Below are 57,500 nucleotides of genomic sequence, written 5' to 3'. Positions count from 1 at the left end.
CAAACAGAATGGTGTTGAAAATGTTGGAGAAGAAGGTCTTGAGTTGATTGGGGGTTTGAATGATAATGAATGTGTATTGATATGGAAAAATGTGTGTAATAAGCATTTGATGAATAGGCAGAAAGATATTAGCTGGATGAGTGTGCATAAGTGTTTGCCGACAAGGGATTTTCAGAGAGTGCGTCATTTAGTGGCTTCAGAAGTGTGTCCTAGAGATGGTTGTTGTCAAAGCGAGAGTGTTATTCATTTGTTTTGGAATTGTGAGTATGCTAGGGATGTTTGGAGAAGTTTGAATAGGATGATTAAGGGTCTGACTGGAGTGCAGTTTTTTACTTTTAATATGATGATGTTTGTGTGGAAGTGGTGTGGAAAAGGAGAAAGCAAGAATGATATGGTTGTTGGCATGTTGTGTTAAGGAAGTGTTGTGGGATGTGCGTAATATTTTGATATTTAAGAAAGAGGTAGTTACTGTAGGTGATTGTGTGGGTATGATCCGTTGGAAGTTGTTTTTGTATTTTTCTTTTGATAGGAGGCGATATGGGAAATTAGATTCTGAAGGCATCTGGAAGACAAAGAAGTGGAAGGATTGGAATATTTAGTTTTTACTTTTTTTTTTCCTCCAGCTTGCTTTTGTCTGTATTTGAAATATGTTTAATTTTATTCTGTGTGATTATTTAAGTTTTATGTTTCCATTTTGAATTTTTTTCTGATGACAAACATATGGGTCAATATTTTAGTTGTTTTGTAACAAGAGATATTTTGTTTGCATTTGTTATTATGATTTTATTTTGTATATATGCATATATGATTATTTTTCTAATAAAAGAATTACGAAACGTACGTCTGGGGTTTTGCTGTTTCTCTCGTTCAGAGAGGGATTGCCTGGTATTTCGGGGCTGGACTGTACTGTGAAGTCAGGATCAGACTGATATGCTTCAGGAAAGTTCTTCTCTGTGAAAGGCACATGTTGAGCAAAAAGAGACTGCTTCTTGGGTGGTAACTAGCCATAGAACAAGCTATTATGCTATTGTTCATTCTCAGGTTGAGCGCTTCTCTCTTTTTATTTATGCAAATTATGACACTTAGGGAAGTCTCCCTAAGTGTGATGCGGGAATCCAGACGTGGACCCGTTGCTCAGTGTGCCTAGAGGGATATGGCTGCACCTCACCGACGAGGCCCACAATAGGCCAAAACGTACGTCTGGGGTTTTGCTGTTTCTCTTGTTCAGAGAGGGATTGCCTGGTATTTCGGGGCTGGACTGTACTGTGAAGTCAGGATCAGACTGATATGCTTCAGGAAAGTTCTTCTCTGTGAAAGGCACATGTTGAGCAAAAAGAGGCTGCTTCTTGGGTGGTAGCTAGCCATAGAACACGCTATTATGCTATTGTTCGTTCTCAGGTTGAGCGCTTCTCTCTTTTATTTATTTTCTTTGCTTAGGTTGATGATTGTAGAAAACTTGAATCCAACTAATTCATTGTAAAAGGGAGTCTGAAAAAAAGTAAAAGGGATTACGTTAAAAAGTATTTGTCAGTTTTTCTTTTGCTTTAGCTTTCTATCTTTTCTTTCCAGAACGTTTGGTGAAAATGCTTTACAATACCTCACTGAAAATCTTGTGATAAACAGATCTTATAGTTTTCTTGTGTTTTACTAGAATTTCCTGTAAATTGTTAAAGGGATATCAAACCAAATTTTTTTCTTTTATGGATCAGAGAATGCAATTTTAAAGGGATACTGAACCCACATTTTTTCTTTCATGATTCATGATTCAGATAGAGCATGTTAAGCAACTTTCTAATTTACTTCTATTATCAATTTTTCTTTGTTCTCTTGCTATCTTTATTTAAAAAAGAAGGCATCTAAGCTATGGAGCCAGCAAATGTTTGGTTCAGAACCATGGACAGCACTTGTTTATTGGTGCTGTCCAATCAGCAAGGACAACCCAGTTTGTTCACCAAAAATGGGCATCTAAACTTACATTCTTGCTTTTCAAATAAACATACCAAGAGAATGAAGAAAATTTGATAATATGAGTAAATTAGAAAGTTGCTTAAAATTGCATGCTCTATCTGAATCACGAAAGAAAAATTTTGGGTTCAGTGTTCCTTTAAGCAACTTTCTAATTTACTCCTATTATCAAATTTTCTTCGTTTCTTAGTATCTTTATTTGAAAAAGCAGGAATGAAAGCGTAGGAGCTGGCTCATTTTTGGCTCAGCACCCTGGATAGCACTCACTGATTGGTGGCTACATTTAGACACCAATCAGCAAGTGCTACCCAGGTGCTGAACCTAAAATGGGCCAGCTCCTAAGCTTACATTCATGCTTTTCAAATAAAGATACCAAGAGAACAAAGAAAAATTGATAATAGGAGTAAATTAGAAAGTTGCTTAAAAATGCATGCTCTATCTGAAACAGGTTTTTGTGCCAACAGGCACCTGAGATGTAAATCCGGCCCAACATAAACACATCATGATTTAGGTTTTCTAAAATGAAGACATCTAATGCAAATCGATCATAAACATTCTTTTTTAATTAGTGCCCTGGAGGATAGCACAGTATAGAATATTTGTTGAAGTAACTGAATTTGCCTACTTTGATTTATAAGGATTCTTTTGAAATTATTATGCACACATTTCCTTTAGTGATACATGTTCTCAACAAATATTTCTCGCATATCTGGTAAAACTTGATTCAGTTTCTGTACACGCATTATATTTCGTAGGCTCAGCTTGAACGTCCATGATCTCATCCTTTTTCAAAATATCTGCAAATGTTAAACATTGGGTTAATGTCATATATGTGTTTTAATAGTCTTTAAAATGACCTTTCTCAGCAGACACTTGTGCCTTATCAAAAGGTTGCTCTTCATCTATCATTTGTACAATTTCTCATAAAAAGTTAAATCTAAAGTATTATATAATATGATACATTTATAATGTTTGCAAATAATATTTCTCCATATTATACATTGCAGTTCTGACTTTCTTTGAAAGGGTTAATAAGAACCTCATGCATAGTTGTTTTGCAAATGAGTGATATGCATTGAGAAATAAGTAAGGGTACTTTTCCATTGGGTAATCTTGCAGTTTAGTAAAAGTCTGACCGGTTTCGGCCTGGAACCGTAATCATAGACTGCCTGTTCTGAGTGGAACCTGTCCTGTGAAACCGCTGTATGGTCTTGCCCACCGTGCTGCAGCTCAGTTTCAGGGTCTTGACAATCTTCTTATAGTCTAGGCCATCTTTATGTAGAGCAACAATTTTTCAGATCCTCAGAGAGTTCTTTGCCATGAGGTGCCATGTTGAACTTCCAGTGACCAGTATGAGAGAGTGTGAGAGCGATAACAAATTTAACACACCTGCTCCCCATTCACACCTGAGACCTTGTAACACTAACGAGTCACATGACACCGGGGAGGGAAAATGGCTAATTGGGCCCAATTTGAACATATTCACTTAGGGGTGTACTCACTTTACTTGCCAACGGTTTAGACATTTATGGCTGTGTGTTGAGTTATTAAGGGGACAGCAAACTTACACTGTTATACAGGCTGTACACTCACTAGTTTACATTGTAGCAAAGTGTCATTTCTTCAGTGTTGTCACATGAAAAGATATAATAAAATATTTACAAAAATGTGAGAGTTGTACTCACTTTTGTGAGATACTGTATATATGCATCTCGATATGTTAGGGTTTATGATTGAGTATGTGTGTGCCTGTATATTATTAATGTATGTTTCGATTATGAGCATGACATAACTTTGATACCTGAGAGCTGCATCTATGCATCTACATATATAGGGTGCAACAGGTGCATAGAATTGCATTTGAATATTGATGCTTTCCATATCATATCTGTTTACTGTATGTCATCTATTTTATGCTATGTATAGATATGCTATAGAGTCTATGAATTAATTTACTTTATCCATTTCATATGTTACAGCATTCCATATGTTAATACTGCATTGCATGCAGGTTTGATCTCATGTTTATATGTATTGAACAAAGTTAACTTGGTTTGTTTTAACTACCAGATATCTACTAACAATTATAGTGAAACTTTGAGCTAGAATATGTCAGTCTGCCGTTCTTAAATTACTGAGATGTAGTATAGGGTTAATCCTGAGCCAATTGGCTTTTAACTAATTAATCCTGAGCCAGTTTGTTTTTAACCAATCAGGAATAGTCTGTGTATGTATAAATAGCTGTCACATCTGACAGCTATCAGTGTATGATTACGGTCCCAGACCAAAACCGGTCAGACTTTTACTAAGCTGCAAGATTACCCACTTGTTCCTATGATTCTTTTACGATGATGAACAAATAAAGAATATTTTTTACTTTTACCTTGAGGCTTCTACCGGAACTTTTGTTATTGCGCTTAAAAAATAAGTAGTTCATAGTTAATATAAAATAGTTACTAGTTATTAGGTTAGATTTGTAAACAGTTAATAAGATATAGTTCATAGTAATTGGGTTAGATTTGTAAGTAAGTAGTTCATAGGTACTAGGATAAGTAAGTAGTTCATAGGTACTAGGATATAGTTATTAATAGTTTTGCATACCTTCATCCTTTGTTATTTCTTTCTGCTCAGATATGTTTTTATCTACGTAAATATATTTTTTTTAAACAAAGTGTTAATTACAAAAAATCTGCATTCGCAAATAAAAATATGTCCATATTTGTGAATACATTTATATTTGTATTTGTTAACGTTTGATATTTTACATTGCAAATAGTTAATTAAATATCAAGTTACCTGAGAAATCCAATATCAGTATAGTGAAATCTGGCATTTGTGGCACAAATGAGTCCTGAAAAATATTGCCATAATCCAGTGTCTGAAATACAAGTTAAACAATTTTTGTAGCCAATTTGTACATAATTTGACAATGGACATTTAAAGAAAAGATTCTTTCTTTTACAAAGATATGACGAGTCCACGGATTTCATCCTTACTTGTGGGATATTATCCTCCTGCTAACAGGAAGTGGCAAAGAGCACCACAGCAGAGCTGTATATATAGCCCCTCTCTTCCCCTCCACCCCCAGTCATTCTCTTTGCTTGTGTTATACTAGGAAGAGGTAAAGTGAGGTGTTAGTTTTAGTTTCTTCAATCAAGAAGTTTTTTTTATTTTTAAATGGTACCGGTGTGTACTATTTTCCTCAGGGAGATATGGAAGAAGATTTCTGCCCTGAGGTTGATGATCTTAGCAGTCGTAACTAAGATCCATGTTGGTTCCCACAGAGTGCTGAAGGTAGTGCAAGAGAAATCTTCAGTGTGGAGAATGGTTGCATGCTACAAGCATTGAGGTATGTTCAGTCTTTTATTTCTGAGGAGACCTGTTTTATCAGAATTGGCTGATATTTTATTCCCTGCAAGGGAAGGGGTAAGAAGTAGACCTGTACACAAAGGGTGTTACTTAAAATCCTGTGTCTAACGTTTTTTATTGACATAGTTCTGGGCTGAAGTGTTATAAAAAGGGGACACTGGGAGAGGCAGCTTATCGTTTTATTTGAGACAAATATCAGTATGGCTGCAGCATTACTGCGCTGGGTTTTTTTGGGGACCACATGGCTTTTCTTTCTAACCGCTTCCCATGCGGTATTACAGATTACTTGTTTGACTCCATGATGGGCGGGGCCTATTTTCGCGCGCTCAGACGTGCAGTTTACTCTGACTGAGAAGGCAGCAAGCATTAGCTCTGGTTGGGCCTAAAACTTATGTTCTGATGACCAGATCGTTATAGAGTCGTTTTGCGGTACCCTGAGGGTAGGTAGGCAACACACCAGAGCTGTGGCGAGGTGCAGGGGTCATTTTTTCAAACAAATTATATTTTTTGCTATAAATGTCCTGTAAAGGTTAATTTAGCCCTTTGCTCTTAAGGTGCAATAATTTTTGGCCACATTGAACATGTGTATGTATTCTTATTGCGTTATTTAGCATTTTTAAGCAGTTTTGCGAAAATTGTACGCTTTTTTATTTCTTAAAGGTGCAGTACTTTTTTGTAAAATCATTGAAATCAATAAATAAGGTGTTTAACGACTATTGTGGTTATTGCTAGTCTGTTCAACATGTCTGACATTGAGGATACTAATTGATCTATATGTTTAGAAGCCATTGTGGAACCCCCGTTTACTTTGTGTACTTCTTGTACTTAAAAGGCCTTACAATGTAAAAAGCATATTTTAGGTAAAGAAAGTGTGCCTAAGGATGATTCTCAGACCGAAGAGAATCAGGATATGCCATCCACTTCTCCCCAAGTGTCTCAACCTTTAACGCCCACACAAGCAACACCAAGTACCTCTAGTGCGTCTAATTCCTTTACTTTGCAGGAGATGGCTGCAGTTATGTCAGCTACCCTTACTGAGGTATTATCTAAATTACCAGTGTTACAGGGTAAACGTAGTAGTTCAGGTATTGCTGTGAATACTGAATCCTCTGATGCTTTATTGGCTATTTCCGATGTACCCTCACAGTGTTCTGAGTTGGGGGTTTGGGAATTGCTGTCTGAGGGAGAACTTTCAGACCCAGGAAATTTGTCACCTCAGACAGATTCGGACGTTATGTCCTTTAAATTTAAGCTTGAACACCTCCGTCTGTTACTTAGGGAGGTTTTAGCGATTCTGGATGATTGTGACCCTATTGTGATACCACCAGAGAAATTGTGTAAGATGGACAAATATCTAGAAGTACCTACATACACTGATGTTTTTCCGGTTCCTAAAAGAATTTCGGAAATTGTAAAGAAGGAATGGGATAGACCAGGTATACCGTTCTCTCCCCCTCCTAATTTTAAGAAAATGTTTCCCATATCAGACACCATTCGGGACTCATGGCAAACGGTCCCTAAGGTGGAGGGAGCTATATCTACCCTGTCTAAGCGTACAACTATACCTATTGAGGACAGTTGTGCTTTCAAAGACCCTATGGATAAAAAGCTAGAGGGTCTTCTACAGAAATTATTTATTCATCAGGGTTTTCTTTTACAACCTACGGCTTGCATTGTTCCAGTAACTACTGCAGCAGCTTTTTGGCTTGATGCTCTAGAAGAGTCTCTGAAGGTTGAGACTCCATTAGATGACATCTTGGATAGAATTAAGGCTCTCAAACTAGCTAATATTTTTATTACTGATGCTGCTTTTCAAATTGCTAAATTAGCGGCGAAAAATGCAGGATTTGCCATTCTAGCGCTTAGAGCGTTATGGCTCAAATCTTGGTCTGCTGATGTGTCATCAAAATCTAAACTTTTAGCTATTCCTTTTAAGGGTAAGACCCTATTCGGGCCTGAATTAAAGGAAATCATTTCTGGAATTACTGGAGGTAAAGGCCATGCTCTACCTCAGGATAAGTCTGTTAAAATGAGGGGTAAACAAAATAATTTTTGTTCCTTTCGAAACTTTAAAGGAGGACCCTCTGCTTCCTCTTCCTCCACAAAGCAGGAAGGGAATTTTGCCCAATCTAAGTCAGTCTGGAGACCCAACCAGACTTGGAATAAAGGTAAACAATCCAAGAAGCCCGCTGCTGCTACCAAAACAGCATGAAGGGGCGGCCCCCGATCCGAGACCGGATCTAGTAGGGGGCAGACTTTCTTTCTTTGCTCAAGCTTGGGCAAGAGATGTTCAGGACCCCTGGGTGCTGGAAATCGTGACCCACGGGTATCAACTGGAATTCAAGGATTTTCTTCCAAGAGGGAGATTTCATCTTTCACGATTATCTGTAGACCAGATAAAAAGAGAGGCGCTGTGTAAAAGACCTTTCTACCATGGGAGTAATTTGTCCCGTTCCAAAACTGGAACAGGGACAGGGGTTTTACTCCAATCTTTTCGTGGATCCCAAAAAAGAGGGAGCTTTCAGACCCATTTTAGATCTCAAGTGTCTAAACAAGTTTCTCAGAGTCCCATCGTTCAAAATGGAGACTATACGAACTATCTTAACAATGATCCAGGAGGGTCAATATATGACTACCGTGGACTTGAAGGATGCTTACCTTCATATCCCTATACACAAGGATCATCATCAGTTCCTAAGATTTGCCTTCCTGGACAAACATTATCAGTTTGTGACTCTTCCCTTCGGGTTAGCCACAGCACCCAGAATCTTCACAAAGCTTCTAGGGTCTCTTCTAGCGGTTCTCAGACCGCGGGGCATAGCAGTGGCGCCTTATCTGGACGATATTCTGATTCAGGCATCAACTTATCAATTGACAAAATCTCACACGGACATAGTATTGTCTTTCCTGAGAACTCACGGTTGGAAAGTGAACATAGAAAAGAGTTCAGTAGTTCCACAGACAAGGGTTCCCTTCTTGGGGACTCTTATAGACTCGGTAGACATGAAAATATTTCTGACGGAGGTCAGAAAAACAAAGATTCTGAATACTTGCCAAGCACTTCAGTTCATTCATCGGCCATCAGTGGTTCAGTGCATGGAGGTCTTTGGATTAATGGTAGCGGCAATGGATATCATTCCCTTTGCCCGCTTTCATCTCAGACCACTGCAGCTGTGCATGCTCAGACAGTGGAATGGGGACTATGCAAATTTATCTCCTCAGATAAATCTGGATCAAGAGACCAGAGACTCTCTTCTTTGGTGGTTGTCGCCAGATCATCTGTCCCAGGGGACATGTTTCCGCAGACCCTCGTGGGTGATAGTGACAACGGACACCAGTCTTCTGGGTTGGGGTGCAGTCTGGAATTCCCTGAAGGCTCAGGGTGTTTGGACTCAGGTGGAGTATCTACTTCAAATCAATATACTGGAACTGAGAGCAATATTCAATGCGCTTCAGGCATGGCCTCAGTTGGCTTCGGCCAAATTCATCAGATTCCAGTCGGACAACATCACGACTGTGGCCTATATTAATCATCAGGGGGGAACGAGAAGTTCCTTAGCAATGATAGAAGTATCCAAGATAATTCGATGGGCGGAAGCCCACTCTTGTTATCTTTCGGCAATCTACATTCCAGGAGTAGAAAACTGGGAAGCGGGTTTTCTAAGTCGGCAGACTTTTCATCCGGGGGAGTGGGAACTTCATCCGGAGGTATTTGCCTCATTGATTCATCAATGGGACAGACCAGAAGTGGATTTGATGGCATCTCGTCAGAATGCCAAACTTCCATGTTACGGATCCAGGTCGAGGGATCCACAGGCCGAACTGATAGATGCCCTGGCAGTGCCTTGGTCATTCAGCCTAGCTTATGTGTTTCCACAGTTTCCTCTCCTTCCATGCATGACTGCTCGAATCACACAGGAGAGAGCTTCAGTAATCCTGATAGCGCCTGTATGGCCACGCAGGACTTGGTATGTGGATTTAGTGGACATGTCCTCTCTACCACCGTGGAAACTTCCTTTGAGACAGGACCATCTCATTCAAGGTTCGTTCCAACATCCCAATCTAATTTCTCTGCAGCTGAATGCTTAGAGATTGAACGCTTGATTCTATCTAAGCGAGGATTCTCTGATTCGGTCATTGATACTTTGATTCAGGCTTGAAAGCCTGTCACTAGAAAAATCTATCATAAGATATGGCGTAAATATCTTTATTGGTGTGAATCCACCAAGAAGGATTGGAGAAAGGGTTATCAGCAAGTTCCTTAAAGGGACAAGTTTCTGCTTTGTCAATTTTGCTTCACAAACGTTTGGCAGATGCGCCAGATGTTCAGTGTTTTTGTCAGGCTCTAACTAGAATTAAGCCTGTGTTTAGACCAATTACTCCTCCCTGGAGTTTGAATTTAGTTCTTCGAGTTCTTCAAGGGGTTCCGTTTGAACCCATGCATTCCATAGATATTAAAATGTTATCTTGGAAAGTTCTGTTTTTAGTGGCTATTTCTTCGGCTCGAAGAGTTTCTGAGCTTTCAGCGTTACAATGTTATTCGCCTTATCTTATATTTCATTCTGATAAGGTGGTTTTACGTACCAAGCCTGGATTTCTTCCTAAGGTTGTTTCAAATAAGAATATTAATCAGGAAATTGTTGTTCCTTCATTGTGTCCTAATCCTTCTTCTAAGAAGGAGTGTCTGTTACATAATCTGGACGTGGTCCGTGCCTTGAAATTTTACTTGCAGGCGACTAAGGGATTCCGTCAATCATCTTCATTATTCATGGTTTATTCTGGAAAGCGTAGGGGTCAGAAAGCTACGGCTACCTCTCTTTCTTTTTGGCTGAGGAGTATCATCCGCCTGGCATATGAGACTGCTGGACAGCAGTCTCCTGAAAGAATTACGGCTCATTCTACTAGGGCTGTGGCTTCCACATGGGCCTTTAAAAACGATTCTTCTGTTGAATAGATTTGTAAGGCTGCGACTTAGTCGTCCATTCATACTTTTTCTAAATTTTACAAATTTGATACTTTTGCTTCTTCTGAGGCTGTTTTTGGGAGAAAAGTTCTTCAAGCAGTGGTGCCTTCCATTTAGGTCTCTGTCTTGTCCCTCCCGTTTCATCCGTGTCCTATAGCTTTGGTATTAGTATCCCACAAGTAAGGATGAAATCCGTGGACTCATCATATCTTTGTAAAAGAAAAGTAAATTTATGCTTACCTGATAAATTAATTTCTTTGACGATATGACGAGTCCACGGCCCACCCTGTTCTTTTAAGACATATTTATTTTATTTTTTGTAAACTTCAGTCACCTCTGCACCTTTAGCTTTTACTTTCTCTTCCTAAACTTTCGGTCGAATGACTGGGGGTGGAAGGGAAGGGAGGGGCTATATATACAGCTCTGCTGTGGTGCTCTTTGCCACTTCCTGTTAGCAGGAGGATAATATCCCACAAGTAAGGATGAAATTCGTGGACTCGTCATATCGTAAAAGAAATTAATTTATCAGGTAAGCATAAATTTACTTTTCTTGCTGAACGCTCATCTTCTCTGTGTACAATTTTTCAAATTTTTACAAGATGGAATTTTGGAATTTGTTTTGGTGATGATGGAACTGATAATACTCCATTTGGACTCCTAAGTGAACACTGTTGTGTAACCTTATTTTCTTGTATATTAATTAAAATGTGCCAGTTCCAAATGATAATACATCTTTATTTGTTAATAATAATGGGGCAATTTTAATGACAACAACTTAAGGTACAGAGTAGTGTACGTCATTTATGTGTTTGCAGTTTGTTTTTAGCGGCTGCAGTGTATATCTATTTCTTAATAAAAGAAAAAAATTTGGCTGTATCTTGCAATTTGAATAAAATATTTTTATTAATTCATAGCACTATGATAGTGTTTAAATATTTAAAATAATCCAATTCAATGTTATAGTACAAAATGACAATTTATAGTAGGATGTGTGCAACTATTGTAGTACACTGTCCCTTTAAACACATCCGTCCTAAGTAATGGCCTATGTATTTACATAGAGGTGACTTCTTTGTGCTATATATAACTATATCAATGAATAAATATACATATGTGTGTATATATACATACAAAAGTATGTATGTACAATATTAAAAAGAATTAACCACTTTGTGACCAGACCACTTTTCCATTTGTTGACCGTCAGGGACCAATGCTATTTTTGCATTCCTGCGGTGTTTGTGTTTAGCTGTAATTTTCCTCTTACTCATTTACTGTACACACACATATTATATACCATTTTTCTCGCCATTCAAAGTACTTTCTAAAGATACCATTATTTTCATCATATCTTATAATTTACTATAAAAAATATATAAAATATGATGAAAAAATTGAAAAAAACACACTTTTCTAACTTTGACCCCCAAAATCTGTTACACATCTACAACCACCAATAAAAACTCCTATGCTAAATAGTTTCTAAATGTTGTTCTGAGTTTAGAAATACCCAATGTTTACATGTTCTTTGCTTTTTTTTTCTAAGTTATAGGGCAATAAATACAAGTAGCACTATTTCCAAACCATTTTCTTTCAAAATTAGCGATAGTTACATTGGAACACTGATATCTGTCAGGAATCCCTGAATATCCCTTGACATGTGTATATTTTTTTTAGTAGATAACCCAAAGTATTGATCTAAGTCCATTTTGGTATATTTCATGCCACCATTTCACTGCCAAATGCGATCAAATAAAAAAAATCGTTCACTTTTTCACAAACTTTTTCACAAACTTTAGGTTTCTCACTGAAATTATTTACAAACAGCTGGTGCAATTATGGCATAAATGGTTGTAAATGCTTCTCTGGGATCCCTTTTGTTCAGAAATAGCAGACATATATGCCTTTGGTATTGCTTTATGGTAATTAGAAGGCCGCTAAATGCCGCTGCGCACCACATGTGTATTATGCCCAGCAGTGAAGGGGTTAATTAGGGAGCTTGTAGGGAGCATGTAGGGTTAATTTTAGCTTTAGTGTAGTGTAGTAGACACCCCCAAGTATTTATCTAGGCCCATTTTGGTATATTTCATGCCACCATTTCACCGCCAAATGCGATCAAATAAAAAAAAGTTAAATTTTTCACAATTTTAGGTTTCTCACTGAACTTATTTACAAACAGCTTGTGCAATTATGGCAAAAATGGTTGTAAATGCTTCTCTGGAATCTCCTTTGTTTAGAAATAGCAGACATATATGGCTTTGGCATTGCTTTTTGGTAATTAGAAGGCCGCTAAATGCCACTGTGCACCACACGTGTATTATGCTCAGCAGAGAAGGGGTTAATTAGGGAGCTTGTAGGGTTAATTTTAGCTTTAGTGTAGTGTAGTAGACAACCTAAAGTATTGATCTAGGCCCATTTTGGTATATTTCATGCCACCATTTCACCGCCAAATGCGATCAAATGAAAAAGAAACGTTAAATTTTTCACAATTTTAGGTTTCTCACTGAAATTATTTACAAACAGCTTGTGCAATTATGGCACAAATGGTTGTAAATGCTTCTCTGGGATACCCTTTGTTCAGAAATAGCAGACATATATGACTTTGGCATTGCTTTTTGGTAATTAGAAGGACGCTAAATGCCGCTGCGCACCACATTTTTATTATGCCCAGCAGTGTTGGGGTTAATTAGGTAGCTTGTAGGGAGCTTGAAGGGTTAATTTTATCTTTAGTGTAGAGATAAGCCACCCACCTGACACATCCCACCCCTTGATCCCTGCCAAACAGCTCTTATCCCTCCCCCACCCCACTATTGTCCCCGCCATCTTAAGTACTGGCAGAAAGTCTGCCAGTACTAAAATAAAAGGCCTTTTTTTTTTTTTTCTTTTATAAAATATATATTCTGCTGTGTAGGATCCCCCTTAGCCCCCAACCTCATTGATCCCCCCCCCCCAAGAGGTCTCTAACCCTCCCCCCATTAACTATTTTCCACCATTTTGGGTACCCACTTTGCATTTAAATGTGTTTTTTCTAAAATAAACCACTATTTTTCTGTAGTGTAGCTGCACCCCCTCCAAAGCCTACTCCCTCCCCCTCCCAGACCTATTTTAAAAAATGATTTCCCCCCTCCTCTCCCACCCACAACTGCCACCCACCACCCTCTCCCACCACTTCAAAATTAAAATCAGGGATCCCTTCCAGAGTTTCAAACCCCAGAGGACGTGCCTGGCACGTCCTTGGTCGTTAAGAGGTTAAAATAAATCACTATCCACATACAATTTTAATTGAAATGATTTTTATTGAACTTCTTTTGATAACATTACAAGTCATACAAAATTAATAAGGATAAACAGACATGTCGGAAAGGCAGATAATGACAATCACTTGTACCCCTGTCAGCAACGTGACCTTGTCCCAACTCACGAATGCAAACTCGCCCACCTCTTGTTCCCATAAACCTCAAAGAGGATGGGATTCTCCCATCCGTATTAATGTTGCAATGCTCTAACTGGAACAATAGTGAGTAGCAAGGGTCTGACCCTCCCCAGGAACCAACAATACAAAAATACAACCCAGTTCAGTCCTAAATGCCCTTCACCCTGAGTAAACAAGAAGTAAATAAAACACACGTAACTGAGAACCGTACCCTCCCCCCCTCCCCCCACCAGGTATTTCCTAGAACTCGAACTAATATCAGGTGTACTTAATGGCCATATGTCAAAAAGTTGCTAAAGAGATTGTCTTTGCCCAGGTAAATAGATATCGAGTGTTTGAGGGCTTCCACTGTACCCGCCCTACCTTCCCGACCCTTCCCACATACAATTTTAAACAACTTTCCAATTTACTTCAATTCTCAAATTTGCTTCATTCTCTTGTTATCCTTTGCTGAAGCAACAGCATTGCACTACTGGCAGCTAGTTAAACACATCTATTTAGCCAATCACAAGAGACAAGTGTGTGCAGGCACCAATTAGCAGCTAGCTCCCACTAGTGCAACTTACATTTTTACTTTCCTATCCCTTTAAAATATCCATTGATTGCAAATAAATACATATGATACTATGAATATGTTATATTCGCAATTAATCCTGCTCAGAATAATAATACATTTACAATATATACATATAGTGGTATAAATAAACACAGAGATATGACAGACACCATTGTTTAGAAGAGAAAAAAGGAACTTAGGGACATAAATGTTTGCAAAAGATTTCTGATATAACATATATATATATATATATATATATATATATATATACTGTATATATATATACTGTATATGTATATATATTTATATATATATATATATATATGTGTGTGTATATACATACTTAAATACGTATGTACAATATTAAAAAAAAATTTGAATAATTCAATATCCATTTTGAACCAAATATGTCGCTACTTGCTATATTCCAAATTAGTCCTGCTCAGAAAAAAGAATATATTTACACTCTATACAATAATGTGCTAAAGAGAAATGTGCTTGTTTGTAGACAGTAATGAAATGATATCAATAAAGTTGGGAAAAATACGATTAGCCGCGTAATCGATGAATGTTAGTTAACACCAGTCCGATGTGCTTCGCCCCGTACTTGACGCGCATGTTTTTGACTGCTTTTTTGATACATAAGGAGATCGTATGCAGATACGAGGCTGTGATGTTTGCCGATGTTTGGCGAGCGTATTGACGCCCGCGAATGCAACATATTTGATGCTTTTATAATTCGGCCCCAAAGTCTTAGCGCCAATTATGCCTTACTCAAACAACTCTAATAACTAAACCATAACCAACCTACAAAAAACCTTAACCAGCCAATAACAAGTAACTAACTAAGTAGAATTACTATTAGTACTACTAACTAACTACTAATACAAACTACTAAACAAAGACTACCCCCCCATCTGATCCTGCAATCAAATATCAACGTAATTATCTATCTATATTTATCCATCCACAGATGGAGTCACCAGTGATTTACCAAGCCCAACAGTTTTATTGTATGACCTTGTGGACAAGAAAAACCAACATTCACCAGATGATGAGACATTTGTATGGTACAAAAAATTTCCCCATGCACATCTCTACCAAATATACTTAAGAAGATCCTTCCCTGTTATTCACCATCTGTCTTCAAATCATTTCAGAATTCAGAAAGAACCCAAAATGACAGTATAAAGCTGACTTCACCAGGAAGAAGGTAACTAGGATAGGTGGTGTAGCCTAAGCCCCCCGTAAGTTTAAAGGGACAGTCAACACTAACCGCTAGATTTAGAGTTCTGCGGCCAAAGGGGTGCATTAGCTACGTGTGCTTTTTTCCCCCCGCACCTTTTAAATACCGCTGGTATTTAGAGTTCACAGAAGGGCTGCGTTAGGCTCCAAAAAGGGAGCGCAGAGCATAATTTACCGCCACTGCAACTCTCAATACCAGCGGTGCTTACAGACGCAGCCAGCTTCAAAAACATGCTCGTGCACGATTTCCCCATAGGAAACAATGGGGCCGTTTGAGCTGAAAAAAAGTCTAACACCTGCAAAAAAGCAGCATTCAGCTCCTAATGCAGCCCCATTGTTTCCTATGGGGAAACACTCCCTAAGTCTGCACCTAACACCCTAACATGTACCCCGAGTCTAAACACCCCTAACCTTACACTTATTAACCCCTAATCTGCCGCCCCCACTATCGCTGACCCCTGCATATTATTATTAACCCCTAATCTGCCGCTCCGTACACCGCCGCAACCTACGTTATCCCTATGTACCCCTAATCTGCTGCCCCTAACACTGCCGTCCCCTATATTATATTTATTAACCCCTAATCTGCCGCCCCCAACGTCGCCGCTACCTACCTACAATTATTAACCCCTAATCTGCCGACCGGACCTCACCGCTACTATAATAAATGTATTAACCCCTAATCCGCCTCACTCCCGCCTCAATAACCCTATAATAAATAGTATTAACCCCTAATCTGCCCTCCCTAACATCACTGACACCTAACTTCAAGTATTAACCCCTAATCTGCCGACCGGACCTCGCCGCTACTCTAATAAATTTATTAACCCCTAAAGTCTAACCCTAACACTAACACCCCCCTAAGTTAAATATAATTTTTATCTAACGAAATAAATTAACTCTTATTAAATAAATTAATCCTATTTAAAGCTAAATACTTACCTGTAAAATAAACCCTAATATAGCTACAATATAAATTATAATTATATTGTAGCTATTTTAGGAATAATATTTATTTTACAGGCAACTTTTTATTTATTTTAACCAGGTACAATAGCTATTAAATAGTTAATAACTATTTAATAGCTACCTAGTTAAAATAATTACAAAATTACCTGTAAAATAAATCCTAACCTAAGTTACAATTAAACCTAACACTACACTATCAATAAATTAATTAAATAAAATACCTACAATTATCTACAATTAAACCTAACACTACACGATCAATAAATAAATTAAATACAAATAAATACACTAACTAAAGTACAAAAAATAAAAAAAGAACTAAGTTACAAAAAATAAAAAAATATTTACAAACATTATAAAAATATTACAACAATTTAAGCTAATTACACCTACTCTAAGCCCCCTAATAAAATAACAAAGCCCCCCAAAATAAAAAAATGCCCTACCCTATTCTAAAATAAAAATAGAAAAGCTCTTTTACCTTACAAGCCCTTAAAAGGGCCTTTTGCGGGGCATGCCCCAAAGAATTCTGCTCTTTTGCCTGTAAAAAAAAACATACAATACCCCCCCCAACATTACAACCCATTGTAATTTTAAATGACGTCATCCAAGATGGCATCCCTCGAATTCCAATTGGCTGATAGGATTCTATCAGCCAATCGGAATTAAGGTAGGAAAATTCTGATTGGCTGTTTGAATCAGCCAATCAGATTCAAATTCAATCCGATTGGCTGATCCAATCAGCCAATCAGATTGAGCTCTCATTCTATTGGCTGATCGGAACAGCCAATAGAATATGAGCTCAATATGATTGGCTGATTCCATCAGCATCCATCACCATGGATCTCTTCAGCCCCCGCTTGGGCTTGGATGAAGACTTCGAGCCTCCTCTGGACGGATCGGTGATACCCGGCGTGGTGAAGACAAGGTAGGAAGATCTTCAGGGGCTTAGTGTTAGGTTTATTTAAGGGGGGTTTGGGTTAAATTAGGGGTATGTGGGTGGTGGGTTGTAATGTTGGGGGGGGTATTGTATGTTTTTTTTACAGGCAAAAGAGCAGAATTCTTTGGGGCATGCCCCGCAAAAGGCCCTTTTAAGGGCTTGTAAGGTAAAAGAGCTTTTCTATTTTTATTTTAGAATAGGGTAGGACATTTTTTATTTTGGGGGGCTTTGTTATTTTATTAGGGGGCTTAGAGTAGGTGTAATTAGCTTAAAATTGTTGTAATATTTTTATAATGTTTGTAAATATTTTTTTATTTTTTGTAACTTATTTCTTTTTTATTTTTTGTAACTTAGTTCTTTTTTTATTTTTTGTACTTTAGTTAGTGTATTTATTTGTATTTAATTTATTTATTGATAGTGTAGTGTTAGGTTTAATTGTAGATAATTGTAGGTATTTTATTTAATTCATTTATTAATAGTGTAGTGTTAGGTTTAATTGTAACTTAGGTTAGTATTTATTTTACAGGTAATTTTGTAATTATTTTAACTAGGTAGCTATTAAATAGTTATTAACAATTTAATAGCTATTGTACCTGGTTAAAATAAATACAAAGTTGCCTGTAAAATAAATATAAATCCTAAAATAGCTAGAAAATAATTATTGTTTATATTGTAGCTATATTAGGGTTTATTTTACAGGTAAGTATTTAGCTTTAAATAGAATTAATTTATTTAATAAGAGTTAATTTATTTCGTTAGATAAAAATTATATTTAACTTAGGGGGGTGTTAGTGTTAGGGTTAGACTTAGCTTTAGGGGTTAATAAATTTATTATAGTAGCGGTGAGGTCCGGTCGGCAGATTAGGGGTTAATACTTGAAGTTAGGTGTCGGTGATGTTAGGGAGGGCAGATTAGGGGTTAATACTATTTATTATAGGGTTATTGAGGCGGAAGTGAGGCGGATTAGGGGTTAATACATTTATTAAAGTAGCAGTGAGGTCCGGTCGGCAGATTAGGGGTTAATAATTGTAGGTAGGTGGCGGCGACGTTGGAGGCGGCAGATTAGGGGTTAATAAATATTATGTAGGGGTCGGCGTTGTTAGGGGCAGAAGATTAGGGGTACATAGGGATAACGTAGGTTGCGGCGGTGTGCGGTCGGCAGATTAGGGGTTAAAATTTTTTATTAGAGTGGCGGCGATGTGGGGGGCCTCGGTTTAGGGGTATATAGGTAGTTTATGGGTGTTAGTGTACTTTAGAGCACAGTAGTTAAGAACTTTATGAACCGGCGTTAGCCCAGAAAGCTCTTAACTCCTGGCTTTTTGCTGCGGCTGGAGTCTTGTCGTTAGAGTTCTAACGCTCACTTCAGCCAGGACTCTAAATACCGGCGTTAGAAAGATCCCATTGAAAAGATAGGATACGCAAATGGCGTAGGGGGATCTGCGGTATGGAAAAGTCATGGCTGGAAAGTGAGCGTTAGACCCTTTCCTGATTGACTCTAAATACCAGCGGGCGGCCAAAACCAGCGTTAGGAGCCCCTAACGCTGGTTTTGACGGCTAACGCAGAACTCTAAATCTAGGCGTTAATTTGTTATTGTTTAAAAAGATAGATAATGCCTTTACTACCCATTCCCCAGCTTTACACAACCAACATTGTTATATTAATATACTTTATAACATTCAAACCTCTAAATTTCTGATTCTAAGCCACTACAGACAGCCTCTTATCACATGCTTTTTTATTTGCTGCTATTTCATGTGGGCCATATAGATAAACATTGTGCTCACGACCATTGAGTCAGCACAACGCAACACTAATTGGCTAAAATGCCAAAAGATAATAAATAAAAAGTTTTGTGATCAGGGGGCTGTCAGAAGATGCTTAGATACAAAGTAATCACAGAGGTAAAAAGTATATTAATATAAATGTGTTGGTTATGCAAAACTGGGGAATGGATAATAAAGGGATTATCTATCTTTATAAAACAATACAAATTCTGTAGACTGACCCTTTAAATTACAATTTAAATTACTAATAATATCTCCTTTTTCATTTTCATTCTCAAAATAAACCTTCCTATCCTTACATTAATGTAATTGCTACTTACTTGATCATTCACCTTAATGTAACCTGTAACCAATAACAAACCATTACTAACTCATTTATCTCATCTCTTCATTCTTCTTTTACAAACACGTACTAAAACCTTAACTAACCTACCTACCTCCTCCTGATCACACTAGGACATACTTACATAATTTACTAACTGGGTTTGTTTGTGATATGAAAGTGTGTGAATGTATATGAGTGAAATATCGCTCATATTCAAGTTCAATGTAAACGCAAATGCCAGAGCGCCATCACAATTTACGCTTGTCGGGTAAGTATGACTGTCAACCTCGCTTAAAGGACCAGTCAACACTGTAGATTTGCATAATCAACAAATGCAAGATAACAAGACAATGCAATAGCACTTAGTCTGAACTTCATGAGTAGTAGATTTTTTTTCTGATAATTTTAAAAGTTATGTCTTTTTCCACTCCCCCTGTACCATGTGACAGTCATCAGCCAATCATAAATGCATACACGTACCATGTGACAGCAATCAGCCATTCACAAATGCATACACACTTATTCTTGCACATGCTCAGTAGGAGCTGGTGACTCAAAAAGTTTAAATATAAAAAGTCTGTGCACATTTTGTTAATGGAAGTAAATTGGAAAGTTGTTTAAAATGGCATGCTCTATCTGAATAATGAAAGTTTAATTTTGATTGCGTGTCCCTTTAAGGGGTCGTGAGTTAAAAAAAAGTTGCTCTAAACGCAACATAAATTCCCTCATAAAACTTGATAAAAATTATAGACATAAATATTCAAAAATGTATTAGGATTCAAATGTATATTGTTTATGGTCATGTATTTGAATGCAAAGGGCTATAATATGTGTGTGTCTAAATAATTCCATAATAATCATTTATAATGTACTCTGTGTATTTACTAAATATTTCACATTCCAATATTCTCCACATATAGGACAATATTATTTTTATTGTAAGTACATTCTTCAATATTCAACACACAATGATAACAAGGGCACTATATAGGCAAGCTCCTCCTTGGTTTCAATTGTTTAAGATACTGTATTTAATTTTAGTATCTATATTTTATATTCCTTTGGGGAGTGGTGCTAGCATCTAATGCTGAACTTGCAGAAAAATTGGGATGTAATCCCTGGAAAGAAATGCTATATAGCACTCTCTGCCCAGACTGGGGTAGAGCCACTAATACATTTTAAAATGTAACCTTTATTTTTCACTTTAAAAAGAATGGGTGGACATGAACAAATTAAAATTTCTCTATCTCTAATGGCTGGTTGCAATTGTTTCAGGTTATTATCAAACTATTCAAGTAACCGGTTGATTCTCTAATACTTTTATATATCATTTTGTTAGATCAATCGGTACTCCATTGTATTTGTCAAATAAGGTTGATAAGAGCCTTGTAATAGGTGTTTATGGTATTTTGATGTCTCATATATTTTTTGAGGCTTGTATTGGTGTAGAATTGGTTGAAATCAAGCCTGAGTGACAGCAGGGATTATCAAGTTTTATTCACGTTTGTACATAGATCTTGGTTGTAGTTTAGTATTTTGAAATTCACTTTACTTTATTGTGTTGGTGTACAGATGCCCTGGTTTGGGTATCACTTATATTCAATATATCTGTAAATACCTATACCTGTATATCTATTTCTATAGATATATAGATATAGATATCTATTTTACATAAACATTATCACATATAAAAAATATAGATTTCATAATATATAAAAATTATATGTGAAGAACATAGGAATGTAAAATATGCATAACACGCTTTGTATTTTGGGCTTTAGGTCTAATGCGGTGTCATGTTAGCGTACATGAAAAACTGTAATCTTAAGGTGCGTTATAAGAATATTAAATATAAATTATTAAAAAATATTAATAATAATTATTTAAAATTATTATAGATAACGTAAAGTATTCGAAATAATTCATAGAATATTGCTATATTTTTAAGAGTATCTATAATACTGTGCTACATCTGCATCAAAATGCAAAGTACGTTACACATATTTTACATTCCAATGTTCTTCAAATGGAATTTTTCTAATTTTATATATATATATATCTATAGTAGTAGATATACAAGTATACAGGTATACATGTGTGCGTATGTGCGCAAGTGTATATGTGTGTATGTTTGTGCGTAATTGAATGTGTGCGTATGTTTGTGTGTAATTGTGAGTGTAGGTTTGTGTGCAATGGCATGTGTGTGTATATACACGTATGTACATGTGTGTGTCTAATTCCTTGTGTGTGAAAGTTTGTGCACAAATGAATGCTTTCACCCCTATGGGGCCAATTTATCAAGCACTGCTGCTCCATAACTTGTCCGCCTGCTCTGAGGCTGCGGACAGAAATCAACCCGATCGAATACGATCGGGTTGATTGACACCCCCTACTAGCGGCAGTGTTTGCTGTCGGCATTTATTGATGTGCAGCAGACATGATACGCTACTTCGTATCATGTCCGCTCGCACATTGATAAATTGGCCCCTATATGTGTAGGTAAACACTATGGGGCCGATTTATGAAGCGGCGGGCGGACATGATTCGCTGTGGCGTATCATGTCCGCCCAACATACGCTGTCGGCATTTATCATTGCACAAGCATTTCTGGTGAAGTGCTTGTGCAATGCCTCCCCCTGCATATTCAAGGCCAATCGACTGCTACCAGGGGGTGTCAATCATTCCGATTGTGGCGGACGAGTTAAGGAACAGCAGTCTTACGACCCATGCTCCTTAATTTTTGTTTTTGGTGAGCCTGAAGGCTCGCACGGAAACAGCTGCATTTGCAGCTTCATAAATCGGCCCCTGTAAGTTATTTGTTTTTTGTTTTTTAGTTTTTTTTGCAAGGCTTTATTTATATAATTCAAATGTAACATTACAGGAGCCACAAGACATTTAAGGCTGCAAACAGGTACATTATTTAGGCTGCTGAGTAACAATTAAAAGTCTTTATGGTGTTTTTTCGATTTTCCTTGAGGCCTCATGTAGCTGGAAAGTCCCATATGCCTGTTGTGATATTTCACTATCTTCGCCCAACCTAGTATGGGGGTTGGCTTCAGAACAGATAAACATGTTCCTGTAAATTGTTTCTACCTTGCAGATTTTGTTTTTAATTTTTACATTTCCTATTGAAACTTAAATCATTGACTTTGGTGAATAGATATAAACATAACAATAACAGTGATTACAGTTTGGTTCCTACACAGGTAGGGGGGGTGCTTAAGGAGGGGAGGTGGGGGGGGAAGAGGGGAGGAGGGGAAGGAGTCCGGTTATGAGGGGGGGGGAGGATACATCATATTGGAGAGGGGAGGGAGGGGGAGGAAGGGAATGAAGTAAGATGGGGGGGTGGAGGGGGGATAAGATGACTTATGGACCGCCACGGGTGGGAGCGATTAAAGCCCCATGTTGGGGTTTATGACTGTGTATATGTTATTTGTGGGGAGGGCTAGGGGTAGGGAGGTTTGTTCAAATTGGAGTGTCTTTCCACGTTAGATACATGTATTCATGTAGGTCAGGTCTCCCTATCTTGATGTAGTGGTATCTTTCAAGCTGTAGGTGTGCAGTAGCAAGGCTTTCTCATTCTAGTATGGAGGGTATTGACTGGGTATTCCATTTCTTGGGTATTAGAGCTTTAGCTCCATTGATCATGGTAAGGAATAGGGACCTGTCATGTTGGTGGTTGAATTCCGGGAGGTCTAAATAGAGTAGGATAGAGGCTGTTGGTTGTATAGAAAGATGGAGTTTCCCGTTAATTTTAGCAAACACCTCATTCCAGAAGTCCCTTATTTTGGGGCAGTCCCACCATATGTGTAACATGGTGCCTTCTGCCCCACAGCCTCTCCAGCATTTTCCCGTTGTGTTGGGGTATATCTTTTTTATTCTGTAAGGGGTTAAGTACCATCTACTTAGGAATTTATATTGGATTTCCTGGGTTCTAGCTGAAACTGAACATTTTTTTGTTATGTCAAAGGCTCTATGCCATGTTTTGGGTTCGTATTCCCGTCCAAACTCCCTGTGCCACCCCTGTGTGAACATAGGGAGGTCTTGTAGGCAGCCACTTTGTAGGGTGGTGTAAAGTTGAGAGATCAGGTGCTTAGGTGGAGTGTTTAGAGTGCAGAGATTTTCAAAGGGTGTAAGTGTTCTGAATAGTGATGTTTTGTGCCTGTGTGTTGACACATAGTGTAAGAGCTGTGCACAATGGAACCAAGAGGCAAAAAGATCTGGGTCCCAGTCTCTAAGGTCTTGATGTGATTTGAGTCTATTATTGGAAAAAGCATTATTTATCGACAGTTTATTTAGAGGCGGGTTTTCCCCGTCCTGTCTCGCAGGAGTTTGAATGTTTGTGGCTGGATTACCTCTAATCGGGGTAAGTGGAGATGTCGGGGATGAGATGTGAGCTTGGGTGGCCGTTATCTTGTCCTATACTGTCATAGTCTCTTTAAGAAGCGGGTATAGTTGTAGATGTGCGGGACGGTATTTATGTGGGATCCACGCCATGGATCCCACGTTAGAGTATTGGAGGATATCTGAGTCTAGTCTTATCCACGCTTTGTGGGCAAGGTTTTGGCACCACTCCACTATGTGCTGTAGTGAAACAGCTTGGCTGTAGGTGTGTAGGTTGGGTAAGCCTGTCCCTCCCTGTGATCGGGGTCTGTATAAGGTGTTCCTGTTTATTCTGGCTTTGATTCCCTGCCATACAAAATCCTCCATAGCTTTTTGGATGTGGTGAATGTGTGGGGTAGCTGGTGGTAATGGGATAGTTTGAAGGATATATAGAATGCGGGGCAAGACATTCATTTTTACTATATTAATTCTACCTATCCATGAAAAGGATTTTTTCTGCCACCCTGAGAGGTCTGCAATTATTTCCTCTTTGATTTTTTTGTAGTTAGCCTCTGTGGTTTCGGACAGGGTCTGTCTGATAATGATCCCCAGGTACCGGAGTTCCTTACGCACAACTCTAAGAGGGCAAGTGTTAACTATGCGGTTGAAATTATCATTTGACTCATTGATATTAAGAAGCTCGGATTTATTGAGGTTTAGATGGAAGTTGGAGACAGCACCGTATTGCTCCATTTCCCTCAGCACCTCAGGCAAGGAGTGTAGTGTATTTGTAAGTGTGATTAGTATGTCGTCCGCGTACATAGCTAGTTTGTACTCAGTGTTATGTACCACAATGCCTGAGATAGCTGGATTCAACCTAATTTTACTAGCTAGGGGTTCTATTGAGATAGCAAACAGGACGGGGGAGAGCGGGCATCCCTGCCTGGTCCCATTCGAAATTGAGAATGAGTCTGATAGGACTCCGTTTACATAAACCTTGGCGTTTGGGGTGGAATATAGGGGGGAGATCCATCCCATAATTCCAGGGCCGGAGTTCATTTTCTGAAGCGTGGAAAGCATGAACGACCAATTAACTCGGTCAAACGCCCGCGTCTGTTGAGAGGAGGGAGAGAGGGACAGATGTTGTTTTGGCATATGAGATCAGCTGGATAACTTTAAGCGTGTTATCTCTTGCCTCTCTGTGTGGGATGAAACCCTTCTGGTCAGTTGAGATCAATTGTGGTAGGAATTTATTGATTCTGTTTGCTATTAGTTTGGCCAATATTTTGATATCAGAGTTTAGAAGGGAGATTGGGTGGAAGTTTTCTAGTTTAGTAGGAGGTTTGCCAGGTTTAGGTAGTACTACTATGTGTGCTTGTAACATGGAACCAGGCAGGGACGCCGTCCCTTGGGTTGCGTTTAATATGTCTAGTAGGTGGGAGGTGAGTATGGGGGCAAATTTCTTGTAATATTTGGAGTTTAGGCCGTCTGGGCCAGGGCTTTTACCTGATGGTAAATTTTTTTATGGTTTGTAGAATTTCAGTAATAGTAAAGGGTTCATCTAGTGAGGCCTTATCGTTTTCTGAAAGAGACGGCAACTCCACCTTCGACAGGTAATCCTGTATCTGAGGTGTGTCTTCTCTACCATTCTGTGAACCTGTTGAACTGACTACGCTCGAGTGGATGTTATAGAGTGATTCATAGTATTCCCTGAATGTGTTTGCTATACTTTTCACGTCGTGGTGGGTGTTGTTGTCTGAGTCTTTGATCTCATGAATGTACGTTTTGAGCTTCTTACGTGCAAGGGCTCTGGCTAGTAGTTTGCCTGCTTTGTCGCCTTGCTCATAAAATGTTTGGTTCAGGAAAAGTGCCTTTTTTTGTTTTTCTGTATCTAGATGAATTGATAAATCTGTTTTGGCCTGTGTCAGGTCTGCCAGGAGAGTGGTGTTTGTGGGACTGTTTTTATGTTGGTGTTCTAAATGAGATATTCTAGTTAGTAAGGAGTGGAGTCTTTCTCTTTTTAGTCTATTCTGTCTAGCCCTTATTTTTATGAGTTTCCCCTGGATTACGCATTTGTGCGCTTCCCATATGGTGGATGATGGTAGAGTGTCTGTTTTGTTTAGATGAAAATATTCTTGAAGTGATGTGGTGAGGTCTGCCACTATGACAGGGTCATCTAGCAGTGTGTCATCAAGTTTCCACACATGGGCTGGTATCGGGGATTCTGGCCAGTGAATCGTGCAAGAGACGGGGGCGTGATCTGACCATGTGATATTCCATATGGTGCAGTCCGATATGGTAGTAAGGCCTAATGTAACCGTGTAGATGTAATCTATTCTAGTGTATTTATTGTGGGGATGGGAGTAGAAGGTAAAATCCTTAGTATTTGGATGCGTAACTCGCCATACATTGTGTACTACCACCTCCTTCAAGTATTGTGTTATCAGTTTTAACGTCCTAGGTGTTATGCTGGAGGAGCCATCGGAGGTATCAAGACTGGGATCTATTGGGATATTGAAGTCTCCCCCGATAAAGAGTGCACCTTTTTGTATTTCAAGGATTTTTTGCGTCATCCGTTTAAGGAATTGGGCTTGTGCTGTGTTGGGAAAGTAGAGATTTATTAATGTTACTGGTCTGTTAAATAAGAGGCCTACAATCATGATGCAACGGCCTTCGGGGGCTTTTTCAATTTGTATAGGGCTGAAGGGGATTTTCTTGTGGAATAGGATGCCCACTCCTCCCTTTTTGGTTGGCCCTGATGCGAAATATGCTTGGGTGTAGTGCTTTTGGAACCATTTAGGTTCGTGGCCCTTTCTAAAGTGAGTTTCTTGGAGGAAATTATGTCTCCTCTCATTCTTTGGAGTTCGGTGAGTGCTATCGCCCTTTTATTTGGGCTATTCAGGCCTTTTACATTGACTGTGATCAGTTCTATACCCTGGGGCAGGGAGTGCGTCTTACGGGCTGACATTGCGTCAGTTGATGGCAGCTAGTTAAGGCAAATGTGCAGTTGGTTTTAAAGGGAGGGATTGGATGGGACTGGGAAGACAGTAGAACGTCAACTGAATTGTAGAATAGGACCTAGGTGCGGGTTAGATGGGGGTGAGGATGGGCTTGTCTCCACCCGTGGCGGTCAATCCTGAAAGGGAAGAAATCCGTGTAGTGCAATATAACAGCAAAGACAATCAAATTAAACAAATCAGATCAGGAAAAACAAAAAACAGTTAAACAGTAACCATAAACTTTCTAGGGGAAGAGGCCCTAGTTCCTTGCCAATGAACTTAATGTTTATGTGAGGTTATGGGTTTGAAGAGTGAATGTGTGTATAAGATCAGCCGTAGCAGTGTGTGTGGGGTGAACATGTTTGTGGGTAGTGTGTGTAGGTATTGCAGCTGGTCCATGTGTGTGTTGAGTCTCTTTCTACTCTTTATTCTTAAACCAGTGGGTGCCGTGACTCATGCGTGTAAGCACATTGTTAGTATATGTAGGAACATGGTACAGAACATCTCAACATGAATTAACAGGCAAATATAATTTCAACTTATCTTATTATAAGGAGGATGGGGTTATCATCCAGGACTCCAGGAGGTTATAAATCTTACTTAGTCTGAAATAGTCTCTAAGCAAAGAGTTCATATTTCTTCAGATCAGGTTATGTTAGAGGACCAGACCGGTTCTACCCATTCCTATTAATGGGGTTGTTCCTTTTTTTGGTGGTTATGTTACTCCAGCTACAGTGTGTCGTCAGCAGCTGATTCTTCTGCAGTGGCAGGAGGATTTTGTAGGTGCTCCAGTGCCAGGGGTAACTTTATTGATAAATTAAGAGAATTGTTGAAAGATGGTAGATCGTCTAGAGAGCGGAACACCGAGGTGGTGTTGTTTTTTGTGGCTACTATGCATGTGGGAAAACCCCACCTGTAGGGGATGCCAAATTTCAAGTCTTTTCTTTTTTGTAGAGTAGCAGGGCATATGTCTGAGTATATCTGGATTTCTATTCCTGCGTGTGTGAGAGGGGAAGTGTTCCTTGCCCCTTTAAGTATCTCTTCTTTATCTTTGAATGATAGCAGTTTTACTATCACGTCTCTCGGCGGTGCTTTAGCTGGAGGTCTCGGGCGCAGGGCACGATGGGCCCTTTCAATCGGTACCTCTGGTGCTGGTGGTGTATTTTTTGCTGTCCAGAAGAGGCTTTGTAGGTGCCCCTGCAGAGCATCTGGAGGTATTGATTCAGGAATTCCTCGGATCCGCAGGTTGTTCCTGCGGCTCCTGTTTTCCAAATCTTCCATTCTCTCCATTAGGTTGTGTAACATATCTGCATGCAATTGGGTGCTGTCTGATTGAGACCGCAGTTCTGACTGCTGAATATCCTGTTTCTTTTCTATGGTTAGGACTTTGTGTTCTAGAACTGTAATATCTTTCTTAAATTCGTTAAACATGTCTTTTACTTCCTGCATAGCCTCTCTTATATCTTCTCTAGAGGCAAAATATTTTAGATAATTTTTAGTGACCTGTTGAGAGGTATCTGAGTAGCCCAAGGTAGTTTGAGTTTTGTTTCCTGTCTGTGTTTGATAGATGGTTCACCTGATGGCTTTGGGACAGGTTCAGCTGGTTTTAAATAATTGCTCATAGTAGAGGTTTTAAAGTCTTTGTTCATTTTAGTGAGCCTTTTGTTGGGCATTTCAGGCTGCATGGGTTCTGTATGTCTTCTGATAATTCCTTTATCTTTTATTTATATGTTTTGCCCTAAAGAAGAGTGATGTTTCCTTTTTCTGTTTGCTAAATAACAAGTAGCCCTGCAGGAAACTTTTTTATCTGTGTCACTATTACTGCCTTATGAGAATGGCTCCTGACCTAAGGGATCTCAATGAGGGTGCCTTAATCTGTAGCACAGTGGTACACTGGTAGAGTGATAGTAATAGCACTGTTCTGCTTTTAGTAATGCAATAACAACAGGGGGACCTTTGGAGTATATTAGGCCTTTTGACTGTTTTAATGACTGATTATTTTTTGTATTGCTTTAAGTCTTCAAGGCTAGCTTTCTTCCTCAAGCTTTTAAAATTGACTAACCTTCTGTTAATATTTTACCCCCTGTTACCGCTCCGTGTCTTGTGGGGTTGCCTGCCTGCCAGCTAGTGTGAGGTACTGGTCTTGCAGATCCCGGACTTGGCGGGTCTCAGTGATGGCCAATCTGGCCGTGCGTATGATCGGGCAGTGGTGCGTGGGAGGGGGATCACCTACCAGAAGTGCTCCGGGTCTTGCTCCGGTTACTCCCCGCTTAGTGTTCCATGAACTCTGGAATCTCCCTGAGGGCCCGCGCGCGGGTGAAGTTCCGGCTCTGGCGGTCAGTGCGCTAAAGGTTAGACCTGCAGGGATTACAGTCTGCCTTGCTGCTTTTTCTCCGTTTCCAGAGCGGTGTCGGGGGTTTCTTTTCCAAGGTCAGTGTTATAGCTGATATCCGGCGCCTGTAGATGGGTAGGCATTGTTGCGCAGATGAGTCTTTTCTGTGCTGATCTGAATGTGCGTGTGTTCTTTCTCCAGGAAGTTACCCCAAAGTGCTTGAGGATATCTTTGTGTTAGCTACAGCTGAAATTTGGGTTAGGGGTATTATTTATTCACCCAGTTATGGTCGGCAAGTGAACTAGGGCATCAGAGCTATTTCTTCAAGCAGCCATATTCCTGTGTGGCCAAGCTCCGCCCCCGTAAGTTATTTGTTTTTATACATGATTATTATTGTTTTTTGGGGTATTTTACCTTCTGAACATTACATATGAGTACGCCTGTCACAATTGTTTGACATTTTAATTATGATCAATCCTAAGATTTATATTTATCACATTTTTATAAGTACACATTTTTATTAGATGTGAATTTGGGCTATTTTTTTTTGCATTTTTCATGTATACACATACACATTGACAGAGTGCACTTGGGTTGTAGGATGTATTGTGATGTAATAAGGGGGTCTCCATGTGATTGGTGGGGAGGGATTTATCTACACTAGTGTTTAAGCCTGAAGAAACAGAGTGCAGCTAAGAAACATGTTAAAGAAGAAAAGAAGGTCTTACAAATTTCCATTTATTACCTATTGGAGCTAATCAATAGCTTTTACATAGGTTTACATATGTTTGGACATAGGTATCCGGTGATAGCGTACTGTTAAACCAAGCCTTCTTGTCGCAGTGTTTTTGTGGCTGGTGGTGACCACTGGTGAGCTTGTCGGGTAGCTCTGAGGTCCTGCTCAGCATTGTTATCACTCATCTAAGAGCTTTCTCATCAATAGAATCTTCTGACTTACATAACACGTTAGCTTTAGTGCTGGGTTACGTAGACGAATTAGAGTTAGGGGGGTAATGCTATTTAACAATAAAAAGAAAAAAACACTGTTTAGAAATCGGTGAAAATTTGATGTAGTGCCACAAGGTGGTAATTCACATTTAAAGAAGAAAAGAAGGTCTTACAAATTTCCATTTATTACCTATTGGAGCTAATCAATAGCCTTTACCCTTGAAATACATAAGAAATTATTTCTACCTCCAAACCTGCATCACAATTCCGAAACTTGTGACCTTTATACTAGGGTGACCAGATGTCACCGATTTCTGGGGACAGTCACCGGATTGAGGAGACTGTCCTCGGACAAATCCTGCCCCTGTAAATGTCCCTGGGAAGACGGTCTGCATCCACATCTGCGTCCGCTCCTGTTGCAGCCAAGTGCTGGGAGGAAGTGATTTTTCACCTAATTATGTCACTTCCTCCCAGCGTTCGAGGGAGGGAAGAGCGGAGCTCCTGACGAGGCGACGACCAGATAAGTGCATGGGAAGAGGGAGGGGGGATTGCACATGAAAGAATATAGTGTATATATACAGAACAAGGCTAGCTGAGTGGAATTGTAAACAACAGTGATGAAGATTTGGTGGGTAGCCATCACTCCTTCCTTTATCACACAACCTTCTAAATTAAAAAAAAACAAAAAGAAGAAGGCGCTCCAATGTTGCAGTGAAATTTTCTTTCTTTCCCATAAAATCCCCGGCCCTCAACTGTAGGTGGGTACTCACAATAGGAGCGCACTATAATGCAGTTCTATTCACGCAGGCTGGATTGATTAGAGCCCACCAGCTAGCTCCCACAGGATTCCAAGAGACCTCAAATCTGGAATGCAGGGATAGAAAACAAGGGAAGGGAACAAAAAGGACTCCAATCGTGCAGATGCTCACTAAAGTATTTAGGCACCCAAAGGTAGAACCCACTATAAATGGATACTCACATAGGCAGCACACTATAATACAGTGCAAGTTGTGCAGGCTGGTATATCAGAGTTCACCAGCTAACTCACTCCAGTATGCAAGATCCACAGTCCACCAGAGTAAACAATTCCCTCCAAAAAGCTCACAAACCAAATAATGTTAAATTAAAATATCCCAAGATTTGACATATGATTTATTAAAAAATAAAGTATTAAAAACAATACAAAAACCTTTTCTGCTACGCGTTTCAAGGTGCTAGTGGCACCCTTTCATCAGGCAGTGATCCATCCAGGTGGAGAAGTCTTCTTCCATCAAGGTGGTGATATCTTCATCTATCCAGGTGGCGATGTCTTCTTCCATACAGGCGGAGCCATCTTGAAGCCAGCCGACGTGGAACATAGTCTTCATATGGTCGCCGCAGTACACTAAAGCTTCAATGCAAGGGACGCGATTCAAGATGGTGTCCCTTGCATTCCTATTGGCTGATTTGAGTCTTAAATTCAAATCAGCCAATAGGAGGCAAGCTTCTGAAATCCTATTGGCTGTTGAAAACAACCAATAGGATGAGAGTTACTGAAATCCTATAACAGGGAGGAACACAATCAAAGTGTAAACAGGAGGTGAAATCCTAAGTCATTTACATATATATGTAGTTTCTTATAAAATTAGGTGCTCTAGAAAATAAAAAGAAGTATAACAGAGATCATGACAGTAACCTAGGAATAACATATATAAGACAAAGTAGAATATTAGTAGGACCCAAACAGGTACAAAGGAAAATGGGCTATATGCGTGCAAAATGCAAGCAAGTTGTCTACTCATCTGGGCAACAGCGTTTTTCAAAAATGTACAGTACCTGCTATATATATATATATATATATATATATATATATATATATATATATATATATATAAAGTACTTCTAGCAGTCCTCCTAGGTCGCTTTGACCATAACACACCAACAACATATATGAATATACAAAAATAAGCATTTTACACATTGTTAAGAAAGCCAGCAAACCATTCAGTTACCACAAAATCTAAAATGAACAGATCCCTGGAAAACCTATAAGTGGAATCCAGCCTTTTCTGATATAACGGTTACAGATCACCTTCATTGGAGCCATGAAAAAAAAGGAGATTCACCCATAACTCATCTAAGCGGTCCGGTGTATAATTCATTCAGGATCTACTGTATTGCTGCCAAACTGCATGGCTGATATGGTGACATGTCATTGCTAACCTATACCCATCCTCCATATCTGTACCTCAAGCCCGAGATATGCCGTTTCGTTATTCGCCTCAAAGATTTTATGCCAGGGGAGATGAAGTAAGTAACGCTGCCTCCATGTAAGAGAGAGTTGTTGCGATGCTGTCTTTATTTTTAGGCCCATTAGAGAAAAGCTGTGGACGTCCAAATGGCGGTTAGTGCTAATACCGTCAAAGCAGTTTGGGATCACTCGAGACCCTTGGCTTTCCTTGTTTCCCGGAACATCTATTTGGGTAAGATCCTCTCCTGTTTGGTTCTTTAGGACCGCGCTTTTAAAAGGAAGCTCAGTGTTGATCCCCTCAGCCTCACAATATATCTGTAAGGAAAATTCCATTTACCCTTACACTGTACCTTTAAGGGGACTCCTCCTTCTCCCTATAAAAATCACAGCCTGCCTACCTTTGTTGCTGGATTATTGAAGTTGTTTAGCAATTCATGCAGCAACACACAACTAGCCTACAAACTTAGAAGTTAGCTCATGCTTCTCCTTACTAACCTGTGTTTAATTTTAGTACTCTGAGTTCCACCGCCGCTTGTCCCGTGCTGGCTCTCCTCTCACAGCCGAACTGACACAGACGCGAGGAGCTGCGGTTACGTCATTAGCTACCGCCGGCTCCTGTCAGTATCGTCTCACTCACTCTCTGAAGCCGGGAGTTTGCGGATAACCTCCGAACAGCATTCAGCTCCTACTAACAACCACCGGGACTTCCAACTGCTCGAGTGAGGCTGATAAGGTATGAACTTGCAAATCCTTTTTTGCCTACTGTAATCACTCTGCCTTCTTTGTTACTCCGGATTGCAGCTGATCCCATATAGGCAATAGTAAGTCACCGTGACAACCTGGGGAATTTCCTACTAAGCAGGGTTGAAATTGTGGCACATAAACTTATTTTGTTTAAAAGGTTATATGTGAAATTTATTAAGTCAAACTACAACTTGTGATACATTGTTGATAGATTCTTGAACAGAACCTTACATAATAATCCAGCCAGAAATATTAAACAGGACTTCTCATACTCGGATCAAAGTTTGGTCATTTATTTACTCAGGTCCTGTTATTTATACATCAGGAAATGGAGCCAACCACTATGGCAGATCATTTAAAAAGCCTGTCTGACAGGGTTGATCACCTAACTAACTCATTTCGAGAATTGCAGGTAGAGAATCAGGCTCTAAAAGCCTGTCTCAGAGAAACATTAGCAGCCAAACCTGCTACAACAGAACATTCTCCTGAACCTGCTGTATCAACTCCTGAAAGGTTCTCTGGTAATAGAGCACAGTTTAGAGAATTCAGGAATTCCTGCTTACTCATGTTTCAACTTAAACCCAAATCCTATGCCACAGAAAGAACCAGAGTACTAACTGTAATCTCTTACCTTAGAGGAGAGCCAAGGGCATGGGCAGATGCCTTCTTTGAAAAGGAAGACCCTATCTTGGGTTCGTTAGAAGTTTTTTTTTCTGAGATGTCAACTCTCTATGATCATCCTTACAAACAGATATCCTCAGAAAATAACTTGCGTGCTCTAAAACATACCAAAAACCCGGTTGAAAATTATATCACCCAATTCAAGATTTATGCAAGAGATGCTATGTGGAATGAAATTTCACTCAAAAATCAATTTCGTCTAGGTTTAAGTGAAGAGCTTAAGGACGAGATATCACGCATAGGGGTACCTGAGACCCTGGAAGAATTCTATACAGTCGCTATCTCCATAGACAGGCATCTCAGAGAGCGACGTAGCGAGAGATTGGGTGTTACAAAAAAGCTGTCTGTATTACCTACTACTGCTACAAAGGACCTGCCACAACCTATGGAGATAGGGTTCATTAAAGGTCCCCTATCTGCACAGGAAAAAACTAGAAGGAAGAATTTATACCTATGTTTATATTGAGCATCCCCTAAACATGAGGTAAAAGACTGCCCCCAACTGGCAAGGCAAAAATTAGGTAAGAATTCACAACCTCAACTCAGTTTTTTTTTCTAAGCTTGTTTCTACCTCCTATCTCACAATCCCTGTCATTTTACAGTGGGAATCCTGCAAGATCCAGACGACAGCCCTAATTGATACCGGATCTTGCGGAAACTTCATTGACATGAAATTTGTGAAAAATAATAAAATATCTATGATTTCAAAGCAAATTCCAGTCTCTGTCAAAGTCATTGATGGTAGTATTTTATCAAGTGGGCCTCTCACACACCAGACAATACCTTTGACTATACACACAGACAAACATAACTCTGATATTATATCACTAGATGTTATTTCTTCCCCTATGTTCAGGGTAATCCTAGGCATAAATTGGTTGAGGTTCCACAAACCACTGATAGATTGGGCACACTTAACCAATTTTTTTCCCGATCACGTAGAAAGAGCACAGCCATCTAACAGCTCTATTCTCCTCTCTGTAACTAACAACGAATACCACATACCCTTTGAATATCATGAATTCAGAGATGTATTCGATAAGACTGAAGCAGAATCTCTTCCACCTCATAGGGCCTACGATTGCCCCATAGATCTGCTTCCAGGGGTATCAATACCTTTTGGACACCTTTACCCACTCTCTAAACCAGAATTAGAGCATTTAAAGGTTTACATTGATGACAATCTTAAAAAAGGGTTCATAAGACCCAGTACCTCCCCTGCCGGTGCAGGTATGTTTTTTGTGACCAATAAGGATGGTACCCTCAGGCCTATAATAGATTATAGAGAGTTGAACAAACGCACTAAGAAAAACAGATATCCCCTTCCATTAATCCCGGAATTAATAGAAAGATTACGAGGTTCCTCGTTTTTCACCAAGTTGGATCTCAGAGGAGCTTACAATCTTATCAGAATAAGAGCTGGGGATGAATGGCTTACAGCATTTAGGACTAGATACGGTCTTTATGAATATACTGTAATGCCATTCGGATTGTGTAACGCCCCAGCTACATTCCAATGTTTTATAAATGACATCTTCAGGGACATACTGGATGTTTATGTAATAGTTTATTTAGATGACATTCTGATTTACTCCTCTGATTTGACCCAACACAGAAATCATGTCAAGGAAGTTTTACTCAGGTTAAGGCACAATAAACTATATGCTAAACCCGAAAAATGCATATTCGAAGCAAAAAATATAACCTTCTTGGGTTACAATATCACGGAACAAGGTGTATCAATGGATAACAAAAAAGTTTGTGCAATACTTGAGTGGCCCACTCTCTCCTCCAGGAAAGATGTACAACGCTTCCTGGGATTCTCTAGCTTCTATAGGAAGTTTATCCCAGGATTCGCTGCTATCAGTAAACCTCTCACAGATCTAATTAAACTACAAACTAACTTTTCCTGGACTTCCCAAGCTCAAGAAGCCTTTGACTTCCTAAAACAGAAGTTCTCCTCAGAACCCATCCTGAGATATCCCAATCTAAATCATCAGTTTGTTTTGGAAGTCGATGCCTCGGAATACGCTATAGGGGCTATCCTATCCCAAAGGCCCTCTTGTAAGGAACCTCTTCATCCAGTCGCCTACTACTCAAGAGTTCTCCAACCAGCCGAGAGGAACTACCCTGTAGGGGAGAAGGAGTTGCTAGCGATTAAAAGTTCATTTGATCACTGGCGACATCTTCTAGAGGGTAAAAGTAGGAATAGAGGCGCCAATGGTGCAGGTAAATGGTGGTACAGGTATCACTAATAGCCCAGTGTACACAGGGTACTCACATTTATGGAAGGCACTCACTTGTACCTATAGAGACAGGCTGGATTTTAGCAGCAATCCAGCTAGCTGATCCAGGGTGAGCTGGCTGGTTCGTGGGTGTGTAGAGTGTTGGTACTCTAAAGTAGCATAGCAGGGCGGTACCATATATAACACTGAGAGTGGATTTATATAAAATAAATGAATTTATTTAAAACATATAAAAAGGTTTACCACTCAAAGAATATAATTGGTACATCAGGAGTACATGCGACGCGTTTCTCAGTTAAAAATGGTATTTTAGTGGCCGATATTTGATGGTAACTAATGTTCGTCAATACTGTGTTCTAATTGGATGTCCCAGCCGTCAATCATCATGTATTAGTCGGACCTGTGCTACTTGCTTCTGATTCGTCTATTTAGCCGTCAATACTGTGTTCTAATTGGATGTCCCAGCCGTCAATCATCATGTATTAGTCGAACCTGTGCTACTCGCTTATGATTCGTCTATGTAGCCGTCAGTCAGAGATTCTGGTCACTTGTTGCTAGTAAGTGTAGTGTCCAATGGATAGGCTAATTTCAGGCGTGCCCCCATTTTGCTGTCCTTAATAGTACACTACAGTGTGCGCCCATCGAGGGAATCTTATTGGTTACTGCGTAATGTTTGTAACCGGTGTATCCCATTGGTTCTAATGCAGGTTGTTGTATTGAACAGGGATCATTATTGGTCAGCGGGTAATGTCAACAAAGAGCCCTATTGGTCAGCGGGTAATGTCAACAAAGAGCCCTATTGGTTAGTGCCCCGGAAAATATCGGTATCTACAAAATGATATTGTTAGATCTGTGAATGGATCTGAATATATATAAATACAAATAGAGTGAATAATCTAATGATCAACGTTATTTAAGCAGTGATCGTATAAATAAATGGCGCAATAAATTTGCTAAAGTTAAGTTAATTTAATAAGTGATATGTGTGTGGAAGATAAGAAGAAAAGACAAAGTAAAAATATTTTTTGGCACATTATTTGTGCATCCATAACATCGATGAATACAGATGGCTGTAATTGAGGTATAAGTGATGCGTGAACCTCATAATCATATATGTATAGTCACCATTTAATTCATAAAACACCTACAATCAGATTAGAATCTATGTGATGTAAAGACCCATAGTGGGTTGTGCTAGTGTAATTAAATCTTACATATGAAGATGCTAGTGTTCTATTAAAAGGGTATAATGTGTAAGTGAAAGTGATCATTTTTGTATGAATATAGTGCACCAATAGGAGCCTATTGTTTGGTCAGTGAAACATAAACACTGTAAGTGTAAATTATATTAATATAATACATTTATCAGATCACACGTATCCAGTCTATGAGTCATGAGGTATATTAATATAATACATTTATCCAATCTAAACAGGGGCTACACCAAATATCTCAGGTGTCAAATCTGTGGGTCTGAGGGCTCTAAGTCTACCGAGATGACCCCCTATCTCGGGCGATCTCCCCTACAGCAAGGTGGAAAAACTGGTTGTTGGTACTACACTATTTCTATCTTTATTATGATAGATGTAAAATGACCCTCTACCATAATATTAAACAAATGCCATAGAATCTATAACTTTGTTATTCCGTTTACCCTTACACTGTACCTTTAAGGGGACTCCTCCTTCTCCCTATAAAAATCACAGCCTGCCTACCTTTGTTGCTGGATTATTGAAGTTGTTTAGCAATTCATGCAGCAACACACAACTAGCCTACAAACTTAGAAGTTAGCTCATGCTTCTCCTTACTAACCTGTGTTTAATTTTAGTACTCTGAGTTCCACCGCCGCTTGTCCCGTGCTGGCTCTCCTCTCACAGCCGAACTGACACAGACGCGAGGAGCTGCGGTTACGTCATCAGCTACCGCCGGCTCCTGTCAGTAGCGTCTCACTCACTCTCTGAAGCCGGGAGTTTGCGGATAACCTCCAAACAGCATTCAGCTCCTACTAACAACCACCGGGACTTCCAACTGCTCGAGTGAGGCTGATAAGGTATGAACTTGCAAATCTTTTTTTGCCTACTGTAATCACTCTGTCTTCTTTGTTACTCCGGATTGCAGCTGATCACATATAGGCAATAGTAAGTCACCGTGACAACCTGGGGAATTTCCTACTAAGCACATGGCACATAAACTGATTTTGTTTAAAAGGTTATATGTGAAATTTATTAAGTCAAACTACAACTTGTGATACATTGTTGATAGATTCTTGAACAGAACCTTACAATATCTTGGCCTCAGCTGATACAAAACCAGAAATATGTGGAGAATGCTGGGGCCCCAAAGCATCCCCGCAAGTAAAGTTCACTTCAGCTGGGTCCAGAGATATCACTGTCAAAATCCTGCAGTCCTCCACTGGATCCACAGCTCTAATCAAAGCTGCAGCAAACTTATTGTGATGATGGGTTAAAAGACTGCTGATCTCTGCAAATATCTGTTGGATGTCAGCCATAACAACTGTGATCCCACAAAGGTAGTAAAATTGCTGTCGACTTTATAGATACAGAGTAAGCTTTCCAAACTTGGCACACAACTAGTATTTAAATAGCAAAGTTTAGTGTCTTCCGGGTACTAGATGGAGATTGAATGAATAATCCCACTATAATAGAGGTTACTTGTGTATCTAAATCTGGTCTTAGGTCATTTGTAGATAAATTTGAGCTGGAGCTCTGAAAGCCTGCGACCTCTCCTGTGCGCTGCTGACTCCACCCCCCTCCCATGTTTTTTATTTTTTATCATTTCGTTTGTTATTTTTTGTAACTTAGTGTTTTTTTTTTTGGTAATTTAGTACTTTGTCATTTTTTTAATTGTAGATTTAAATAATTTTATTAGGGTTAGGTTTTTTTAATATGTAATTTATTTTATTTAATTGTTAGTTTAATTTAATTTTAGTGTAATAGTGAGGGTAGGTTAATTTATAGTTTAAACTTAGGTTTTTAAAACGTAGTTTATTTAATTTAATTGGTAGTTTAATTTATATTCAATATAATAGTTAGGTTAATTTATCATTTAAACTTAGGTTATTAAATTTAACAGGTAAGTTTTAATTTATTTTAAGATAGGGATATTGTAATTTTAAATTAAAGTTAGGGGGTTGTTAGGTTTAGGGGGTTAATAGTTTTTTTTTTATTGAGGTTGTAAAAAATGATACAGGCAAATAACATCTCAGTTTCAAAAACATAGGAGAATCACAATACAATAATGTCAAAATAAACATATAATTAATCGCCCAGTTATACAAATAAAAGTTAACCTCAGGTTTTCAATTAAGGAGTGTCCCCTTAAAATATGGTATAAAGTCAGATACAATGATTTCCCTCAATGGAAAATAGAGGCCTCTCTTGGACCCCCTGGGAAAGAATTTAAGTCAGAGTAGGCAATTTTAGGGGAAAGAAATAAAATAACAAAATGGGCCACTTTTGGACCCCAAATGGAAACAACTGGCTTGTAAAATGCATACTTTATGTAGGTTTGATATATATAGAGAACATTTAATAGAACACAAAATAACATAATAACCAACTATAATGGTATTTGAGTCTTCCATTAGTTGTAATAAAGTTTGTAATATACACTTCTAATATAGTGGGGAGAAAGAGTGTTCAAAAGGTCGGTCAGCTATGAACAAATATGTTGTGCAGCTTCAATACTGAAGTACTCAGCCTAATAAATAGCGTTAATGCATATACACATAGTTGACTTTAGAGGCCATGGTCTTTCACAGTAAGTCCTTATGATCGCAAGACTATATGGGGAAATAGGTGTGGGTCTATTAGAACCCAATAGCTATGTCTCGTATTAGAGGTTAGATCAATAGTAGTATAATTATAGCTTAGATAGGTATACACATCTTTGCCCTTAATCGGTCTCAGACTAAAACATTGTGTTCCGTCCAGATTTTTGAGAGCGTACAATAAGGATTGTCTAGACATGTTTGCCATCTACCTTCTAGTGATGCAGAGAAAAGCTAGTAAATGGAATGATTCCACTCCGTCCCGACCGCCGACGGAGCACAACCATAAGTTATTATATCAATAGAACACTCTGCAGATTAAATTGTACATAATAATCAGGAAAGTATGTTCAGGTATATAAAAGGGTAACCAAGATTAGTATATATGGAATATTTAAACAACCCTGGTTAGTCAATAGTTTATATTTAACATAATATTGCTAAGCAGTGGGGCCACAAAAATATGGCGAGAAAACATAAGGCAAAAGATACATAACCTCATTTTATAACATATATATTAACACAGATAAGTGTATCTACCAACTAAAATAATAAAAAAAATAAAAGATGCCACATTTGGACTTCTATCGCCATTAAGATCACTTATAGGGGGAGATATAGATTGAGTTACTCTGGCTCTTTTCGGACCATAAAGCTAGTATAGTTTAAATAGTGTGGGGTCTCATAGATATTTGGACCCTAGAAATTATATGTAGTATATAGTCTTTCATATCAAAAAGGTCCAAGCTGTGAGCTGTGGAGATGCAGATGGCAAATATATAATGTATGGGTGGATGTTAGTGAATGAGATCCACTAAATGCTTACAACACAAAGTTCCAAAATTACGTACATAAGAGTTATAAAAGTGTACCTAAGACACATGGTATATGGAAAAAGCTAGTGGAAATTGTATAACAGTCACATTTGGGTCATATAAGACAGTAAATTGTTTTCTCTAAGAACAGAAATACCTTTAACTACAGATATTATAGGGGCTAGGTATAATAACAGACAGACCACAAGTAATATTAATAAACTGAGCCAAATATTTGAAAAAGTAAGCTCATAGGCAGATTCTCATTTACAAACACTAATTTTTGAGCTAATTATGCTCTAAAGGTATTGTGGGACATTGATTTAGGTTATTAGTGTAGGGAACATATAACAGCAACATGAGGAAAGGTAGATGCATGTCCATACAGTATGTTAGAAACATATACAATTGCAAAACCTAATACTTTAACCCATAGTACTATGTTATATTGACTCAGGTTGTAAGTATGGGAAACGTGTAATGTCAGCATATAAGTAGGTAACTGCACATCTACGGACTATAATAAAAGTGGATTAGCCCCAAATATTTATGACTCCAAGACATCAGGCATAATTGCCATCATTAGGAGAAAGCCAGGTTAGAGCGAAATGTCCCAAAAGTATATTCATATTTGGCCGTACTGGAGAGGTATTAGTTAGTCATGGCATAGATCATGTCCAAAATATGTGTACTGCTGATGACAGTGTATTGTTGGAGCCTTATCCTATACCAGTCCTATAGTATTGCGGGACTGTCCAGGATCCAAAATACCTTTTGTTGACCCTGCCAGTACTTCCATCTGCGATCTGACACAGGTCTGGGTTAAGGTCGATAATCTGATGTCGGTGTGGGGCCCACAACAACGTGACAATTCTAACTCTGGAAATAGCAGTGTTTGCTGTCGATTGGGCGATCGTAGAGCTTTGGTTATACTCACGATCCTTGATGGGCTCTAAAATGCTGGAGCTGTAGAGGTTTGTGGACAAAGGTTCCTCTTGCCATCTCCAATTTCCTCAGCTGTATGTCGTGGGTGGCCAATCATAGTCTGCAACCTCTTTATTAGTTGCGGCAATGTCGGGAGCGGCAAGTTAGGGGTTAATAGGTTTAATAAAGTGTTTGCAATGGTTTAAGGGTTAATAGGTAGTGTATGGGTGTTTAGTGTACTTTGTAGTACTTTAGTTATAAGTTTAGCAAAACATTTTTGTTTCGCTAAACCCATAACTACTGACTTCAGAATGCGGAACGGATCTTGCCGTGCGGGGTTGACGTTTGCGTTACATGCTAAAATGCAAAACAAATTAATACAACACACAGAGAAAGTCCAGCACTCACTTACATGCTCTCAGATAAGATTAAAGGCAAAAATGTAAGGGTTAGTTACCGCACTTGGCCGAATGGGACAAGCCTGGGTACCACGTCAAGGTCCCTTCCAGAACCTGGGACCCTAAAACAGCCACACAATACAAGCTCTCAATCCAACAAACTCACGTGAACTACATGATCCCCTGCCATAATTGCTGCCACCGTCGAGAGCTCCACAGGCTCTATAGACCTGATATCTAGCTCAGTCTCTGAGACAGTTGCCTGGTTTGCTGTGGACAATAGATTAGTCCCGACATCTTTTCTTTCAGATCAAACCTGCTTCCCATCTTTACTATTAGCAGGTGTAAGGAAGGCCTCATTTTTAGCACTCGAAATATCTGACATCTTCGGATCAGCATCAGACCTCGTGTCTTCACCCCTGTTATCGCTTGTCAAATACACAACATCAGGGAGTTCTCCCAGGATAGTTCTCCGACCAGTAAGCTGGGGAATGAGTGTTCTAGCATTGTCTTGACTAGGTAGGTTAGCAGTTCTACCGAAGCACCTATCAATTAAAAGGTGGAGGTTCTGAAAATGGTCCTCCAGCATGCGTAGTAAGGTTTCTTCCTGTATCTGCATCTCCATGTTTAGATGAGAGTATAACAGCTCTTAGTAGTTGCTTAAGTGAGAATTGCTCACTCTGTACCAGCGTGAGTGGGGGGTGTTGAGGCCTTCCCTATTTGGGCCCCCAAAACCTCAATGGTCTGGACTTGACTGCAAGCAATTCAGAAATAGAGGCATCAAACGATGCAGTGATCTTGGTGGAATCTAAGCAGGCTAATATAAGTACTGATCGTCAGATAATCCTCTTAATACACAGCGGATTGTATTTTTCAAATGCTCAGCTGCTAGTATTACGACCGATCATGGCTGCTGCCCAGACACACCCCAGGGGGTTAATAGTTTAATGTAGTTCCTTGCAATGTGGGGGGCTGTCGGATTAGGGGTTAATAGGATTAGTTAGTGGTGGTGATGTGGGAGGTCGGAGGTTTAGGGGTTAATACATTTATTTAGTGGCGGCGATGGGGTGCGGGGGAATAGGGGTTAATAGGCTTATTTAGGTGGCGGCGGTGGCGGAGAGCGGCAGGATAGGGGTTAATAATTTTTATTAGTTGCGGCGATGTTGGGAGCGGCAAGTTAGGGGTTAATAGGTTTAATAAAGTGTTTGCAATGGTTTAAGGGTTAATAGGTAGTTTATGGGTGTTTAGTGTACTTTCTAGCACTTTAGTTATGAGTTTAACAAAACATTTTTGTTTCGCTAAACCCATAACTACTGACTTCAGAATGCGGAACGGATCTTGCCGGTGTAGGCTCATTTTTTGAGTGCGGGGTTGACGTTTGCGTTATATGCTAAAATGCAAAAAAAATGAATACAACACACAGAGAAAGTCCAGCACTCACTTACATGCTCTCAGATAAGATTAAAGGCAAAAATGGAAGGCTTAGTTACTGAACTTGGCCAAATGGGACAAGCCTGGCTACCACGTCAAGGTCCCTTCCAGAACCTGGGACCCTAAAACAGCCACACAATACAAGCTCTCAATCCAACAAACTGGGAACTAGTAAAGGTGCACATGCTTATGTAATCATCCCAGACATATACAAAACACGGAAGTGAACTGCACTCTCAGACCGGACCGGGTACACATCCCATGATCATACAACATGCTCAGTCCTGGGTGCTCACTGGCACTCACAGGAAGCTGTGCTGTCCCCAGGGTCACAGGAGGTTAACCCCAGACAGGTCTGGGTGCAAGAACCATAGGGGAAATTACAAAACAAATTAATACAACACACAGAGAAAGTCTAGCACTCACTTACAAGCTCTAATCTAAGATTAAAAGCAAAAATGGAAGGGTTAGTTACTGCACTTGGCCAAATGGGACAAGCCCAGGTACCACGTCAAGGTCCCTTCCAAAACCTAGGACCCAAAACAGCTTCACAATGCAAGCTCTCAATCCAACAAACTGGGAACTAGTGAAGGGTGCACAGGCTTATGTAATTACCCCAGACATATACAAAACACGGAAGGGAACTGCACTATCAGACCGGACCGGGTACACATCCCATGACCCTGCAATATGCTCAGCCCTGGGTGTTCACTGGGTCCCAGGTTTTGGAAGGGACCTTGACGTGGTACCCAGGCTTGTCCCATTTGGCCAAGTGTGGTAACTAACCCTTCCATTTTTGCTTTTAATCTTAGCTGAGAGCTTGTAAGTGAGTGCTGAACTTTCTCTGTGTGTTGTATTAATTTGTTTTATAATTTCCCCTATGGTTCTTGGACCAAGACCTGTCTGGGGTTAACTGCCTGTGACTCTGGGGACAGCACAGCTTCCTGTGAGTGCCAGTGAGCACCAAGGGCTGAGCATGTTGCAGGGTCATGGGATGTGTACCCGGTCCGGTCTGAGAGTGCAATTCACTTCAGTGTTTTGTATTTGTCTGGGGTGATTACATAAGCCTGTGCACCCTTCACTAGTTCCCAGTTTGTTGTATTGAGAGCTTGCATTGTGTGGCTGTTTTAGGGTCCCAGGTTTTGGTTGTGACCTTGATGTGGTACCTGGGCTTGTCCCATTTGGCCAAGTGCGGTAACTAACCCTTCCATTTTTGCTTTTAATCTTAGCTGAGAGCTTGTAAGTGAGTGCTGGACTTTCTCTGTGTGTTGTATTAATTTGTTTTGTAATTTCCCCTATGGTTCTTGCACCCAGAGCTGTCTGGGGTTAACTGCCTGTGACTCTGGGGACAGCACAGCTTCCTGTGAGTGCCAGTGAGCACCCAGGGCTGAGCATGTTGCAGGGTCATGTGATGTGTACCCAGTCCGGTCTGAGAGTGCAGTTCACTTCCGTGTTTTGTATACGTCTGGGGTGATTACATAAGCCTGTGCACCCTTCACTAGTTCCCAGTTTGTTGTATTGAGAGCTTGCATTGGGTGGCTGTTTTAGTGTACCAGGTTTTGGAAGGGACCTTGACGTGGTACCTGGGCTTGTCCCATTTAGCCAAGTGCGGTAACTAACCCTTCCATTTTTACTTTTAATCTTAGCTGAGAGCTTGTAAGTGAGTGCTGGACATTCTCTGTGTGTTGTATTAATTTGTTTTGTAATTTCCCCTATGGTTCTTGCACCCAGACCTGTCTGGGGTTAACTGCCTGTGACAGGTCTGGGTGCAAGAACCATAGGGGAAATTACAAAACAAATTAATACAACACACAGAGAAAGTCCAGCACTCACTTAGAAGCTCTCAGCTATTTACATTTATATTTACCTTCAAATTGGAAACAATTGTGAGTCAGGAGGAAGGTTAGTATACGAATAATGTAAGACTTAAAATCAGTGGTGTAGTCAGTATGTGTGCTTAAAAATTGCGCTACTTCATCTTAAACCTTAAAATGTGGTATAGATAAGTATAGCGAGACTACGTCCACCTGACTGGGGTTAACTGCCTGTGACTCTGGGGACAGCACAGCTTCCTGTGAGTGCCAGTGAGCACCCAGGGCTGAGCATGTTGCAGGGTCATGGGATGTGAACCCGGTCCGGTATGAGAGTGCAGTTCCCTTCAGTGCTTTGTATACGTCTGGGGTGATTACATAAGCCTGTGCACCCTTCACTAGTTCCCAGTTTGTTGAATTGAGAGCTTGCATTGTGTGGCTGTTTTAGGGTCCCAGGTTTTGGAAGGGACCTTGACGTGGTACCCAGGCTTGTCCCATTTGGCCAAGTGTGGTAAATAACCCTTCCATTTTTGCTTTTAATCTTAGCTGAGAGCTTCTAAGTGAGTGCTGGACTTTCTCTGTGTATTAATTTGTTTTGTAGCAGAGTTATAGGGGAAGGGGTGCTGGAAAGTGCTACTTTTACTTTACTATAGGGACAGTAAACATTGCTTTTTTTCATAAAATGTATTTACATATATATATATTCAAAATTTGTTTTTTAAACTTAAAATGTATTATAATACAAAATAAAACTTTTTTTCTTTATTACATTTATTTTTAGTTTTCAATTTTTTATGTCAATCACTTAGTATAGCCCGCCTCCTTCCCCCACACACTTCAAATGTGTAGCTCCGGGCGCGAGCTCCTCACTCCAGGCTCTGATTTGAAGTATAACAGAGCACTTCCACCAATGTGGATTAGTCTGCCCCGGCTAGCCTTCCTGTTCCCTGCCCGCAGCCCCTACTCACCCTGGCATCTCTTTTAGTGACAGTGATAGAGAGAGGATGAATAAGGACTGCAGTAGAGGGAACTGGAAGAGTGAAAATCACTGCGAGTGAGTGAAGGTATGCCCCAGACATATATTCCTCCGGGGTCAGCAAAGCACAAGATCTTTGCTCCAAACCCGTAAACCCCCCCCCCCATAATCTTTTCCTACCGCTTGCTCCTGGCCCTGGTCCTATTAATCCGTGTTGCTGCCAACAAAATAAACACTTCAAAATCTCACTGCGGGCCATCTTCCCGGGGACAGTTTCCTCAATCTGGGGACTGTCCACGGAAATCAGGGAAGGTCTGGTCACCTTATTTTTAGCATGTGAAATAAGACGCACATAAATAGAAATTACCTTTTTTATTTTGACTGTTGCTATCCGTTTATGTGCGCTACTGTGTTAGTAGACTAGTGCGCATGCGCAAGAGATCCGGCTGTTTAGAGAAAAAGGGTGCGCATCCATAATAATCCAATGGCACAGCTGATTAATAGAGATTAGTGGATGAGGTAGGGACAGGGAGAAGCAGATTCAGTGAGGGGCAGTCATAAGAATAGTCACTAAGAACATTTCAAAGAGAGAATATTAATACATTTTAAAATTAAAATGTTTTTAAAATATTGAAATCTAGGAATGTTAAAGATAAAAAATTTTAATAGAGAAGTGGTTTTTTTTATGTTTACTGTCCCTTTATTACTGAAGAACCAGGGGTGTATTTTACATGGGCATATTGATGCACAGACGGCTGCTTACCTGAATGTTAAATTTCCTAAGATACCCATGTTCCACCTGTTTCCCAAGGTTCATAAATCTTTGATAGATGTGAGGGGACGGCCCATAGTCAGGGGAATATATTCCCTCCTTGAAAGGCTCTCTGAGTGGCTTGACTCTATCCTCCAACCCATAGTCATTTCTCTTCCATCTTATACAAGAGATTCTAAACATATCTTAAATCTTGTTAAAGAACTCAAATGGCACAAGTCTTTTACCAGGCTCACAGTGGACGTAGTCTCGCTATACTTATCTATACCACATTTTAAGGTTTAAGATGAAGTAGCGCAATTTTTAAGCACACATACTGACTACACCACTGATTTTAAGTCTTACATTATTCGTATACTAACCTTCCTCCTGACTCACAATTGTTTCCAATTTGAAGGTAAATATAAATGTAAATAGCTGAGAGCTTCTAAGTGAGTGCTGGACTTTCTCTGTGTGTTGTATTAATTTGTTTTGTAATTTCCCCTATGGTTCTTGCACCCAGACCTGTCTGGGGTTAACTGCCTCTGACTCTGGGGACAGAACAGCTTCCTGTGAGTGCCAGTGAGCACCCAGGGCTGAGCATGTTGCAGAGTCATGGGATTTGTACCCGGTCCGGTCTGAGAGTGCATTTCACTTCCGTGTTTTGCATACGTCTGGGGTGATTACATAAGCCTGTGCACCCTTGACTAGTTCCCAGTTTGTTGAATTGAGAGCTTGCATTGTGTGGCTGTTTTAGGGTCCCAGGTTTTGGAAGGGACCTCGACGTGGTACCCGGGCTTGTCCCATTTGGCCAAGTGTGGTAAATAACCCTTCCATTTTTGCTTTTAATCTTAGCTGAGAGCTTCTAAGTGAGTGCTGGACTTTCTCTGTGTGTTGTATTAATTTGTTTTGTAATTTCCCCTATGGTTCTTGCACCCAGACCTGTCTGGGGTTAACTGCCAGTGACTCTGGGGACAGCACAGCTTCCTGTGAGTACCAGTGAGCACACAGGGTTGAGCATTTTGCAGGGTCATGTGATATGTACCCAGTCCAGTTTGAGAGTGCAGTTCCCTTCCGTGTTTTGTATATGTCTGGGGTGATTACCTAGAGCATGTGCACCCTTCACTAGTTCCCAATTTGTTGGATTGAGAGCTTGCATTGTGTGGCTGTTTTAGGGTCCCAGGTTTTGGAAGGGACCTTGACGTGGTACCTGGGCATGTCCCATTTGGCCAAGTGCGGTAACTAACCCTTCCATTTTTGCTTTTAATCTTAGCTGAGAGCTTGTAAGTGAGTGCTGGACTTTCTCTGTGTATTGTCTTAATTTGTTTTGTAATTTCCCCTATGGTTCTTGCGCCCAGACCTGTCTGGGGTTAACTGCCTGTGACTCTGGGGACAGCACAGCTTCCTGTAAGTGCCAGTGAGCACCCAGGGCTGAGCATGTTGCAGGGTCATGGGATGTGAACCCGGTCCAGTCTGAGAGTGCAGTTCACTTCTGTTTTTTTTATACGTCTGGGGTGATTACATACGACTGTGCACCCTTCACTAGTTCCCAGTTTGTTGAATTGAGAGCTTGCATTGTGTGACTGTTTTAGGGTCCCAGGTTTTGGAAGGGACCTCGACATGATACCTGGGCTTGTCCCATTTCGCCAAGTGTGATAAATAATACTTCCATTTTTGCTTTTAATCTTAGCTGAGAGCTTCTAATTGAGTGCTGGACTTTCTCTGTGTGTTGTATTAATTTGTTTTGTAATTTCCCCTATGGTTCTTGCACCCAGACCTGTCTGGGGTTAACTGCCAGTGACTCTGGGGACAGCACAGCTTCCTGTGAGTGCCAGTGAGCACACAGGGTTGAGCATGTTGCAGGGTCATGGGATATGTACCCGGTCCAGTCTGAGAGTGCAGTTCCCTTCCGTGTTTTGTATATGTCTGGGGTGATTACCTAGAGCATGTGCACCCTTCACTAGTTCCCAATTTGTTGGATTGAGAACTTGCATTGTGTGGCTGTTTTAGGGTCCCAGGTTTTGGAAGGGACCTTGCCCTGGTACCTGGGCTTGTCCCATTTGGCCAAGTGCAGTAACTAACACTTCAATTTTTGCTTTTAATCTTAGCTCAGAGCTTGTAAGGGAGTGCTGGACTTTCTCTGTGTATTGTATTAATTTGTTTTGTAATTTCCCCTATGGTTCTTGCGCCCAGACCTGTCTGGGGTTAACTGCCTGTGACTCTGGGGACAGCACAGCCTCCTGTGAGTGCCAGTGAGCACCCAGGGCTTAGCATGTTGCAGGGTCATGGGATGTAAACCCGGTCTGGTCTGAGAGTGCAGTTCACTTCTGTTTTTTTTATACATCTGGGGTGATTACATATGACTGTGCACCCTTCACTAGTTCCCAGTTTGTTGAATTGAGAGCTTGCATTGTGTGGCTGTTTTAGGGTCCCAGGTTTTGGAAGGGACCGCGACATGATACCTGGGCTTGTCCCATTTCGCCAAGTGTGGTAACTAACCCTTCCATTTTTGCTTTTAATCTTAGCTGAGAGCTTGTGAGTGAGTGCTGGACTTTCTCTGTGTGTTGTATTAATTTGTTTTGTAATTTCCCCTATGGTTCTTGCACCCAGACCTGTCTGGGGTTAATTGCCTTTGACTCTGGGGACAGCACAGCTTCCTGTGAGTGCCAGTGAGCACCCAGGGCTGAGCATGTTGCAGGGTCATTGGATGTGTACCCGGTCCAGTCTGAGAGTGCAGTTCCCTTCCGTGTTTTGTATATGTCTGGGGTGATTACCTAAGCATGTGCACCCTTCACTAGTTCCCAGTTTGTTGGATTTAGAGCTTGCATTGTGTGGCTGTTTTAGGGTCCCAGGTTTTGGAAGGGACCTTGACGTGGTACCTGGGCTTGTCCCATTTGGCCAAGTGCGGTAACTAACCCTTCCATTTTTGCTTTTAATCTTAGCTGAGAGCTTGTAAGAGTGCTTTCTCTGTGTGTTGTATTAATTTGTTTTGTAATTTTCCCTATTGTTCTTGCACTCAGTCCTGTCTACGGTTAACTGCCTGTGACTCTGGGAACAGCACAGCTTCCTGTGAGTGCCAGTGAGCACCCGGGGCTGAGCATGTTGCAGGGTCATGGGATGTGTACCCGGTCCGGTCTGAGAGTGCAGTTCACTTCCGTGTTTTGTATATGTCTGGGGTGATTACATAAACCTGTGCACCCTTCACTAGTTCCCAGTTTGTTGGATTGAGAGCTTGCATTGTGTGGCTGTTTTAGGGTCCCAGGTTTTGGAAGGGACCTTGACATGGTACCCGGGCTTGTCCCATTTGGCCAAGTGCGGTAACTAACCCTTCCATTTTTGCTTTTAATCTTAGCTGAGAGCTTCTAAGTGAGTGCTGGACTTTCTCTGTGTGTTGTATTAATTTGTTTTGTAATTTCCCCTATGGTTCTTGCACCCAGACCTGTCTGGGGTTAACTGCCTCTGACTCTGGGGACAGCACAGCTTCCTGTGAGTGACAGTGAGCACCCAGGGCTGTACCCGGTCCGGTCTGAGAGTGCAGTTCACTTCTGTGTTTTATATATATATATATATATATATATATATATATATATATATATATATATATACAGTATATATGTGTGTGTGTTTTTGTGTTTCATAGTGAGTGTGTGCATTTTTGTGTGATATTGCACTAGTAAGTGTATGTTTGTATGCAATGGGATGTGATTGTATGTCTGTGTGCACTTACATGTGTTTGTCTGTATGTTTGTGTGAAATTGCTGGTGCAATGCTGAATACGGAGAGCTCTCCGCATTCAGCGAAGTCTGGCGGACCTGATCAGGTCCAACAGACCTTTAATAAATAGGCCTCAAAGACTTTTTGACATACGTTTTTTGTTTTTTTTGTTAATACATTTATATTGAGGTTAAAAACACAATAATGTTACAGGAAGCACAATAGATAGTTTTCACCAAATAGAACAATCAAGTATGCTCACACTTTATCTTTAAAGGGATACTAAACCCAAATTTATTTTTTTATGATTCAGATAAGCATTGAAAGCTTTGTGTAGGCATCCTTCACCAACATTTAATCATAACCAGGAGAACATTATCTAAGCCATAGGGGCCAAATTATCAAGCTCCGAACGGAAAACAGCAGTTATGAAGCAGCGGTCTAAAGACCGCTGCTCCATAACTTGTCCGCCTGCTCTGAGGCGGGGGATAGAAATCAACCTGATCGAATACGATCAGGTTGACTGACACCCCCTGCAAGCGGCCGATTGGTCGCAAATCTGCAGGACTGCTGGTGCAATGATAAATGCCAACACCGTATGCTGTCTGCATTTATCGATGTGCAGCGGACATGATCCACTATATCGGATCATGTCTGCTCGCACCATCATAAATCGGCCCCATAAAGTTAAACAGCTTCACTAAAAAAAGACCTGATAGTACATATGTAGTGGTATGCATAACATATGCACCAACAAATATAATGCATGTAAGGGTCCTCTTTCAAAACAAAATTGTGAACGCATATTGTCAATAACCTAGACAAGTTACAATGTGTGCAATAATAATAATTGATTAATATCTACAAGCTTGTTTGTTTAGATTAGCAAATATATGATTTTGAAAAGTACAGTAGAAGAATCCGTTTTAACAGCAAATAAACTTGACATCATTCAGGGCTGTGTCATCTGAGGCCCCCATATCAGGTTGAACTTTAGTTACTATGCCACAGATACTATTTAAGCATGTATTGCTCCATGATCTGTAACTACCTACTAATAGTCCAGCACTTTCAATTTCAACAAGGTCTGAACATCTAAACTTGATTCTGGTTGCAGCTATGTCATCCCCAGCTCGTTGTGGTGAAAGTACTTTCAAATTAAAAGCAGCGAGGTTGCCACTAGGACACCAGGATGTTGCAGACCACGAACCCCTCCTGAAAGAGAAAGGGAAAAGGACATGTATAGTGGTAGCAGAGTTATAGGGGAAGGGGTGCTGGAAAGTGCTACTTTTATAGGGACAGTAAACATTGCTTTTTTTCATAAAATGTATTTACATATACATATATTAAAAATTTGTTTTTTAAACTTAAAATGTATTATAATACAAAATAAAACTTTTTTTCTTTATTACATTTTTTTTAGTTTTCAAATTTTTATGTCAATCACTTAGTATAGCCCGCCTCCTTCCCCCACACACTTCAAATGTGTAGCTCCGGGAGCGAGCCCCTCACTCCAGGCTCTGATTTGAAGTATAACAGAGCACTTCCACCAATGTGGATTAGTCTGCCCCGGCTAGCTTTCCTGTTCCCTCTGCTGCTGCCCCTACTCACCCTGGCATCTCTTTTAGTGACAGTGATAGAGAGAGGATGAATAAGGACCGCAGTAGAGGGAACTGGAAGAGTGACAATCACTGCGAGTGAGTGGAGGTATGCCCCAGACAGATATTCCCCCGGGGTCAGCAAAGCACAAGATCTTTGCTCCAAACCCGTAAACCCTCTCATAATCTTTTCCTACCGCTTGCTCCTGGCCCTGGTCCTATTAATCCGTGTTGCTTCCAACAAAATAAAACACTTCAAAATCTCACTGCGGACCATCTTCCCGGGGACAGTTTCCTCAATCTGGGGACTGTCCACAGAAATCAGGGAAGGTCTGGTCACCTTATTTTTAGCATGTGAAATAAGACGCACATAAATAGAAATGACCTTTTTTTATTTTGACTGTTGCTATCCGTTTATGTGCGCTACTGTGTTAGTAGACTAGTGCGCATGCGCAAGAGATCCGGCTGTTTAGAGAAAAAGGGTGCGCATCCATAATAATCCAATGGCGCGGCCGATTAATAGAGATTAGTGGATGAGGTAGGGACAGGGAGAAGCAGATTCAGTGAGGGACAGTCATAAGAATAGTCACTAAGAACATTTCAAAGAGAGAATATTAATACATTTTTAAATTAAAATGTTTTTAAAATATTGAAATCTAGGAATGTTAAAGATAAAAATTTTAATAGAGAAGTGTTTTTTTTATGTTTACTGTCCCTTTATTACTGAAGAACCAGGGGTGTATTGATGCACAGACGGCTGCTTACCTTAATGTTAAATTTCCTAAGATACCCATGTTCCACCTGTTTCCCAAGGTTCATAAATCCTTGATAGATGTGAGGGGACGGCCCATAGTCAGCGGAATAGACTCCCTCCTTGAAAGGCTCTCTGAGTGGCTTGACTCTATCCTCCAACCCAAGTCTTTTACCAGGCTCACAGTGGATGTAGTCTCGCTATACTCATCTATACCACATTTTAAAGTTTTAGAGGAAGTAGCGCATTTTTTAAGCACACATACCGACTACACCACTGATTTTAAGTCTTACATTATTCGTATACTAACCTTCCTCCTGACTCACAATTGTTTCCAATTTGAAGGTAAATATTACCTCCAAAGATGTGGCACTGCCATGGGGGCAAAATTTGCCCCCTCTTATGCAAACCTTTATCTTGGCAAATGGGAACTGTGCCACATCTTTGGAGCTAATAATCCTTTTAGGTCCTATGTGCACTTTTACAAGCGCTACATAGATGACCTGCTTTTTATATGGTCAGGCCCTTCTGAGATGATACCTTCTTTTTTGGAATGGGTAAATGACAATGACATTGAACTTAAGTTCACTTTCACATTTGACTCAAACAACTGACTTGAAACAATAAATTACCTGGACATTTGTTTGTCGGGTAATCAGGAAGATAAAATAAATACCAAAGTATACCGCAAACCTATCTCTGGAAATACCTTGCTGCACGCTTCCAGCTGTCATCCTAAACATGTGTCATATGCAGTAGCCAAAGGCCAATTTTCTAGGCTTAAAAGAAACTGTAGTAGACAGCAGGACTACATGCAGGAAGCTAGGCTAGGCTAGCTAGAGAAAAGACTTTTCCAAAGAAAATATGCACCTAGTAGTCATATTCAAGAGGCCAAAAAACAAGTTGATCTAATATCCAGGGATACTCTGCTCCTTGATAAACCAAAAAATAGTGACAATGCCTTTAACGGGGTCTATTTTGTCACTACCTACAGTGCCCAATACTCTAAAATGTGTGGAATAATCAAACAACATTTTCCTCTCTTGGCAGCTGACGATAAATTGACTGATCTAGTACGCCGGGGTGTAAGGTGTTCTTATAAGAAATGTCCTACTTTGGCAGCTCTTCTTTCTTCCCACACAACTCAAACAGCAAATCAAAGTTCTTGGCTCAGACACTTAGGTATGTTTCACTGTGGTCACAGAAAGTGTAAACCCTGTGACTATGAACTAATCAGCGACACCTTTATGTCCACCGCCAATGGTCTTACATATCCAATAAAGTCCTGCCTAAAGTGCACTTGTACCGATGTTATCTACCTCATTACCTGTACCTTATGTAAAATTCAATATGTTGGTCTCACTTCTAGAGACATCAACTCACGCATACGAGAACATATGTCTACCTTGTCTAGGGGGACATCCACCACCCCCCTAGTACAACATTTTGCTACTATGCACAATTGCGAACTAAATATATTTCGATGGACAGCTATTGAAAAGGTTACGGTACCGAAGAGAGGTGGTGACATTGACACTCTTCTAGCCAAACGTGAGGTGTTCTGGATCTTCACTCTGAGAACCAGAACACCCCATGGCCTAAATTCTAAATATGACCTCATAAAGTTTAGGGAGTGATAGCTTATGTTTTTTTTCTTATTTGTCTTATTTTCTGTATTATACTCTCTTTACTTATTTCTCGAGTGCTTTACGTTTATTATTACATGATATCCTTATGCAGGATAGTATAGTATTACTATTTTTCCATTATGCAATATGTAGTTTACTATCTATAATATTTAGAATATGCATACAGTTATTTGTCATTTTGACTAATTTCAGAGTGTTTAACCTGATATTTGCATATACTTTTCTATATTACATATTTTTTCTTGTAACGTTTTACAATGATTTTTTTGCTCCTGCTCATGTTTTATCTATGTATTTACCTGTGCTTAATTTATTTTTATTTTTTTTGTCTTTTCTGTATTATACTCTCTTTACTCATCTCTCGAGTGCTTTACGGTTATTATTACATGATATCCTTATGCAGGATAGTATAGTATTACTATTTTTCCATAATGCAATATGTATTTTACTATTTAGAATATTTAGAATATGCATACAGTTATTTGTCTTTTTGACTAATTTCAGAGTGTTTAACCTGATATTTGCATATACCTTTCTATATTACATATTTTTTCTGGTAACGTTTTACAATGATACTTTTGCTCCTGTTCATGTTTTATCTATGTATTTACCTGTGCTCATTTTGCTGCTGCAGCTTGCTGGGTCATTCACTTTAACTGCATTGTGTTTGAGGGTGTTTCTATAAGTTCATGTTTAACCAATTAAAATAAGTCTTACCCCTTATATTCACCTGTAAGGTGGAGCACTTTAGGTTATGATTACGGCCCACGGCCGAAACATGTCAACCGTCTAGTGCTTTCACCCTCTCTTTGCACTTTAAATCTGCAATAAAGGAACTTTTTATCAGCAAGACCGCCTTCTCTCTCTCTTTCCCTGTATTTTAGCCTAGGCAAACAAGGCACTTGCCCAGGGCAGCAGATTGGGAGGGGGCAGCACTTTTTTTGTGGCTATATTTGGAAGAAACTTACAGTTATTTTATAATGGGAGATTATTCTAGGGGGGCATAATAAGAGACAGTCTATGGAGATTTACAATTTAGAGGTTGATTTGAACCTTTCTTTTATTCAGCTACCTATTGCTTTTAGTTTTGTTGGCTTTCAGCACTAAATATTGTGTTTGGGGAAGTATTGTATCAATAAATCTGTTTGTTTTTTGTTTTTTTATATATTGCAGCAATAGATGTGTGTGTGTGCGTGTATGAATGTGTATATGTATGTGTGTGTGAACATTTACTTTGGAAATCAAAATGCTAGTCCTGGGACTTGCAAAAGAGCTTGCACAGTTATTGGCTTCTCCAGTTTAAGGAGATTGACTTTAAAATTTGACAAGGTTTTGGTAAAATCCCATGTGATCACAGTAAAGCAAAGGAAAACAGAGAGCCAAATAGGCTAGGAGTGACTTAAGGGTTAAGGCCTGCAGGGAGAGGGAAGAGTATAAGGAAAAGGGTTGAGGACAGCAACAATGTTGCTGTCTGGTGGGAGTGTCATCCTATCTGATAAAAAGTATCTGCACCAGGCTTTGGGCCTCTTTTTTCACATGGGTAAGCTGGGAGTCATTTTCACACCATTAATTTCTATCATCATGGGCCATGTTCGTCACTCCATTGTTCCTCCAAAGCGCTTCAGGAAAGATTCTTCTTTACGCCAACCTGCAGTGTTACCAGAAGAGCAAGAGGACAGGGGCGGACTGACAAGTCGGGCAAATCGGCCCTTGTCCGAGGGCCCTTCATCTAGGGGGGCCCCATCATCCCCATGCATCATACTGTGCAGATTTAGGATTTAAATGTAATTTTCCCCCCCCCAGCTTTTTGGTTGTTTATTTGTACTGTGGCGGGCCCTCTAACGTGTGCGGCCGTATTAGTGCAGCCCTGACCTAGCATATAAATTTATCAGCATGGTAGTGGCTGGAGCAAGGAGACTTAGAGTTGGAGAAGTAAGTTGCACGGCAGGTTAGGTAACTACCTAGTGAGTGACACAGGCACACAGTTTTACTCAATACCCTGTGGCTCTGCCTCCTAGCTCCACCTACCGCCAGCCGTGCGCACACAATTTTAACTTGGCGGCACTAGCATTTGTGCACTGCACTGGCCACATGTGGGTGAAACTGACTGTGCTGAAGGAAGGAGGACTCAGGACTAAGTTAGCGAGAAAAGGAGCGGTAAGCAAGGCAATGGGGATAGGAACATGCACTAATCTAATGCACCATTATTTGTGCTGCTCCTATTTATTTTAGGGACTGGCAATGCTTTAAAGTAACTGCTACAGCCTACACAATAACAGCGTGTCTGTGACTGTGCGTCTTACTTTTTCTAAGGCTGTCTCCTACCTCCCGGATAAAGCTGAGCCTGTCACTGTCAGGGATAGCGTCATGTTAAATGGGACCCGGTAAACAATTCTCCTTGAATAACCTAATAGACAGACAGTCCAGACTCACTCCGTAACATGCTAAAATTGCTAAACACAAATTAACTCCCTGGCTCCCAGAAAGGACTGCAGTTTATTCCTAAGCAGTGTATTGCAGCCCTTTTTGGTAGCCATGGGGTTAAATTGTAAATCAGTGATGTCCTATGCTATGCTGCAGGGCAGGAGGTCATGAGGGTGAGGAGATCTCCGGTTGAAATTTACAACTCCTGCACAGCGCTTGAAGCAGCAACTATGTGATAGAGAGGTCAGTCTGTGAGTTGCTAAAAATAATAAGTATACAGTATGTACTGAGCTGGACTGGACCTCAAGTTTAGATTAAGAAAAAGTCCCAAAAGTATTTAAAAAAAAAAAAAATATTACCATGCATGTCCCTGCATATATGTGTATGTCTGCCTATATCTGTGTGTGCATGTGTT

At 40.0% G+C, this 57,500-nt stretch overlaps 1 protein-coding gene and 1 long non-coding RNA gene across 2 annotated transcripts in view; both read right to left on the bottom strand.

Moving 5' to 3' along the window:
- Positions 1-2,715: 2,715 nt before the first annotated feature.
- On the bottom strand, positions 2,716-32,898 carry LOC128663815 (uncharacterized). Its single transcript, XR_008402900.1, has 3 exons — positions 32,878-32,898; positions 4,762-4,843; positions 2,716-2,762 (listed from the first exon to the last, which is right to left on the bottom strand). It is a non-coding gene; the product is annotated as an uncharacterized LOC128663815 (long non-coding RNA).
- Positions 32,899-50,510: 17,612 nt separating this feature from the next.
- Positions 50,511-57,500, bottom strand: part of LOC128663813 (vitelline membrane outer layer protein 1 homolog) — a 47,753-nt gene continuing 40,763 nt past the window's right edge. Inside the window, exon 3 of the mRNA XM_053718335.1 lies at positions 50,511-51,878. Within this exon, the coding sequence (XP_053574310.1) occupies positions 51,590-51,878 (289 nt within the window). The 3' untranslated portion in view covers positions 50,511-51,589. The remainder of the gene's footprint in view (positions 51,879-57,500) is intronic.

The sequence above is a fragment of the Bombina bombina genome, chromosome 6, assembly GCF_027579735.1.
Source record: "Bombina bombina isolate aBomBom1 chromosome 6, aBomBom1.pri, whole genome shotgun sequence".
NCBI lineage: Eukaryota > Metazoa > Chordata > Amphibia > Anura > Bombinatoridae > Bombina > Bombina bombina.
Note: the sequence above shows the minus strand (reverse complement) of the source record. Positions and strands in the feature narration are given on the sequence as shown.